The sequence below is a fragment of the Beta vulgaris genome, chromosome 5 (genome assembly GCF_026745355.1).
Source record: "Beta vulgaris subsp. vulgaris cultivar EL10 chromosome 5, EL10.2, whole genome shotgun sequence".
NCBI lineage: Eukaryota > Viridiplantae > Streptophyta > Magnoliopsida > Caryophyllales > Amaranthaceae > Beta > Beta vulgaris.
The window spans coordinates 61,155,758-61,222,860 of record NC_079206.1 but is presented as its reverse complement, the minus strand read 5'-3'; the positions used below and the strand labels follow the sequence as shown (position 1 = coordinate 61,222,860).

The window sequence follows — 67,103 nt, the reverse complement described above, 5'->3', positions numbered from 1 at the left end:
AAATTTTCGTTTAGTCCAATCATTCATATATGTGCAACGTTGACGGAACCCAAGGAAAATTAAGTTGATACTTCTTCCGAAAACTGCCAAACAGATATTATTAAGTGTGAAGTAGTGATAATAATGCTGTATATTATTAAAAGATTCCTTCCTACATATTGATAATTAGCGGTTGCCATGTTGTCAAAAATTAGTTATATATGGACTTGGAAGTAGGCAGTTAGGAATGAGATAGATGTTAAAGGATGATATCTTGTAAACTTTTACAATTTAAGGCTATGTTTAGTTCACCTGAAATTGTCTGATCTGAATTTATTTGATTTGATCTGATATGATATGATATGATCTGATCTGATCTAAACTGATCTGATTTACAAGATCTTATTTTTAAAAAATTTCTCAATATATAAGAAAAAATATAGTTATGTGGGGTCTTGTTTGATTCGTCTCGATGAGTACTTTATTAATATTCAATTATTATAATTTTTACTAATATGTAATGAAAGATATTTAATAGTGATAATGATTTTAAAATATAAGAATGATCTGATCTGATCTGAACTGATCTGATCTGATCTAATCTAATCTGAACTTATTTTTTCTGATATGATATGATCTGATTAGATCTGAAATAAGCAAAGATAAGGTGAACTGAACATAGCCATAGTTAGGTCATTTTTACTTTATTTTAGAGACTTATTACTTATCTTTGTTAAAATTAAGTTTGACCATATTATATAAATCCATAATATTTTCCATCCAAACTAATCATGCCTTCTTAATTCTAATATTTGAAATATATATGTTGAGATTAAGATTTTTTTTATATATAGATTAGTGTAAAGATATGGTGAATTCAGTCATACCAAAATATCAAACCAATAGATACCATATTAGAAATAAGCCATAAAGAAAATTAATTATAATATTCTAAGATAATTGACAATTGTTCAAGTAATCTTTCCAAATAAAGTGGGACAAAAAAGAATACATCCTCTAAAAATGTAATTTCTTCTTAGGCGGACACCCACTTAGCACTTTTCATTGGCATTTAGAGGGAATCACTAGAAACCTAAGTTGACTCAAGAGGTTTTTTTGCAGTTTGCACATAATTCGTGGGTGGAGTTATTTTTCTTTTTCATTGTATTTCCTAACAATTCGTTGGGCTTCAACGTAAATTGTTGGGCCTCGCTAGGACCTAATGTTGTTTTAGTGCTCTTTTTGACATCCCTTATAAATCTCATTTTTCACCTTAAAAATAAACGAATAACCAACAATTACCAACAATTGAGGATGAAACAACTTTTATTTAGCAGTAATCAATATTATTATTCACCTTTAAATTGCATTGGAATCTCCACATAACCTCCATTTTTTTTACTTCTAATATGCATTCAAACCTTAAGCAATACTTACACTTTCTAGAGATCTATAGGTGTTCAAGTAAGTCATGAGGGTCGATTCCAATTTACTCCCTTCCTTTTTCAATGATCAACCCACTTTCTGTTTTTTGGCGAGTTTGTTAGAGTTCTACCCATTTTTACTTTATTCCTATATTTACAAAAGATATATAATATTTTAATCATAATTATTACGCACTCTTCCTCTTCCATATTCTCTTTCTCTTTTAGACTATAATAAACCAACACATGCACACAATTTCTCTCTTCTCAACCGGTCCCTCTTTTGCATTTTCCTTAGTCTTTAAATCTACAGTAAGTGGTCGGGTTGATATAATTTTCATTCCTTTCTATCGTTTTGATTATTACTAATACAATATTTGTAATGTAGATCCTTGATTACTAATGCAAATTCTCTAGCCCATGCTAGTAGGACCATTCTTATCCAATCTAATATGAAAACAGAAGCTAATTATCAAATGCAAAGTTTTACTTTACCGCCTATACTGTTCTATCATCCCTTAACAAATGTTACAAAAATTTCTTTTGGAACAAAGCTCTGAATGCTAAGTCTTCAAATTTCATATGGTGGGATAAGGTTTGTAGACCCAAAAAATTTGGAGGTTTGGGCCTTAGGAAAGCTAAGACTAATAACATTGCTCTCCAGTTCAAACTTTGGAAGACTTTAGCTTTTCCTGAAAATTTATGAGTAAATTTAATTAGATAAAAGTATTTAAAGGACGATGACTTGTTTCCCTATAAAGTCAAAGCTAATGTGTCCTGGCAATGGAGGAAACTTAAGGGGTTAAGTCGTTAAGAATCTCTTTTATAAAAAGGGTTAAGATGGAATGTGGGAAATGGTGAGAATATTTTCTTTTGGTATGACAAATGGGTTTTTAGTTATCCTATTGCGGATCCTGCCCTTGTTGTTAGTGGGACTGAAGGTTCAAACGTTAATTATTTTATTAATCAGGATCGTGAATGGGATAAGTCTCTTCTTGCCCAATTTATCTCGTTAGCTATTTCTCAGGCAGTGGCCAATGTATTTATTCCTAATAATCATATCCCTAACAAAATGTTTTGGGGCCTCTCTTCTGATGGAAATTATTCGGTTAAGTCAAGATTCGAGCTTCAGGTCTAGATTCGAACTTGTCTGAGACTTCGGTGTTTCATTGGAGTTGGAAGTTGAAAGTTCCCCAACCCCCCCCCCCCTTCCAGTTAAATTTTTTGTTTGGTAAATTTGCCAAAATGGTCTCTCTACAAAGAAAAGGTTGGAATCAAGTCATGTTTTCCTCCCTATGGAGTGTGTCTTTTGTAATCACCATTCTGAACATACATCTCACCTTTTCTCTAATTGACCATTTGTTATTGATGTGTTTGAGGATCTTAATAGTGAAATGAATTGGGCCTCCCCCAATTATTTAGAATGACTCGTCTTTTGTAGATCACCTAAAAAGCTGAAATCTTGCTTCTCGATGTCTCAAATTGAGATTTTTGCTATTTTTTGGTTGTTCATTTGGTATATCCGTAATAGGGTGGTTTTTCGTCAAGAAAATTGTTCTCTAGCTAAATTTAGTGCGATGAGAAGAGCTTATATGCATAAGATTAGTCTGCATGGGGTCTCGGTATTAGATGAATTTGATGCTAAGCTCTCCCTGTGTCCTACTTAGAAGATATGTGTGTCTTCTAGTAAGTCTAAGATTAGGGATCAGGTCAGTTGGTGTCCTCCCCCACCAATTATTTCAAAGTTAATTTTAATGGTTCAAAGCTTCCAAATGGTCAAGTTTCCTATTGGTTTGTTATTCGTGATTCAGAAGAAAAAGTGTTATGTGGTACTAGTGCTTTAGATTCGTCGGTTTCTATTATTGTCGCTGAAGCTTGGGGTTTAAGAGAAGCCATTAGAGGGGCTATTTCTTTGGGCATCATAAATCTTATTATTGAGGGTGACAATTTGGCTGTTATCCAATCTATTAAAAACATTTGGAAAATTCCTTGTACTATTAACTTTCTTATATTGGATGTTGGTGAAGATATGAAGCAGTTTGAGGATGTTCAGATTCGCCATGCGTTCTGGGAGGCTAATGCTGCTGCGGATTGGATGATTCATCGAGGTCTCACGATAACTAAGCTTACTTATTGGTTTGATGTTCCTGATTTCCCTTTCGTTGTAATCATCCGCAAGGATGTTTTAGGGTGGCCCAAATCGTGGGATCCACCCTAATTGTTTCTTTCATTCTTAACATATATATATATTGCCTTCTTTATATGCTTTCATCACCCTATTTATTACCATTGCGGAATCCAGACCTTTAATTATGTACCAGATCACGTCTCATAAGATGATTATGGACACCTTGATAGGTTCTTACTAATTAATTTAATTATAATTTTAAGTGGTCACTTTAATAGATGTTGAGTGCTAAATGATTGATTCGAGCATAGAATTGGTTATTTAGCTTACCCAATTCATTATTTTTTACCTAATTAAATTGTGATAATTGATAAATAATGTTAATGTTTGTTATTTCCCTAGGAACACTACAAGAGGGGGGTGAATTGTATGTGTAGAAATAAACGTAACTTTTTGCGGAAATTTAAACTTAAACAAATAAACAAGCTAGAGGAACACAAGGGATTTTTACGAGGAAAAACTTCTTGGGCCCAACAAGAAGAAACAACCTCGACCACTAGGGATTTTAAACTCAACTCTTTCACTAATTAGGCCAAACAACTTTGTTACAACCTAATTCTATTCTCGAGCCACACCTTGAGTTCCTAAACTCAAGTTCCTGAGCCACTGTTCCCTTAACAGCAGTTCCTCTCAACTTCACTCGAAGTTTTCTCACTCTTACTGCTTTACTCAAAGCTTCTTCTTACAGAACATTCACTAAAGTCCCTTACCCCAAAAACCAAAATACAATTGATCGAAATAAGCTTAGTGGAATTAGAGTAAGTAAGCAAAGAACAAATGGCTATTATGAGAGAATGAAGGCACTGACACTTAATTAGTTAAACTCACTAAATCACTTAGTCAGACACAATTTGGAACTTACTTAGACATCAATATTTATAGTAACATTATCAAGAACGTGGGAATTAAAATCGTGTACATGTTAAAAACCATTATCCCATGATGTTCCTTCCCTTAAGGAACACGTTCCTTAACACATCCCATGATCCCATGATCTCTGCTTGGACGTGGACATGTTTGTAGTTACTGCTCCTAGATTATAGGAATTACTTGAGCATTATCCGAAAATAAGTTTTGAATTAAAACAGAATTAATATTAAAACTGAATGAAATCTTTTAAGAAAATATTATCTTTTAAATAAATTCCTTTTTAAAACCGAATAATATTTTTCTTATCTTTTTCGAAAAACAGAATCTTTTCCTTAAAAAGATTTTCCATCAGAACGGATTTTCTCTTAGAATAAAATCGGTTACCTATTTTTTAGGCATGATTTACTCAACTTCCATTAGTGAACCGTTATAATGCTTCAAGCCTAAGTCTAGTTCCTTTTATTTATAAGTTCCTTTAACTGATTTGTTTAGTGCCAATTCGTTTGTTCCTTACAAAGGAACAGACTATCATTCTCAACTAAAACTGCCAATGTTCCTTACCAACATTACTCGTTCCTTTACAATGGAACTAGAAAATAAAAATGCCTTGCTTGATTCTTCTTGCTCCAATGCTGCTCCAGTATCAATTAGAGAAACATCTTCACTTAGTCTTCAAAATCCTCACTTGATTTCTTCCTTGACTTAGTATTCTCTGTGTTCCTTTCGATGATACCTTAAAAATCATACACTTAAGTAACTCATTAGTCCACTACTTAGTTTGCATCTTTGTCATCATCAAAACTAGGATTCAACAATGTTGGATTAAGTAAAGGCCATTGTGAATTCACAGGCGAACCATTATTCCTTAATTTAGTTCTTACATTTATCTTTGAATTAAAAAGAAAGTTTGTGACCATAACATAGACTCGTATGAGGAGTAAAAGTCATGATTTAATTAGTCATTCGATTTTATCGCTAAATATCTGATTGTCAAATTCAATCATAGGTTTTTTAAGGCGTCCTTTAAATATTTGGTGGCGCCACCTTAGTTTTCTCATGTCCCAAGTAGCAAGGTTTTTGCTCCATATCCCAATGTGACTCCGAAATTGTCCAAGACTATGTGTCGTAGGCTAATTTTGCACGCCTACGCATCATACGACAATATGTCAATGACTCTTTTGTAATGACTTTTGTTGTAACATGGAAATCAACGGCTCTCCACTAGACATGTGGACTCATTTGAGGTGCCCATGTGTCTCCTGCCTACACATAAAAAGTACCAGGCCAAAAGAAGAGTAGCTGAAGTACAAATCCCTATTCAGGGAAAGTACCAGCCCATCTCCTTTGCTTGGTACACACTCAGGTCCAGGATCTCAAAGACCATTGGCATATGATTGGATGATGTCTACTTTTCAATCATTGCTTGTCACGTGTCATGCTCCCATTGCTTAGCCAATCAGGTGCCCTAAAATTAGGGTGACCTTAGGGTACAACAATCACTCCAAACACTATAAATAGTCCTTGAAATCAGGAGAAAGATACGTTTTTTCAGAGCAATGTACTATTACTCTATCACAATTCTCTCTCTCTCTAAACTTTCCTTCTTACTCCTGATATCTGATTAAGTTTCGGATGGGAAACCACCACCAAAACCTCCAGGATAGGTCCCTTTTTGCAGGTTCGGGAACGAAACTCAAACTCGGGATCATTTGACCAGAATATCGTTGCACAAGTCTCAATAAAATAACATGTTGTTGAATAGTGTATATTTACTAGTTTTAAGGACTACGTAACAACGTGTGTGCTTACTTTCTTAATATCAACTTGGTTCAACATGGTCACAACTCACAACATATCAAAATTATTATATTCAAGAATGAGTTGCTTATGGTGAAATAAGTTGTGTTTCCTTTGCCTTTAAAAGTAAGTTGATTTAGATTGATCCAATTTTATCTGGTTTGGTGTTTCTCATTATTGAACATATTTTGAAGTTAATATATAAGATAAATAAACACGTCAATATTGGAATTTATTACATTTAATTTTACATGTGTTATTTATAAATCTAATTCTTAAATAGTTTTAAATAGAGAAATACAAATATATCTCATAATAAGCCAACATGGTATGATATAGTAGTCTAATTTTTCGGACGTGGTCCGGTTTAGTATGAGTTGGTTTTAACAAATATGGTGAAGAAAATATACCTTAGTTGTACTTGTGCATTAAGTCTACTTGATGACAAGTTGTCGATAGTTCTACAAAAGAGTTAGTCTAGTTAGCATATTGAGTTTTGAAGTTCAATCTACACATATAATTCCCTCCATACATACATATACGACTGTCATCCTCCATTTAAAGATGGTGTAAACCTTGTTTATAACATATATATACGACTGTCATCCTCCATTTAAAGATTAACACTTATTAATTTTATAACTGGTTTTTAGGCCTGGATTACTCCTTTTAAATACACATATATTTCATTTATTAATATTTTACTTTATATTGATAACACCCAATATTATTTGATTTAGCGGTTTAAACTTGTATATGAGTTTAAAGTCATTAGATCAAATCTTACACAATACATTTATTAATTCTTTTTACAGTATATTAATTATATGACGTGAAGGGAGCACCACACGACATCATTCCTTGTTTGAGTTCGGATTCTCTAGAGTTTTAATGAAACTTTATAAGGTAGAGTTATATCTGAACCATAGATTTTAAAATCAATGGCTCATATTGGTAGGAGGGAAAAATTAGGGGGTGGAGTTTGATGAGAAAAAATAAGGGGGATTTTGAAAAGAGAATATATGTGCCATTGATTTTTTATTCAATGGTTGATGTTGTTCAAACTCTACCTTGTAGAACTATTTTACAACTCTAGAAGATCCAAACACTCCTTGTCTGTTACCCCTTGGCCCTCGCTAAACAAATCCAAAACACCAATATTTGGATCCTCTAGAGTTGTAAAATAACTCTACAAGGTTCGTAGAGTTTGAGTAATATCAACGATTAAAATAAAAAAATTTGTCAACGGCTCATATATATTCTTTTTAAAATCCCCCTATTTTTTCTCATCAAAATATATCCCTTAATTTTTTTTCCTCCCATCAATATGAGGCAAATTAGATGGTAGACACAAGTCTACCATCTAAATAGTTCGTACCATTCAACACAATGAACAAAACAACACTCTCAATGAACAAACTAAGTAAAAGAACAAAAGAACAACATATGATACTCAATGAACATCTAAATCAACAATGAACAACAAGAAAAAAAAAAGATGAACATAAGAAGAAATATCTGATGAGCAACCACTCAATCTAATGAATAGACAAAGAAAACACAATGAACAAAGAAATATCTGCAATAAACAAACTAAGAAACATAAATATAAATATTAACAAAGGAGAATCGTCGAGATCGATGTTCACTGGAGAACAATTGATATACATTAGTTTCACATGTTCATTGGAGAACAATTGATGTACATTAGTTTCACGCATTTTATGTTTTTTTGGATTGCATTTTGATCTGTGTTTACCATCTACCAATTGCAATATGAATCATTAATTTTAAAATATATGATTCAACACAACTCTACCTTGTAAAGTTTCACGAAAACTTTAGAGGAGTCATACTCCCAAAACCATAGAGTAAATAAACTCAATAGCATTGGCCATTTACAAAATTACAATAGTAAAAAAAAAGAAACATGGCAATAAATGAGGGGAGGAAAGGAGGCAGAGAGTAAAGCGGGTGTAAGTCTAAAAGACATGAAGTCAAATTTCAGGCAGTTCCATGTGCTCACATGGTTGACGAACTCTGAGTGATAGAGAGAGAGTGGGAGAAAAAAAAAAGAGGAGAGAGAAAACCATCAAAACAACAACCCAACTGAGCAAAGCAAACCCAATTCAATTCAATTATTTACACCCTCTCATTTCATCATTTTCATTCAATTAAATTCTATCCTAGGCACATAAAAGAAGCTTCAAAAACTCAAACCCATAAATACCCAGAAACTAAATCACTAAAAAGATTCAAACTTTCAAGTGTTTAGTAACACAAATTTCAATTTTTTCAATCACCCTTTTGTTTTCCCTCTTTTTGAGTTTGAATTGTAAAAAAAAAATAAAAAGAGGAGAGAGAAAATCAGAAGAAGATGAAGGAGGGGGGAGATGGTGGGTTTGTAAGAGCAGATCAAATTGATCTGAAAAGTTTAGATGAACAGCTTGAAAGGCATCTTAGCAGAGCTTTAACAATGGAAAAAAGCAAGAAAAAAGATGAATTAGATGATAATCAAAGTAGTAGTAATGTTCGACATGAGTGGGAGATCGACGCTTCTAAGCTCATCATCAAAGCTGTCATTGCACGTGGCACTTTTGGAACCGTTCATCGTGGGATTTACGACACTCTTGATGTCGCCGGTGAGCATTTTCCGATGACCCACCTTTTATACTAGTTTTATTTTTTTGGTTTTGGGTATGCTCATTAAGTGTTTGTTATAATGTTTGTGTGAAAATTTTACTATATTTTTGTGGGGAAGACTGATTTTATCAAATTGAATGCAAATTTGAGGTGGGTTTAACTTTAATATGAGTTTATATATTACTGTTATATGATTAGACTTTTACTAGTAAATTTATAGTGGGATTTTTTTTTTTGTTTGATTTAACCTTTTTACTTTGATGGGTTTGTTCAAGTTTTAGAAGATACTGAATAATTTGCTTTTGAGAATCCTGTTGAGGTCCACTGAGATTTGGTCGGTCTGTTATTACATTAGACATTTAGGGTGGTCCAAGATAAGAGTTGGCTTTATCTTGTATGAAAAAACTTACTTGATAATGCTAATGTCATTTTCATTTGCTGCCTTTTTGATTTGGATTATTATATTTTGGTGGATTTTGTTATCTAATTGTGGCTAATTTTTCGTGTTTTCGATTGGTTGGAACTCGGATTGAGAAGATGGTGATTGAACATTGTGAGAGTGTTTATGTGAAATCTGTGAGTTAAAGCACGGGTTTAGCTTGAACTTGCTGGGTTGCAATAAACAGTTTGATGGCATTTTCAATCTTTCACGTGATATTTCAGCTGTAAATTAAAAATATTAAAAGAAGGGCTTGAAATTAAATGCAAACTGTTGGCTGATACATTATAACTCAACTTGGCCATGTTGTATCTTTTAATGAAGTTAATGTCAGATTGGTCTGATGTTTTTTTTTTTTAAAACTTTATGATTAGTGAATTTGAGCTCCTATGCTCATGCTTACGCCCATGCATTAGTCGTCGTTTGTTCTTGGATTATCTATCATGAGATGACGGACTTCTTAATACATTTTTAATATACAGTTAAATTGCTTGACTGGGGTGAAGAAGGCCAGAGAACAGCAGCTGAAATATCTTCGCTGAGGGCAGCCTTTACGCAGGAAGTTGCAGTGTGGCACAAGCTTAACCATCCGAATGTGACTAAGGTCTTTATTTCTAAATTTACTTCTGCTTTATCATTGTGGATGGACTTGTCCGGCTTCCTTTTTGCTCATCCCTTGTGTAACTTGGGTAATCTCCGAACTTGAAAGTCAGAAAATAAAAAAGGGAAAAGAAATTTCTTGGAAATAGCTGCGCACCGAAATCACGGTGTATGGATAAAGTCTTGGTGTTTTTGCATATCTGATTTGTTGGATACTTTCAGGTTACATCGTTATTGGTCATTAGCTATGGGATATTCCTCTTTTTTGGGCTGTGTACATGATTGGCTGGCAAGTTTGACAAGTCATGTCTGTTTGAAAGGATTAGTTGTTTGTATCCTCTGGCGTTCTCTACTGCTCCTTATTTAAATTTGTTCTTTTGAATGCACCAATAACTAAGTATAGGATATGATAGGAGTGTAATGGTCTTAGTGTTCTTTGAGTGGGGGGAAACGATAGTGCTGGACAGGGAAAATAATTCTAGCAGCATGTTAAAGTATAAGAAAACTCTAAAAGTTCAATTTACACTTAATATTTCTATGCCCTTGATTGACCTGAGGAATCACTGTCTGGTTGACATGTTAAAATACTGTCACCTTGTGTGTATGGACAAGTATGAAGTAACTTACATCTATCATTCACTTCACCCGTAGCAGCAATGTTAGGTTGTGGAAGATGTGACCAATTTATAGATGATGATATAGAGATGTAGTAGGTGATTAAATTATGATGTCTTTCGGCTTTCAAATTTTATTATGTGACTGATAGCAAATTGAAGTGCTCAGTCAATTGAGAATTCACCTCAGCCATTAATGGTAAAGAATATCTTTTCCTCTTGCTTTCTTCTCTCTCTTTAATGGGATGGCAGTGTATGTATCTGACTAGCTATGTTTGTTAACCTTATGCAAGACCTATGTGCCTTAGTTCACATCAAAATTGATATTCATGAATTGAACTGTAGATCACCTATCTAATCTATCACCTTGGTTATCAGGATCACGACTATGGCATACTCTTTGCATCACAAAAGGAATTAGGCCACATTTGACTTTTGAGGTCAAACTCTAAAAAAATGTTGGGCATTATTATTTTTATTAGATCATAATAAACTCTCATATTCTAATTGTAAGAAAAGCATCTTTGAATTAATCTAATAGTGGTATTTGACATAGCTCAGTATATATTTTGATGACTTAGGGTCAAAGTTGGTGAAGTTTGATGATCAAAATAGAGTGTATGTAAGATGGGTACTTTGGTTTCTTGATGTTTTCTTCATATCAAGAAGGTGGTTGTTGCTGAAAGTGTTAATATGTAATTTTTGTCAAATCTTTCCCCTTTCTTCTTCATCAAAAGAAAGAAAGTAATCCATTACCAATGACTTTACCCTTATTAAGCTTATTTAATAATTTGGAATAACTTTACATCACTGCAAACATTTACATCTGCTTTTATAATCCTCGGAATATTGAGATAGCCTTGACAAGGCAAGTTGATGGCTTTCTGAGACATGCAATGATTGTCTGGCATCCCAGAAACTAACAGTGACAGTTTGTTTAATGTGTACTTTTTGGGTTGACTTGTTCTTCCTTATAATTAACTATTCCACTTTGAAAGTGGGAGGAAACAGTAAACAGAAGGTGGTAAGTTAACGAGGGCATTTATATGTACTCTTCTTTTCCCGTCTTTTTTCTTATTCCATTTCCTGACCTTGCCAATTTTCTACTCGACATGCATTACACGGTATAATGATACAATACCATTAGTCCATTACCCCAATGCATTTGAAGAAACTTCTCCTTTGGGGGGATTGATATGGTATAGATGTATTCAACATTTACCCTATAATTGCAAAAAGACTCAATTGATCTCGTCCTTGTAATAACAAAGAACTTCATGACGTTAAATTATTTCTTGAGATGATAGTGTGAGGTTTATTATTTCTGCTACATCTAGATTTGGGAAAACACTCTTTCCCACTAACAATTTTTTGCCTTGGAAGAATGGTGTCAGTTGTGATGAGGATCGATATATAAATATATCATTGTTGGAGCTCTTAGTAATAGATAGTAATGCATGCTGCAGTTTATTGGGGCAAAGATGGGCGCATCAGGGCTACAAATACAAACAGAAAGTGGTCTAATTAGTATGCCAAGTAATATCTGTTGTGTTGTTGTGGAATATCTTCCTGGGGGTGCCCTGAAAAATTATCTCATAAAGAACCGAAGAAAGAAGTTAGCTTTCAAGGTTGTCCACCAGTTGGCGCTTGATCTTGCTAGAGGGTAAGAAATTGTTACATCCACAAAATCTAATTACTTTCCTTCTGTTTGATCTCACATCCAATTAGAGTGATGGGAATCTTTTTGAACTCATCCAATCCAATCCATTGTGTTTTCAACAGGTTAAGCTACCTCCATGCTCAGAAGATTGTTCATAGAGATGTGAAGACTGAGAACATGCTACTAGACAAATCAAGGACTCTGAAAATAGCAGATTTTGGTGTTGCCCGTGTTGAGGCTTCAAATCCTAGTGATATGACTGGAGAGACAGGAACGCTCGGTTATATGGCTCCTGAGGTGAGTTTTCATCCTTGCCTCTTTCATTTGATTGACGATTGATTTATGGAATGCAATTGAACAGTTTATTCCTATGCCATTCCCTTGGTCTTAGATCTAACGAGTTCTACTTGCACAAATGATGGCTTAGCTTGATGCTCACCAAAAAAAGCTCTAATAAGACAAGAATAGATGTCTGAACTGTGTCTTCAGAAAGGGAAAGGCTGGAATATTCTCATGCATGGATTGTTTGTTTACTGATGCACAAATTTTAAAACAGAATTGAGCACCAAAGATCTAGGAAAAAGCTATGATAATGAAAACAGAGCATTGAATATCTCTAGGACTTGCAAATTTGTGATAAATTATTGATGGCTTGTGAAATGGACTCAATTGCAGGTATTAAACGGGGATCCATATAATAGGAAGTGTGATGTGTACAGTTTTGGCATTTGTTTGTGGGAAATATATTGCTGCGACATGCCATATCCCGACCTCAGTTTTTCAGAGGTGACTTCTGCTGTGGTTCGCCAGGTATGCACTTCGCTTCAGCAATCCTTTGTATGTAGTAGAATATACTATATATGTATATTTCTGGGTGCTGAATATTGTCTTTGGATCATAGAATCTAAGGCCAGAAATACCAAGATGTTGCCCAAGTTCATTAGCTAATGTAATGAAGAAATGCTGGGATGCTAATCCCGACAGACGCCCCGAAATGGATGAGGTAGTTTCATTGTTGGAGGCGATTGACACATCGAAAGGAGGAGGAATGATCCCTGTTGATCAGCAGCAAAGTTGTTTCTGTTTCCAAAGACGTCGAGGACCTTAATTGGCTTTTCCAACATTTTCGATCCCAGAGATGAATTATAGTATGGATTTCCTATTGGGTTATTATTGCTTTGGCTTTTGCGAGAGATACCATCCAATTTGTAATTATGGTCAAAAGTAAAGGTAGTAATTTGAGTATTTACAGAGGGGAAACAACATTATAGTTATTGGTTGTTCCAAGTTGAAGTCTGCAATAGTTGTGGCCGGACTGTAAATCTATTGCCCCTGTTTCAATTATGTCACTCTCCTTCCTCTGTGGTGCTAATCATACCAAACAAGTACTACTATGTACCAATCAACCACTCCCATACAATCCTGCTATACTCGTTTTTTTAAAAGAAAAAAATGCTAAAATCAGTTGGTTCCATCTTTCATGTTCCTATATGTCTTCATTATGGAGAGATAATTTTGTTTTTCTTTTCCCCTCAAAAAAAAAAAAATTTTGTTTTTCTTTTTGATAAGGAAAGTAAATGGCCAAGGATGGTATTATCCATGTAAAATTGGAGATTGCTACATCTACTCATTGGGTATATAACGTATATTATCCATTATAAGTAGACAATTATAAAATAAAAAATTCTATTGAGTTGGACTCCACTAATTATTAATGTCTCTCTATTGAATACTATCTCTGTTTTTATTTAGTTGTAACATTCACCTTTTTGCACAAATTTTTAGAAATGAGAAAAGAGAGTATAATTGACCCACTTGCCCCTGCTACTAGTACTGTAATTAAATGTGGAGAGAAGGTGAAGTAAGGGTAATATAGTCAAATTATCCCAAAAGCTTTCCTATAAAGGAAAATGTTGCAACTAATAAAAAACACCTAAAAGTAAAAATTGTTGCAACTAACTAAAACAGAGGTAGTAGATTACTCGGTGGATAGACAGTTTTTCCCTGTAAAACTGTAAGGTGGGAAGAGATGAAGGCGTCCTAATGATAGTTAGTTAATTAGAATGATAGTTTAGAGTTTTAGCTTGCAGAAAACCATTAATTCCTCAAATCAAAGCTCTAGTGTATTGAACTTCGACTTGATCCACATGAAGCTGTAATTTTGACCGTTTTTTCTACTAGTAAACAAACACTCACAACGTTTTTGGCACTTTTCAATAGGAAATTTCAAATAATCGGTCACATTTTTACAAAGTGAACAATTCTTAAAATTTTCATCACTTTATTTATCTCATTACAACAACTTCCAATTAACTCTGGTTTTTTTTTTTTTTAAATTTTAAGATTACCAAAATATTCTTAATTTTCGTTTTTATTACTTGATGCCAAATTCAATGAATGTTAATTCTAACTCTTAATTTTCTTCACACATGTCCTTCCGAGTTATCCATCTAATAGAAATAGATTAAGATAAATTATGATAATTTCTAGTACTGGAGGAACTTTTTGAATTTTCTTCAAACCTAATAGAAATTATCATAATTTATCATAATCTATTTCTTTTTAATATTGGTTAAAATAAGTTGAAAGAATTCGAGTCTCGTCAGGCCCGTCTCGAACTATATAGAGGCCCTGTGCGATCTCGTATTTGAAGAATTCAATAATGTAATAGCTCATCCATACTTCACATAATCATATTATGAAAAAAAATAATCTAAATAAATAGATAAACTTTTCTTTTTACTATTTGAACTTTCTCTATTTTGGGGCCTTCCCAATTAAGGGGCCCTGTTCCATAGAACATGTTGAACATGCTAAAAGCCGCCCCTGAGTCTCGTCTATAAAGTACTCAATTTGTTTTTTTATAGATCACATTATTACAATAACTCTATGCAAAGTTCATATATTTATTTAGAACATAGTTATTGTATACCGATTGTTATTATATAATGCATGTTGAATTTGTTTCAATGTATAAAATTTTAAATATTGACTTCAATTTACAATTAAAGATGTTTTATGGTAAAATTAGTGTATTGATGCGCATGAAAGTCAAAGTGCTAGTTTCTATAAAAAGAACTATTCAATTTATCCAAAATTGCAATTAAAAATACTAGAACTTATACTAAAAATAATAAACGTTTAACAATATTAAATTATCTATATATAAGAAATCAAAGAAAACATCCTTGTCTAAACTCTAATCAATTAAAAGTCATTCTACTCTAATAACAACTATAGGAAAACAAACTATAAAAAAAACAACTATTGGAAAGCAGTAAAATTTAGACAATAGTCTCAAAGTTTAGAAATCAAAAGGAACTAAATTAGGGCTCTAGTTGAACTTGTGAAACTTTTGTGTCGGGTTGGTCGGTCCATTGTGTTGACTTGTAGAAACATGCATACAATATGAGTTGAATTACTCCAGATATTGTTCCCAAACCATTTGGAATCTGTCACCAAAGAAACCACAGAACAAATTAATTAACAAGTTTTGTTATTAACCCTAGTTATAGATAATAATATATTATATATTACTTCATCCATTTCGTTTTAAATACAACAAATGAATATTTTATATCTCACAAATAATACTCCTTTTTGTTGCCATTTATAACGAAACGGAGTAAGTAGTATTATGTTAGAGAAGAAGATGAAAAGCTAGAAACATACCACCATCCAAACATCAATATGAATGCATGCATAAGCTGTCCAGCAAGCACCATTCAAGAAGTTTGTAACTGATAGCCAAAAGGGCATGTATTTCACACTCTTTGATTTTATCACTTGGCGCTGCAATTAAAACAAAGATTAATTAGGCTCTAATTACTTTGGATACGATAAAAATTAATTCTGAATTTATCAACATCAAAATCTCACTTCATAGATAAAAAAATTGTACCTTTAAATTTACATATAAGGTTGTTCCAAATTTAGTAAGCTAAGGTTTCATAGTGTTCCATAGGCTATATTTTAATGCAAATTCTTTTGAAAAAACCCTCCCAAAGAACTAAAATACTAAATACATGTTTTTCATATAAACCTAGTTTTTTTTTTTGTTGTCTTTTTTTTTTATCTATATGAGATTTATCATAACTTTTCAAACTATTAAATCCAATTAAACAATAATGGTTTGTCTTGTAAGAGACCTCCTACATAATAAGCCAAATATTAAAAATAGAACTAGTTCAACAATGACTAGTTAATTTTTTACGGTGACTAGTTTAATCCATCAAGGTAAAATCTACTTTTTATATTAAAATTAGACCGTCTCTTTTAATAATTTTTGAAACAATAATGATAAGTTATGATATTAAACAAACACTAATAAGAATATATAAATTTGTAGAGAGAGAAAGTACCATGACAGTCAATGGTGAGAAATACATCATAATGTTGAAGATGACACACAAAACTCCCACAAATATTGTTCTATGGTCTGTGGAGTGGAATACGTATCTGGTAATCAACAACACTACTACGAAGAAGATTGCCTCAATGAACAAAGCAATTGTGATTTTCCTCTGCAATATATAAACAACATAATAATGTTAATAAATGTCAATAACCAAATTTAATGCAATATAAATACTTAGTAGAAATTATTGAAAAAAATAATACTAAAACAATAGATACATTACCCTTTTTAATCCATCAGAATAAATGAGAAAGATGATAACGTAGACGAGTTCTATAAACAATCCAATGCCGTTTATGGTGGCTACAAGGATATTATTTGGATGAACAAAGGGAAGACCATAAAGAATCCACATTGCACAGTTCAATATTGTTGCAACATATGGATCTGGCTTGAATTGTTCCACTGATTTGTTCTTGATAATACGCCAGAAAGTCGGCCTGTTAATAATCATACAAACATTGTGTACAACATTTAGCATCGGATTGTAATATTTTGAACTCGTAAATTTAATTTAATATACTTTATTTACCAAAAAAATCATAGTGTTTTTTTTTTCATAATTCATAACGATGAGAAAGTTAAGAATTAGTTAGCATGGTTTTTCTACAATCCAGAGCGTACATGCTACTGTTTTTACGTGTTTTTTTTAGTAGACCTTATGATGAGTTGCAAAAGGATGAAATTTATTTCATTATGTGTAAAAAATAGCAGTATATATATTTGTATTCTAACATTTATTTCAGAAAGTACTGTTAATTTTCATATATAGTTCTTCGTTGCATTTAAAACGAAACCGGGAGTATTTAAAATTATATATTTAGATGTGAAAAACTTACACAGGTGAAAGGAACAGTCCGAAAGATATGACATTTCCTGCAAAACAAGAATAACAATGTAGACGATATCATTATATCAAATCAATCAATGGGTATGATTATGAAAGCTATTTAGACTCCAATAATACAGAAATTACTTTACTAATTGAAATAAAAACAAGAATTGTTATTTTAATTAAGAACAAAAAAGAAAAGAAATTGTACCTATGATTCCAATGATGTTTCTGATTGCATTTGGGTTCATCATCTTGTCGTGTGCGTGTGTTAATTCAGAATTTGCTGTGAAAATCACAATATATAAAGAAATAAGGGAAGATTAAAAGCATGTAGGATAAACTTCAATTATTATTTCTTCTCGTTTTGTTTTTTCACTTAATGAATGGAAAATATTATTGTAGTAAAGACTTTGCACATCTCAAGCAAAAAATTTGAGTTGATTTATTTCAATGGAAAAACTTGTCAAAAAGAGGATAGAATTATGAGTGTGATATGCATCTAATGCACTAATTAATATGGGTTATGTTCGTGAGTGAATAGTGGGGAAGGCAGTTAAGTGACTATAAAAACATGCAATTTTAGGGATAAACAAAATTATTAGTCGTTTTTTCAGTTTCATCACTTTGATCCGTGAAGTACGATGTGGTATAGCCGTTTATTTTTAGTTCCCTTTTTCTTTCCCATGCATGGTGCCTTTTTCGTAGTATCACTCAAATTATTGAAAAACAAAGGAAGAAAATCAATTTTATGCAACAACAATAATAATAAAAAAAATCAACATAATAAAATTTGGGTTTGGAACTTTATTTTTCGATAATACTAAGGGTCCGTTCTGTATATCGTATAAGATCAAATAAAATAAAATTAGATAAGATGTTCTATTAGACAAAATAAGTTGAACATAACAGACCTACCTAAATGTACTAGCTTTGATTTATAGAATAATGCATAGCACAAATTGATGATTTTTAATGCGACGCTAATCTTTCTTTTTACAAATATGTTCATATATAACTGAAAGTTATGTTATCCAAATCTTTTAATAAAAGTATACTAGAATTTAACTATTAAGAATAATTAATGATCAGATTTGAAAGACACTCGCAGGGGTTATGGAGCTTTTATCATTGATTACTCTAAAATCTTTATAATGTGAATGTACATTACCCTAGTGAATGCTGTAAACTCGAAGCACTAAATAAGATCAATACTGGAAATTCCAGATTCTCAACATACACAAAAATCATCAAAAGAAGTACGAAACAAAATCCCAATTCAAAACTATACGCTTTAAATAAAGATGATTTTCAAACTATGGTAATCAATATTTGCAAATTATACTGAACACAAACTTAATTCATGGACATGCAAAATTTTCTAATCGATGAACTTAAATCAATACTCACACTACTAGTATTAAGAAAAAACTATGAAGAAAGTTTGCAAATTACATAAAAAAAAGAGTAGAAGAAAGTTACCAGTTACTTCGTAAGATTTGATAATTCTCTCTAAGTTGGATGTTAAGAATTTGTGAGTTTATGTCTTGGTGGAGGGGGGTATTTATAGTTTTTTGAACAGATAATAATAATAATATTCGGATAAGTAATTAATTGTTTTACAAGTCATAAAACAGTAAGGATTAATAGATAAAAAGATAATATTGCTCCTAATCCTAATATGTATGTGAATAGCTGGATAATTAAATATGAGTTTACCCAAAAAAAAAAGTTGGATAATTTTTCCAGCAGCTAATCTTTCAGATTATCTTCTAAAAAAAGGAGATAAAATAACTTTTCTGTAGGATTTAGAGACCTAATCACATCCAGCTAGTGAGAGCCATCGTCGGATTCACAAAACGGGAAGTTGGTATGACTCGTGTGAGAGCAAGACTCTTAATTACTTTCAAATTCTTTGTGCAATATAACTCTAATTTCGGAATCCATGTTTACTTGTCTCTAAAATTCCTTTCAAATTAACATAAGAACAAAAATTATCACAATAACATAAATATTATCTCACTGCGTACTAACATTTATATCTTTTATTTCTCTTGACCTTAGAAATATACTGTTGCAACGGAAGCGATTATCAAAGCAATAAATTCAAGAAAACGAATAAAGAACACACAAGATTTAACGAGGTTCACTATCAATGTGATAGCTACGTCCTCAAGGCAGGGGAAAAGATTGTTTCACTATGAATGAGATGATTACAAGTACAATAGGCAAGATTCAATGATATTGAATCTCAAAGACTCTCTCTAATCTCCTCTATTGTGTTTCTCTCTAATCTCTCTCTCTAATTTGTGGTAGAAAACAAAGCATACAATTAGGGCACTATATAAACCCTCATTAAACGAGAAACAGAAAACCGGGAAAAAAACCGAATTCCCAATAGGTGCGGGCGCACCACATTTTGGTGCGGGCGCACCAACTCCTGGTGCGGGCGCACCAGCCAAATGTGTGGGAGCACAAAACCTTCTGCCTCCTCAACTTGAAATCTGTCGTAGCGAGTGTGCGGGCGCACCACTCCTTGGTGCGGGCGCACCTGACCTGGTGCGGGCGCACCTTTGTTTGGTGCGGGCGCACCTTTGTTTGGTGCGGGCGCACCTTTGTTTGGTGCGGGCGCACCACTCGTGCGAGAACACCTCTCGCGCAAGTCACACTTCACAAATCTCCACCTTGACTTGCATCTACCACACAACTCCACCTCGAAACAATCAACCAAACATGTATCTCTTCAACACTACTCGAGATACACTTTCCCCTCCTGCAAATGCATCTTTAACCCGATGCCGGGCTTGCCCACTTTATCCCGGGGCCGGGATTGCCTCCACCTTGAGGCACAAACTCTCACAAGGTCATATGTGACTATCAACGTTCAACAAGTCCAAGCAATGTTTGAACTTGCAAACTGGAACTGGCTTGGTGAACATATCAGCTGGGTTGTCTGCAGTCCCAACTTTCTTCACCACTATCCACTTCTCACTCCTCAGAAAATGGTACCTTACATCAATGTGTTTAGTCCTATCATGGTGCACCTGATCCTTGGCAAGACAAATAACACTCAAGCTATCACAATACACAATAGCACGATCATGGTGAAGACCCAGATCACTAACCAAACCACGTAACCATATACCCTCCTTTGCTGCAGCAGTCAAAGCCATGTACTCAGCCTCCGTAGTAGACAAAGTCACTGAAGACTGCAAAGTAGCCTTCCAACTAACCACAGAACCTCCTAGAGTGTATACATACCCAGTCATCGATCTTCTAGTGTCTATATCACCTGCATAGTCCGAATCAGAATATCCGGTCACCAACACTCAGTATCATTCCCATAAATGAGACCCACATCTGCCGTTCCTCTCAAGTAGCGGAAAATCCGCTTCACTGCCTGCCAGTGTTCCTTCCCTGGTTGAGTCATAAACCTGCTCACAACACTAACAACATGTGCTAAGTCTGGCCTAGTGCAAACCATAGCATACATCAGACTACCAATAGCACTAGCATACGGAACCTTAGACATATACTCCTTTTCCTCATCAGATTGAGGAGAAAGCACAACAGAAAGACGAGCATTTGCAGCAGCAGGAGTATTAATAGATTTCGCAGTACTCATACCAAACCTGTCAAGTACCTTCAAGATATAACTTTTCTGAGAAAGGAAAAGTTTCTTCCGTCCATGATCCCTATAGATCTCCATGCCAAGAATCTTCTTTGCTGCTCCCAAATCTTTCATGTCAAACTCGGAACTCAGAAGCTTCTTCAACTTCAACACGTCTGACTTCTTCTTTGCTGCAATAAGCATGTCATCAACATATAACAATAAGTAAATATATGAACCGTCCTCCACCTTGCTATGATAAACACAGCAATCATATGGACTCCTGTCAAAACCATGCTCAACCATGAAGCTGTCAAACCTCTTGTACCACTGTCTGGGTGACTGCTTAAGTCCATACAAGGACTTCTTCAGACTGCAAGCAAACTTCTCTTTTCCTGGAACAATGAACCCCTCTAGTTGACTCATCAGAATATCCTCCTCCAACTCCCCATGTAGGAAAGCTGTTTTCACATCTAACTGCTCAAGTTCCAGATCAAAATATGCTACCATTGCTAATAACACTCTAATAGAAGTATGACGAACCACTGGCGAGAAAATCTCATTGTAGTCGACCCCTTCCCTCTGACTGAACCCTTTTGCAACTAGCCTGGCTTTATATCTGACACTTTCACCCTCTGAAGTTCCCTCTTTCCTCTTGAAAACCCACTTGCAACCAACCACCTTACGACCCTGTGGTATCCTCACTAGTTCCCATGTCTGGTTCTTGTGAAGAGACTCCATCTCCTCACTCATAGCAACTAACCACTTAGCTGATTCGTTACTAGAAATTGCTTCCTTGTAGGACATTGGCTCAGGTGACTCAATATCTTCAGCTACATGTAATGCATAACCAATCATCTCCTCTACACAGCAGTTTCGGCCAGGAACATTCCTGCCCTCTATCTGTTCAATCAGTCTCTGCGTCTTTTCCTAGGTCGTTTCTGACCTTCAACAACAGTTTCCTCATGATCAGACTCAACATCAGCTGTTCATACAACAAACTACATCCCTCTGACTAGTCTCCACAATGGGAAAACTCATTGGAGCCTCATCATCCTTCCCCTGAGTTCGAACCTGTGGCTGTGGAGTGGATTCTGAAGCAACTACTTGCTCAGATCCTTCATTTGTGCTCTCATCAGTATCACCTGCAGGTTTGTTAGCAGATACAAACATAGTGTTTTCATCAAGTAACATCTCTACTAAGTATAACACGCCCTTCTGATGGGGACCAAATCCTGTAACCCTTCACACCATCTCCATACCCAAAAAACAACCCTTCTTAGCCCTTGGTTCAAGTTTACCCTCATTCACATGATAATAGACCATACAACCAAAGACACGCAAACCAGAATACTCAGCACTTCTCCCAGACCATACCTCATAAGGTACCTTGCAGTCAATACCTGTATGAGGACCACGGTTTATCAAGTAACATGCCGTTTTCACGGCTTCACTCCAGTACTTCCTAGTCAACCCTGCATTAGAAAGCATGCATCGAACTCTCTCTAGCAAATCTGGTTCATGCGCTCTGCAACACCATTCTGCTGTGGTGTTTTCCTGACAGTGCGATGTCTCACTATCCCTGCGTCCCTGCAAAGCTCATTGAACTCATCATTAACAAATTCTAACCATTATCCGTACGTAGCCTCTTAACCTTCTGCCTGTCTGATTTTCCACTAAGACTTTCCATTGCACAAAAGTCTTAAAAGCCTCTCCCTTATGCTTTAAACAATAAAGCCAACAGTACCTGGAGAAATCATCAATAAAAGTCACAAAATAAGTGAATCCTCCTATACCTTCTACCCGAGCAGGCCCCCAGCAATCTGAGTGAATATAATCCAGCGTCGCCTTAGTTATGTGCAGCCCCTTCCCAAACTTAGTCCTGTGTTGCTTACCCAACACACAGTGCTCACAAAACTCAAGGTTCTTCACCTTGTGGCCACAAAGAAGGTTCATCTTGGATAATATCTGCATCCCCGCTCACCCATATGCCCAAGTCGTCTATGCCACAACTTAGTCATCTCCTCAGAACTGTAGATGCAACATTAGCAGAACCAGTCAGAGTAGTACCTTGTAACACATACAGAGTACCCAACTTAGTGCTCTTAAGCACCAACTTCGAACCTTTCCACACACATAGTTCCCCATCCGAGCCAGAAAAAGTAAACCCTCCTTCATCTAAGACACCCAGAGAAATCAGATTTTTCTTTAACTGTGGAACATGTCTAACATTCATCAATGTACGAATCTCACCCCCAAGTCCTTATCTTGATGGAACCCCTCCCTACAACCTTACAAGCAGCATCATTACCCATAGTAACATTACCACCATTACAAGACTCATAAGAAGTAAACCAATCACGATTTGGACACATATGGTAAGAGCACCCCGAATCTAAAATCCAACGATCAGACGGACTAGGCATATCAACAACAGCTAATGCAGGTCCTCTTCGGAGTCATATTTCGTATCCTGTTTGCAATGTTAGCATTGGAAGCTTTTGGATTCTTGGGACATTTATTCTTCCAATGGCCAGGTTCTTTGCAATAGTGACAGACATTCCTAGGATTGGTCTCTTTACCCTTAGAATTTTTCTTCTTCTTAGGACCCTTCCCCTTAGCCGAGTTCACCACCAACCCAGCCCCTGAATCTCCACCACTCTCAGTCGTTGCCGCCTTAGGCGCAACTCCCTAGTAAAAAGTGCTGACTTCACCTCCTCAGGGTCAAGTCTCTCTCCCAACAAAAATGACTCAACAAAGTTCTCATATGAATGTGGAAGTGAAACAAGCAAAATCAAAGCAGCATCTTCATCCTCAATCTTAACATCTATATTACGCAAATCAAGTAAAATAGTATTAAGTTGATCTAAATGATCTCTTAGAGACGTACCTCCTTGCATACGCAAGGCAAACAGCCGTTGCTTCAAAAGCAACTTGTTGGTGAGTGACTTCGTCATGTAGAGACTCTCCAACTTCGCCCACAGACCTGCCGCAGTGATTTCATCAGCAACCTCTGTGATCACATCGTCTGCCAAGCACAGCAAAATCGTGGAGTGAGCCTTCTCCTCCATCGCCTCCAATTCGGCCTCACTAGGGCCTCCAGCCGCTCCACTCTTGTCACTCTTGACAAGAGGTTTCCAGATGCCTTGTTGCTTCAACAAAGCACGCATCTTTATCTGCCATAGCCCAAAACTGTTCCTCCCCGTAAACTTATCAATCTTTGAGTTCATCGTATTCATCTTCCCAAAACCCTAACGCTGATTTTAAACTCAAGATACCAAGTTTGTTGCAACGGAAGCGATTATCAAAGCAATAAACTCAAGAAAACGAATAAAGAACACACAAGATTTAACGAGGTTCACTATCAATGTAATAGCTACGTCCTCAAGGCAGGGAAAAAGATTGTTTCACTATGAATGAGATGATTACAAGTACAATAGGCAAGATTCAATGATATTGAATCTCAAAGACTCTCTCTAACATATCTCCTCTATTGTGTTTCTCTCTAATCTCTCTCTCTAATTTGTGGTAGAAAACAAAGCATACAATTAGGGCACTATATAAACCCTCATTAAACGAGAAACAGAAAACCGGGAAAAAAGCCAAATTCCTGATAGGTGCGGGCGCACCACATTTTGGTGCGGGCGCACCAACTCCTGGTGCGGGCGCACCAGCCAAATGTGCGGGAGCACAAAACCTTCTGCCTCCTCAACTTGAAATCTGTCGTAGCGAGTGTGCGGGCGCACCACTCCTTAGTGCGGGCGCACCTGACCTGGTGCGGGCGCACCTTTGTTTGCTGCGGGCGCACCACTCGTGCCGAGAACACCTCTCGCGCAAGTCACACTTTACATATACTTTCATATTATCTCACTGCGTACTAACATCTATATCTTTTATTTCTCTTGACCTTAGAAATATACTCCTTAGTACTTCCTTACTAATTCTTACTAAAATTTAGTCATGTGGAATATCAACTTTTCATAATTTTTGTCATCAATATGCATTAATGGTATTTTTTTTACTGAACTTCTATTTATCGCGCCCAAAAGTACTTAAAATCGCCTCCAAAAATGTTGAAATTACATGTCTAAACTTTTCCTTCTTTTTCTCTAAACCACCACCTCACTCCACCACCATCCACCCCATTTCCACATCCACCCACCAACCACCTGGAAGGAGTCATAATTTTTTTTCAGACGATGACGGCGAATGTCTGGCCTGAAACTTTTTATCATGTGTATTTGTAGAGTATCAACTTTTCATAATTTTTAATGATACATGATTAAAAATATCTAAAGTTAAAAAGATGTATATTGTAAACTACGCAAAAGTAAACCAACAACAAGGAGGGAGTAAGGGTATGTTCTCTTCGGCATAAAACACTTGAGATGAACTAAATTGAATTGAACTGAATTATATTATAACTAATAGTAGTGAGAATAATATAATATAATATTATTTAATTAATAATAGATTCATAATAATAATTTATTAATAATAATAAGTTATTAAATAAAATAATAATAAATTATTAAATTATTGTGAGATAGATGGATTAGTCCGTAATAAACAGCTAAACTAATAACTTGACGAACAAAATTAGAATATCAAAATATATAATATGCTTTATTACCCAACTGCTTAACAAGAATGTTATAAATTTCATAGGATGTGTACATTATTTTCCATGTTTTTTTACTGTAATTTTGCAAAGAGCTCAAAATCTTTCCTTTTCTTTAAATCTTTTTTCTTTGTCGTTGATCGGTTGTTTTGATTGCGCTAGATTTTGATTTTTCTACAATTATGCGTCTTTACGCTTTATTTTAGTTGAGATTTTGGAATCGGAAAAATAATCCTAATCGAATAAGTATTAGGTTTTTTTTTCTTTCACCAAAATATATAAATAGACACACATTTTTTTTAAACAATAGTAATAGGAGTAATAATAACAATTATAATAATATAATAATAATTGTAATCATGATATTAATATTTAAAATAATAATAATAGTGATAGTAGTAATAATAATAATTACCATTATTTCATTATCAGAGAATTAAATGATTGAAATGAACTGAATTGAATTGAACTGAACTGAAAATAAGATGGGGAGAACATGCCCTAAATTCCAAGATATGATAAGGTCTAATTAGGTCTAGTAAACCAAGCTTGCTTGGTGGAGGTGGTGGAGAGCTCATATTATGACTTGAAGGTCACAAGTTCGAACCTCACTACCTACTTGTGCTTGGGAGTATGAATTTCCTTATATCCCTTACTCTCAAGCGTTAACCTGTGTAGCTGGGCTGACTAATTAACCTGGACGAGGTGCTAGTCCATTAGGGTCATTCTTCTTACCAAGAGGTTCCCAATAGGGGCTCTAAAAAAAATAGGTCTAATAAAGTCCGATGTAAACATATGGTAACCAAGAATAATAATCACATAGGTGGCTAAGGCCATGTGCAGGGTGAGCAACTGCACAGGGCCCCCAAAATATAAGGGGTCCAGTTCTATTAGTTGTTCTCTTAAAGGGAAAAAAAACCTAACTCTAATTATAAACTATTCATTTCCAATATTATAGAGTGTACGTAATGTTGGATGCAAATTTTAAATGTTTTTTGTTTGATGTTTCTTCTCCTCCTATTCTCCATAAAAGACCATTAATGACTCTTCCATCTCTTCCTATTCACCAAAAAAATGCAATTTGTATAATTTAATTTATCACAGTCCCCTAATTTTATGAGACGGTCCTGAATAATCATATTTGATAAATTCAATAAATATAAATTTATGTAAAGATTAAACATTCTTATTACGTATTGGCAAAATGACAATGTAATTGAATTGTAATACTTTATTTAGTTACAATATAGGATGTCACTTCCCCATTGAGGACTTGTAAAATGACATGAAATGTACTTTTGTGAGAACTGATGTGAGAGCATGGGGCATTTTCTCTAATGGAAGAATCCTCGTTCCGTTAGGGTTTCTCATAGTATCCTCGTGCTGTTAGAATTTTATGTATAGTAGTATTTTAGTGGTATTAGTATTTTCTTTACTCACAAGTTTTTGTTGTTTCACTTAGAACAAGTTTTTCTTGTTTTAAGCATATTAGGAGTTCTATTTTGTTTAGAAGTAAAGAGGTGTGTAATTATGTTTTCAAGCCTAAACTGATGAGTTCACATGGGATTAGGTTTGTTTAGCTTTTATCTCTATCTTTTCATGAATTATCTTATAGGATTAGCCTTTATAATTTTGCTCTAATTAGAATTAGTTTGTAAATGCTTATTTAATTATTAATTAATAAAATTTACTTATTTTGAAACAAAAATTGACATAAGTCTTTGAGTTGAGCAAGAGCTAACTAATTGGTTTTCGAGTAATTATCCGAAATCAAACAAACGCACGAGATGTGATTGATCATATTCTTGATGCTGACTCAAGAGTAATCTATCCCCTTTATCCACTTAATTTTTGTTAGCTTCATAAAAACACCCAAAACATGAGTTCATGCCACCGAAAACACAACAATATACTATCAAAGATGATGTTGACAATAATCTAAGTTATAAATTCAAGTAGATTAGCAATGGAGAATATATAAGGAAAATTTGTCGAAAACCGCCTTTTATAACCACTTTTTTTTTTAGAAACCACCTTTTAAATTATTTTGGTTAATTATCCACCTTTTTGACTTTTCACTCCATGGTTCGCACATCAATAAGATCACTAAATTAATTTCTCAATACCTACTTGCGGCTCACTTAACACAAACCGCCCCTCATCACTCGCCACCCATGGGTCCGACCAAACACCAATAATCTTCTCACCACTTCTCACTCTCCAAATACACCCTTCCTTGATAAGAGCTTTGAAACTCCAGATACTTTTCCAAGAATAGCTACAAGAGTATCCCATGGAGATCTCACGAAAGTCACAATTCGGAAAGTACTTCGCTTTCATCACTCGCCCAAATGAGGATTTTGGGGGAACGAATGAGCCTCCAAGCTTGACGAACAAGAGCGTCATTAAACACACTAAGATTCTTAAAACCCAAGCCACCAAAACATTTCAATGTATCTTTCTTTGCATGTTGGAACTACCCTACCAAACTCTCGGCATTGCCGAATGAATTCGTTGAATAATCGAACTGGGAATTTTATACACACCCATAAGGTATGTAGGATTTGCTTTGATGACAGACTTGAGTAGAATTTCCTTCCTAGCTTTAGAAAGTAGCTTCTCTTTACACCCTCGGAGTTTCTTCCAAATTCTATCAATGAGAGACTTAAAAATAGCTTTTTTCGATCTACCACTAATAGAAGTTGGCACATCTTCAAATTCCCCACTACGCTAATACTTATCTTTGTTCAATGCTAAATCCTCTGCTGAAAGAGACTTCTGACTTGTCATAATTAATTTTATGCGCGGAAGCTAACTCATATTGGATGAAAATATCAACTATCAAAGAGCATTCTTGTCTAGTAGCTCTCGTGAAGAGGAGACTATCATCAGCAAAAAGAAGATGGATAATTTCAGGGCCATTGCGACTAGCTTTAGCACCATGATTTTGCTTCACCTGGACCTTACTCTATAACATTTTAGAGAAAGCATTAGCCACTAAAATGAATAAATAAGGAGAGAGAGGGTCACCCTGACGAACCCCTCTAGCGGGATCAATAGCACCACATACTCCACCATTAATAATAAAGGAGTAAGAAACTAAAGTAACACAACTCATGACTAAGTTCACCCTACGACTATCAAAGCCCATTGCCAGGAGAAGCTTTCTCAAAAAACACCATTCAACTCTGTTGTAGGCCTTGCTCATATATATCAAGCTTCATAGCAATAATGCCTCTCCGACTGTGAATCCTATTCTTCATAGAATGGAAGATCTCAAGAGCTATAAGAGCATTATTGTCAGTAATGAGGCACCTAGGAACAACAAAAGCACTCTGATTTTCTGTAACGATATCAGGGAGAAACTCCTTTAATATAATCACTAGTGTTTTAGCCACCAACTTATACAAAACATTACAGAGAGCTATAGGCCTAAACTCAGCAGCAACAGTGGGATTTTTAACTTTTGGGATCAAGGCAATGTTTGTCTTATTAATACAATTAGGAGGAATATTACCATGAAGGATATTGCAAACAAATTTTGTAACATCATCACCAATAGTATGTCAGAAACGGTGATAAAATATAGCATACATACCATTAAGGTAATGTTAATCTTATATGGGGTTTCGTTGTATCCTTCGTGTTACTTATGGTGAGTTTTCAATCTCGTTCTTTTTCTTGTTTTGTGTGTACATGAATAAACATTTGGAAAATTCGTCTTGCAGATTTTTTAGGCTTGATTGTTTGTTGGAATAGAGATGCAATTTTGCCGAGCTAGAGGATCAATCAATTACTCTTATCCCCTTAGAAATACATCCCTATCCAAAACATCTCTCTATCCCCCCCAAAATTATTATAAAATGGTATTAATATATGCACAATGCACTTTTGCTATTATGCTATACTAAGTTTTATATGCACGCAATGCATGCAAAAATACGTAGAGAGTTAATTTTTTTTAGAGGATGTAAAAAAATTAAATTAATTGTTAATATATCTAATAAATTAGAAATTTTGAATTGTTGATGGTTTTCTTTTTGTAATGTCTTTTTTTATTTTTAAAATTAATTAGGTAGTTTTCTTTTTTATTTTTAAATTTTTTTTAAATTAAAGTAAGTAGTTAGAATACAGATGTAATGAGGATAAAATGGGGTTTTTAATATATTGGTGTCCCACCCCTCTTCCCGTATAGAATAGAGATACTTCCCTCGATATATAATGGTTGCAGCCAAGTGGCTTGTCATGCAATTTATTTAAGAGTACAATAAACAAGTAAAACCGACTAAGTGATTAATAAAATCTGAACACCAATTATAAGAGTAATTAATTATAGGTGCTAAAATTATTCTAGAGTTTGTCTATTTGCGTTTGTCTACCATATGCTTCTAAAATTGTATACCAAACTACTTAGTTTTATATAATGAAATCTATATACAAATAAATGTCATGTTGTTACATGTACTGTCTCTTTCCCCAACACAATCAAATCATGAGATATTAAGTAATAAAAATGTCCTCTAAAAAAAAAAAAGTAATAAAAATATGTGTTTCAAGACTCAAACTCATGACCTATCATTTGATATGCTAATATACTAATCAACTACACTACAAATCTACAATACTCGTGTTGGTACTTGTGAGGAAAAAAACCATTTAAAAATAAGATACTATTTCTATTTTTGAAAACTTCAAATGCACGTTGATAAAAAATTCGAGATGTAACCCTAGAACAAGAACTAATTAATATCTAATACTAATTTTTTTTTCTCATTAAATGACTTATGTATCCCTACTTATGATACTCAACACAAGTATACGACTAATCACAATGACAATAAAACAAAAAAGGAGACTCTCTTTTCTCTTTATTAAATCTTGTGTCAAAAAGAAATGTTACATGTACTCAAATTCGGGGTTAATGTTGGCAAAGCTCTCAAATGGAGTAACCAAACATCAAATCAAAGTGATTTGTGTTCCGGGTGGTTCATGTGGCTATTAGCACAGCACAATAGACCCATCAAAAGGTGGTCTTGGCCTAGAAACAGTGACGAGGCAGAGTTGGGGGCCTTGGGGCCCAACCCTATAACAAGCGCTTGTACGTTTGGATTTTGGTTATTGCGGTGCACTATTATAAATTATATATATATATATATATATATATATAAAGTTGGAACTTCTTGTATTTTTTTTTAACATTTTTGAGAACTCGTGGTAAGATGAATTTTCTTTGGGCTGCTTTAACACAACCATTCACCCATAGGCCAAACAAGCCCCAAATCCGCCCTCCCCCAACAATATTAAAATTTTGCTTCCACCAAGATTTGAACCTTGGTCTCCCATGTGGGAGATAAGAAGCTATACCATTGGACCCAAGGATCCTTGATAACTCCTTGTATTATTGTATACAGAATAACTGAACGATCATGGAAATACATACGACTAGACAACTATACAAGCAGTATTGAGCAAAAATGATTTGAATAGGCGAAAATTCAATTCAGACCGGGCCTGTTTTTTGGACATCTGATTTGATAAAATATTTTGGTTCAAATATTCAATCTGGAATGTTAGTTTATCATCAACTAATTTTGGATATTGATATTTGGATGTTCGGATATTCGTTATCTGAAATATCTAAAATATGAAAGGATAATGGATATTGGATATCCAATAACCAAAATAATTAGAAGAATATCATATTTGCTTCGACTTGATTACTTTTTCAGTTAAAATTGATCAAAAATTAAAGTTTTTATTATTAGAAACAACAAGAATAGGATATTAGATATCCATTATATCCAAACCGGATTATTTTTGGATCAGATATAGAGGACATCTGAAAATTTGGGAACGAATACAGATATCAAATATTGTAATTTGGATATCCGATTTGTGCTCACCCGTACATACAATGATACAAGTATATACTTATTTTTATTTGGCAAAAAACATACATATGCATTTTTTTGATTTATTCTTTTAGTGTGGTTCTAATGTTAACACTTGTACTTATATTTTTGTTTCTTCCACTCGCTATTAATTCTTTTTGTCTTTTTGTGAGTGTTTTCCCTTTCCAATGGCGAGTCTCCTCTTCTTTGTGATCAAGAGTCTTTTATCTTTGAACTATTAGGTAGCTAATTTGAAATTTTGGATACAGAAGATTGCTTCTACTTACAAAAAAACGATGATATCTAAGAGGGAACGCCGAGATGTTAGATTTAATGTTGAAAGATTTTGGTTGGAAGGGTTGCATTTGTTTTCGTTAGATTTATACTCCTTCGTTTTTGTTACTAATTGTAGATGTGGCATGGTCATGCGCCAATAAAATATTTAATCTGACTTGTATGGGCCTGATTTATAGTAAAATTAGTATGCATCAAGCTCACGTACGTGAATCGGGACACACACTACTCTAATACACATAAATCCACTATATCACAAACATGTACACTATATATAAGATAGATTTGTACTATTTTGTTTTTGTTACTAATTGTAGATGCGGCATGGTCATGCACCAATAAAATATTCAATCCGACTTGTGTGGGCCTGATTCATAGTAAAATTAATGTGCATCAAGCTCACGCACATGAATCGGGACACACACCACTATAATACACATAAATCTACTATATCACAAACATATACACTATATAAGATAGAAATACATTGTCACTAACAAAACCCCTGTAACACAAGAAAACACTATAGCTCTTGCAAAAAAACACTATAGCATAGAGAAACACATTATGGCCCTGTTTGGCAAATGGAGTTATTGCCATTTGTTTGAGTAAAATGACATTTATAGACATATTAATACGATGCGTGTAGTAGTATTATTAGAGGCAAAAAAGTCACTGAACATATTTGTACCTATCATCTAAAGAAAAAGCTCCTATAGGATTTTTTTTTTTTTATTTTGAGAGTTTTCATTCCAAAACTCTCTCTAAAATTCTATTTTACCAAACACCTCTTTTCAGTTTTTGACTAGTCAAAACACTAAAAGTGGTCCAACACTCTATTTTTGCTCCAAAAGTCTAATTGCCAAACACCCCCTATACCACATACAAATGCACTATATCAAAACTGGCAATATTATCCTAATCTTTTGTAACAGGTTCAATTGTACAATCAACTATAATACATAGAAACACATTATATCACAAACAGATACACTATATCAGAAAGAAATACACTATATCACAAACACACTATAGCACAAAGAAACACTATCACAAATAAACACACTATAATACAGAAAAACACACTATAGCACACACAAACACACTCTATCGAAACCAACAATATAATCCTAATTTTCTATAACGGGTTCAATTGTACAATCAACTATATCACAAAAACTGAAAAATAGAGTAAGAACTTGAAGAGAGAGAAAATGAAGCAGTTATGAGAGAGAAACTGGATAAGCAAGGAAATCTCAGGAAAGAGAAAGACAAAATAGTAGAAGTTCTAATTATTACAACTTATATAACATCTATTTTTTTTGGACCCCCTTTTAGGAACTCGTGGTAAGATGAATTTCCTTTAGACTTCCATCATATAGGACCACTCATCCAAAGGCCCAACAAGTCCCAAGCTCCCCCCCCCCCTCTTCCCCCAACAATATTGAAATTTTGCTTCCACCAAGGTTTAAACCTTGGTCTACCATGTGTGAGATAGGAAGTCATACCATTAGATCCAAGAGTCCTTGGTATATAACATCTATTGGGTGCACACTAATTAGCGTGCAAATGGTTCATACGAGTTCTTTTATAAAATATTTTTCCACCTCAAGAAACAAAATTCCCAAATCAAGTAATATTTTTTCCACTTTGTTTTTTAAGGTGATATTTTATTCCATTTATATTACTTACTTTAGAAAACATGTAGTTAAAATAAATTATAACAATAATAAGTTTAATAAGTGAACATGAGGTAAATAAATAACATAAGTGCTATATACAGCAAAAAAAAGAGGCTAAAATGCTAAATACAGCATCTAAAATTATGTCTAACTTAACCATGGTTAATTAATTTTTATTTTAATAATATAATTGCACAATTATTATTCACCCCATAGCAAATTTGAGAATATAATTATTACTTACCACAAACACTTTTTTCTTTACCGCGTAAGTCATATTTTATATTTTCCGAGTTGCGACTATGGAAATAGTGTCATTTATCATAGATGACCCCCCTCAGGGAGGTCAATTGTCATAGATGACCCCCCCCCCCCAAAACGGGGTCATTTGTCATAGATAACCCATAAGGATAGGTTAATCTTTTAATATATTTTACTGTATTTAACCTTTTTTTCTGTATATAACACATCCCATAAATAAATAAATAACATACGTTTTCTATTATTGATTGATGCAAGGAAGAAAATCTTCCTCAAGCTGTCATATTATTGCTCAATCAGTCAGAAAAAGAAGAAGATCATATTATTATCTTGCAAGTTGCTATTTGACAATTTTGTATTGGACAAATGTCTGAAAGTAGATTGAAGTGATTATAATTTTTTTTTCCGCCTTCATCTCATCGATTAGAGAAAATGATAATGATGTTGATCAAACAACTTAATATGCTTTACACGCGTTTTAACATTAATTTAACCAAAAAGATGATGGCTATATCCTTTGCTTTAGCTATAGCTGGCTATCAATAACTTTTTTTATTTATTTTTGGTGAAAGTCAATAACTTTTTTTTTGGGTGAAAAATCAGTATTTTTTTTTTTACCATACTATGGGTTCTAGACTTCTAGAGAAAACCAAGTTCGTATCTCCCAAATGTTGTTCTTTTTCTGGAAAATTATAAGACTATCAGACTGATTTATTCCTTAGTCAAAAAAATCTTTTTCATTATTTTAGGCAAAAGTTTGTGTGAGATGGTGATAAAATTATCCGATTATTGAATTTCTTTTACTCCCTCCGTTCTGTTTTAAATGAAACATTGGATGAAATGACACTATTCATTGATCAATTTTGACTTCAATTTATCGCTATTATATAAAGAAAAACATAGTCAAGTGGGATCTTGTTAGATTCGTCTCGATGCATACTATCAAATTATAACTTTTTTATATTTTTTACGCGTACACAACTATAGATATTAATGACTAAAGAAGCGCGTTGGGTTACGTGAAAAAGCAAACGTTTCATTTAAAACGGAACGGAGGAAGTATTAAATTCTTTTTACAACGTGACAACTTTTTACATACTTTATACAGAGAATAGTTTTTAAGGAACAGTGTCAAGATAGTTTATTTAAGTAATTTATAAGATTTTTTTGCTAAATTTTTGGCCTAGCTAGTTGTTTGATAGAGGGATTTAGATGAACTGTTAGCAGTAAAATTAGGTGCTAGTTGTACGTTGTACGTTGTACTATGTACTACTCCCTCCGTCTTTTTTTATTTGCTACATTTTGCCATTTAGAGGTGTCTCAATTTATTTGCTACATTTGCCAACATTACTACAAATGATAATAAAACAAACATTCAAAAGTTCAGCCCAAAAAATTAGCCCACTTAATCAAACCATTCAGCCACCAACTCTTCTTCATCATTCCCATGTTCCATTGCTGAGAAGTTATTTTCTTCTTCTTCACTTGATGTTGCTGGTGCTCTGTTAAGATCAAAGGCCTCTTGTTGTGGTTGAACTTGTAAGTCTGGTAATGGTTGTGGTTCTGGTTCTGGTTCTGGCAGTGGGTCATTCAGATCAAAACTTGGGTAAGTTGGTGGTGAATTAAGAGCTGATGGGGATGGTGTTGAAGTGTTATCTAGAACTGTCTAGGGGGCCATAGCTAAGCTATGGATGCCAGACATGTTCAAGCTGAGAAAGCTTCCACACTTTCCTCAAGTGAAGCTATGAAATCAGAAATGGTTGTATAAAACTCTATGATGATTTTGCTCTGAGAGTTAATCTACCCAAACCCCCCCCCCCAAGGAAATGGCTACTGCTGGGTGGTGTTTATGGTGGTTTAAGCTGCTGGTTGGTGTCTTTGATGTGGTGGTGGCTGGCTGCTGGTTGGTCTGTTTGGTTATGTTGATGGAAGTGGTGAAAATAATAAATGCAAGTGTAAAAGTGGTTGTGTATATATAGTCCACAATTTGTTAGGATTTTTTTCATGTTTTTAGGGGAAAATTCAATTCCCCTTAAGTTCGAATTTTTGGGTAAAATTTCAATACCTGTTATGTAATCTACCTTTAAAATTTTGGAGGGAAAATTTTTGTTCCCTTTGGTTGTATAATTGTAACAGAATAGTTTAGTTGTATTGCTTGTATAAAAATTTTGGAGGGAAATGAAATCCCTCTTTCTATATAAGTGGCGCCTTCCTTAAAAAAAATGTGGGCCAACTCTTTTTTTTGCATTCTAATCTGCTTTTTCACTACTTAATTAACCACAATTACTTTTCTTCAAAACACCCACTGCACACCCACTGTACACCCATTGTACAGTGGTCCCCACCCTTTTCCTTGGTCTTTGTGAAAAAGTGCTTGTAGCAAATAAAAAAAGACAGAGGGAGTAGCTGTTAGCAGTAAAATATTACCTGTTAGAGTTTGACTATGATATTAGCTTATACGATAATCAATTTTCGGTAAAGCTAGCTTTTAGTTTAAAAAAATAACAAAAATAAATTATATTCAACTTTTAAAAGCTACTCCAGAAGCTATGTCTATCCAAAAGCTAATTTTTATAGCTTTTTCAAAACACTAGTTCAAGCACCTAGAGCTACTGCAATCACTACTTCGCTAAACACAAATTTTCATCATTATTAGATTTTTTACTTAATCCAAACAGTATTAAAAACTACATCAAAAACTATTCTCGAAAAGGAAGAAGAGGAAATAAATTAAGTGATATGTATGATTGTACAAATTATATGAAATTTCATGGGAAAGAAAGATAATAAATGGGAGAGGAGTTTGTAAATGTTCACTTTATTTTCCTCCCAATTCAAGATGGAAAATGTGGGAGGAAAGAGAAACTCTTACCTTTATTTTACTACTCCCTCCGTCCCATAATATAAGTCATGATTCTGTTTTTACGCGGGAATTAAGGTTGAATGGAATCTTGTTTTATTTGAAATAAAAAAATTATTTTTATTGAGGAGCACTTGCATTGTTTTTTTTTTTTTAACAAAAAATAAAAACTGTCATTTAATGTTGCATGGTTTAATGTGTAGAGGAGTTCAATGGGGTAAAAGATTCTATTTTGTCATTAATAATGGTGCATTGGAAGCTGAAATTATGATGACATTTTGGGAATTAAACTATTTTCATGAGGGTATTTTGGGAATAATTATTGATTGAAAATAGAAATAAGACTTATATTTTGGGACACCTTATAAGGAAACAAGACTTATATTATGGGACGGAGGGAGTAATAAGCTAATAGCGAACTAGACATTGAAATCCTTTTAGTTACCTTCATTAATATAATCAGGACTATTTTCCTTGGAATCTTTGGAGTTATCTTCATTAATGTAATAAAGAATCGATAATTTATAACCAGAAATAAAATTAGAAAATTCACAAAACCCTTATTTTTGCTAATGAATTAGGACATGTTCTCTTCGACATAAGACAGCTAAACTGAATCGAATCGAACTGATTGGAACTGAACTGAACTAAATTGAATTAAACTAAATTGATTTAAAATGAATGTAATAAATATTTAAATAATATTTAAATAATAATAATATGAATATTAAATAATAATTATAATGATAAGTAATAATAATGAATAATTAATAATAAATAATAATAATAGTATTTTGAATATTTTTAAATGATTGTTATAAATATATAATATTAATAATCATAAATTAATAATAATAATAATTAATGATAATAATGATAATTAATAATTATTCTTTTATATTATTTATATTATTTATAATAATATATTAATGCTTGATGATGATTATATAATAACAATAATATCTAAGAAGTAAATTAATATTACTATTTTTTTAATTAGATTTAATAATATAATAATATATAGTAATAAAAATAATGATTGGGTCGGACCGTGCAAAATTGCATCATAAACCGTTTTGACGCGATTTGATTGGTTTATGGGTTAAAAAACGTGGGTTTATTTGTGCTTTTGGCCTAAACCATGTTCATCCTAATAATAATAGTAATAATAATGAGTAAAGCTATAATAAACAAAGTGATATATAGAAATAATAATAATAATAATAGTAATATAATAATAATAATAATAAGAATAATAAATAATAATAATAATAATAATAAGAGTAATTAGTATAACATAATTATAATATTTAACAAAATGGTTATAAAAGAATGGAGCTGAACTAAACTGAACTGAGTTGAACTAAACAGAACTGAAAATAAACTAGGGAGAATAGACCCTTAGCCACAATATTTGAGGATCTATCGACTATTAATCCTTGTGGATAATCTCAATGCTTATGTATTTGCAATTAGAGAACAATATATTTTTGCGTTCTTTCTAATGCTTTTTTAGAATCATTTTTAGTGGTTTTATACGAAAATTATTAAGTTAAAAAATTTTATAGAATTCTTTTATTGTAAATAATGGTTAAACTATCGAAAATTTAAATTTAGGTCCCAAAAAGGGAAAAATTTAAAAATAAAGTCTTAAATGGTAAAAAAAAATTATATAAACGATCAAATTCCAAACTTATATTAATGTTAAGTAAATTTGTCGACAAACTCCTGATCTCATTATATAACACTATTACGCAAATCGTTACCGCCACCTGAATCACACCCATAGACAAAATATTTGAAATATGTAGACCATTTTATTCAATCAATAATATACTCCAATAACTTTATCAAAAGAAAACAATTTCACACTTTAATACTCTATATCATTTCCGAAAAAAGAAAAGAAAAGAGAATTGTTCTTAGTACAGGCGTGTTGAATGTACAAGTAATAGTACTCTGTACCAACCAAATGTACCTAGAAAAGTGTCACTTTCAGATCATAGCTCTTGGAGACGACATTATATGAAATTCCACATTCAAAATCTAGAATTTCAATATTTTATTCTCACGATCATTAAAAACACGTCTAATTGGTCTTTCCATAATAAGTGCATTAAAGAATATGTAGGCACCAGTGAAAGATAGAATCAGTTCCACCTGTGAATGAATCATCTTCACTTTTCAATTCTTCCTACAAATTTACTCATTTCCCTTCAAAAAATACATTCATCTCATTATTTCCCTTAATTTTCTACTTCTCCTTTCATCAATACTATACTCTCTTTTTTTCAGCCGCCTTCAAAAACCAAAACAAAAAGAGAGAATAACTTCTTATAAGTTATAACTTGCCATATTCTTAATCTCCATTTTCTCTAAAGGAGACTAATTTGATTCATAATCATGATGGATAAATATGATTATTTCTTCAAATCTTGGAGATGGAAAGAAATGAAGCAAAATATGCGAAATTTGAGTGACATGTGACGAATATGATGAAGATGATTATGGAGAATGAAAAGGAAAAGTTTTGGTAATTCTTTACTTTGACAAAGAAAAGATAGATTATGGTAATGGAAATTATCGTATCTATATTCTTGTTGTTTTTGGGTATTGCAATGTTGGTCATAATTCATATTTGTATAGTTGGGAGGGCATTTAGTAGAGGTTTTGAGACTGATGATTTCCCAATTATTAAGGGTGCAGGAATGACAATTAAAGACCTTAAGAAACTACCTTGTTTTGAGTATAAACAAGGAGAGGAGAAAGCTACTTCTGCTGCTGCTGCTGATGCTGCAACAATTATTGATTGTGCTGTTTGTTTGGACAGTTTTAAGGTTGGTGATAATTGCAGAATTCTGCCTAATTGTCACCATTACTTTCATGTTCAATGTGTTGATGCTTGGCTCATCAAAACACCCTTTTGTCCAATTTGTCGAAGCTTCTCCAAGTTGTTGCCTAAAGTTGCCTCGAATATAACCGAAGCAGGAATGGATCCATCAATCCATGTCGCGGATGATGTGGTATGAAAGAAGTGTACTTTCTTTGTTTTTGGGTCGTGCATAGCTATATAACGCAGTGACATAGACGAGATTCGATCCCAAATCTCAAGTAGCATTGTACCCCATAAAACTTTACCAAATAAGTTAGCTCCATCAGTGCTATAGTTATTTTATAAAATATTTTTCTTCTATTTTTGTATGTCTATTCAAAGATGGTGGTCTTTGGTTTGGGAGAGGACTTTGTGTTTAGCTTGATACAAATTTTGTACATATGACTGTTCTTTAAGCCATTTACAAGAGGACATTTTGGGTGTCTCTATGTGTCACTTACTTGTATGGCTGTATGCATGGTATGTATTAATTAGCATTTGATTTTTTGATTTTGAGTAGCTTTAGAAAGTATTCAGAATAACAAAGGAGTAGATCAAACTGAAGGCAGGATTTTTAGAGGTTTACCAATACAACTAACAATCTTTCCCGTAATTAGTATGATACATATATGATCTGATCTATTCCAATTGACTAAGCTTGTTTGGTGATTCACCTTGTAACCTTAAGGTCATGAGATCAGATAATCCTCCCAACTGAGATACTTGGGCGTAAGAATTTTCCTTACCTTTCCTCCTACTTTCAAGTGTTGTCCCGCAAATGCTATAGATTAAGTACACCGGTGAGGGTTGAGGTCTGACCGAGTCTGGATCGTCTAGAGTTTTAGTGAAACGCTACAAGGTAGAATTTATTTGAGCCGTATATTTTAAAATCAAAGGCTCATATTGGTGGAAGGAAAAGATTTACCGGGTGGATTTTGATGAGATAAAATAGGAGAGATTTTGGAAAGGAAATATATATGAGCAATTGATTTTTTATTCAATGGTTGATATTACTCAAACTCTAATATGTAAACTTATTTTAAACTCTAAAGGATCCAAACACATGTGTCTAGAGAGAATCCTCTATAAATTAGGGTAAATTGAGTGCATGCATATGTAATCATGGTAGTTGATGCCAAAAATGTCATGTGAAGATGCACAATCTTATTTGAACTTGATCGTAAATATCTTTGATAATTTGTTACTATAAATTGTAAAAGCTGATAATGTAAAGATATGATTCAATGCAAATATATAGCATTGCACTTTATAATTTTTTTATATCTTAATTATAAAAATACTGAACTTCTATCCATCGTCCCAAAAGTACTTAAAATCGTCCCAAAAAAACTTGAAATTACATCTCTAACCTTTTCCTTCTTTTCCCCTAAACACCACCACACACCACCACCCACCTCACTGACCACCTTCCACCTCCTGCCACTACCACCCCATTGCCACAGCCACCCACCAGCCACCTGGAAAAAGTTGAATTTTTTTAGGACGATGACGGTGAGCGTTTGGCCTAGAAGTTTGCTCCATGGGGTGAACGTCTGGCCTGGACGTTCGCTCCATGGGGCAAACGTCCAGGCCAAACGTTTGTCCCATGGAGCGAACGGCCAGGCCAGACGCTCGCCCATCTTCCTAAAAAAAATTCGCCTGCTTCCAGGTGGGTGGAGGAGGAGGTTGCGGGTGGTTGTAGGGGGTGGCAGGTGGTGGTGGGTGGTGTGGAAAAGAGGAAGGGTAAAATAGTCTATAAAAATAATTTTGGGGTGATTTTGAGTAATTTTCAGGCGATATTTAACAAACCTCATAAAATATTGTCAATATAAGATATGTAAATTATACTTTTCCCCGTCAGCCCACCCCCACCCCTCCCCATCGATTTCCCCAGCCCTGCCCCTCCCATTCAAATTCCCCTACCCCCACCCCTCCCCTTCGAACAACCACAGTAAGGTAAAGTGCAACCCTCCCCATTGATTTTTCTCTCTCCTCTTTTCTTCATTGTTCGATCTTCTTCAGTCTGAAAAGTTTGATTTGGAGGGGGAGGGTGTGGCAGAGGAAATCGCGGGGGAGGGGGTGTGGGCTCCGCCTAGGAGCGTGATAGATGCAGCGAGAGAAGAGAGGAGATGCGAGCGAGATACGGTGGTGCTGGGACGCGGAAAGGTGGCGCTCAAAGGTACGTCGATGGTCAGCGAATGACGACAATAGTTGGGGTGGTGCTGCGGTGGGACGAGCACGGTGGTGCGTCGGGATTTAGTATAAACAGAGGAGAGAGAGTGCGAAAATGGGGCCTTGGGTTTCTTTGGGCTGCGACGGTGGAAGGGAGAGGGAGGGGTGTTGCGGCAGTGGAGGGAGGGGGAGCGGTGCTACGGCAGTGGAAGGGAGGGGGAGGGGGAGGGGTGGGGTTGGGTTGGGGTGGAGGGGAGGGAAGGGGAGAGTGGGTTAGGGTTTAGTTTAGGGTTAGAGTTAGATTAGAGTTAGCAAATAATCAAGCTTATAATGCAAATAGAAGGCATATTTGCTTAAGGCATGCTACTGCAAAAAATCTAATTAGAAATATGTCACTCGAGTATGTATAGCCAAAGAGCAATATTGTTGATCCCCTCAGCAAAGGCCTTTGTAGAAAAATGGTGTTGGAGTCAGCACAAAGAATGGGTTTAAAGCTTATTGTGGAGTAAATTGTGATGGATACCCTTCTTAGGTTTTCTTAAGTTCAAAGGGTCAAACGAAGTCACAAAAGAGCTCAAGTTATGTATATTACTACCATTCCTATTAGTAAAAAGTGATGTAGTATTTCTTTATTGTTATATGTGTAAGGATGAGCAAAAGGCTCTCAATTAGTTTATAGCCTCGATAAGGTGGTTTGCGACAGTATACTTGATGGACTTACCTATGTGAATGTGGAGGTTACGCCCAATCTCCTATGAGAGTTCCTAATGATTAGGTCCTCTAGAGCATTCATGAAAATCTAGGCAAATTGTGGGGCAATTTATCACAAATCGCTAGAACACTATTGATTTGAGAAAGTTTTAAGTGCGCAAATGTGAATTACTAACATCATAGAAACGTTAAAACTGAAATCCACCTAATATGAAAGTAAGACATGTTTGTATGGACTGGGTACATATCAATTCAATTCCATAAGACATTGATGCTTGCAAAATTGAATATCCGTGCCCACAATTCCTTTTTAGTTGTCTTTTCCTTCTTTATTCTTTTGAATCATGTGGGGGAATGTTGGAGTTAGTATATGAATATGTGCCTTAGTTTTTCATACTCCAAAAAGTTGCTTCAAAAGAACAAAAAGTGTCTTGTCCCACATTGGTAGTTTAAAGAGTTTTTCCCTACCTTATATTGAGTTTCCTTCTTTGTACATTTTTTGAAGGTTGAGTGGGAAGAAACTAGTCACGACACACACGTGCGCACCCGTCGGGCCGAGCTCGGGTGTGTGGCACGTCACATTCGGGGTTGTGGTTCATTTTAGTTCCGTTAATTAATTTTGGGGAAATCGACATTCGTATCTTCACTAATTTCGTAACTGTTATCCTTGATTCTTGCCGTTATTAATATTTCTGTTTTCCCTTAATTAATTTCCGCCTAATTGACTGTGTTACTGTTTTGCTCCTTCCCTTTCCTCTATAAATTGGAGCCTTCATCAGTTTTCAAGGGACACAGAGAAATCATTCTTCACTACAAAATTTCAAACGTGTTCTCTATATTCTCTCTGTTCTCATTGTTACAAACCGTGACTCTGTACTACACAGGAGGAGCAGTGGTCGTGTATCCTGGAGGTTGTTTCCAAGAGACTATGTGTACGTAACGGGGTAAATTCAACTTTAGGGCAATGTTTATTCATGCCACGACTATTCAGATAATTAAGTTGTTTCAATTAATCTACTAGTTTTAGTTCCTACACTAATTACAAGGCAATTGTTCAAAAAAAAAAAAAAACTACCAGGCAATTAACAGGGAAATCCTCAATATATTCCTTATGCTTCGTCCCTTCCTAGACTCCTAGTCGTGGATTGGCGTCTCATATTAAGATGTCAAAATGGCATCTCACAAAGGTTACAAAAGAATAGGTACCAAAGTAAGTATAAACTGGTACCAAAGTTCAGTCAAATAGATACCAAGATAGAGTCGATATCAAAATAACTCTTACTTGGTACAAAGTGTAAGTTTGTTACCAAAACACAATCAAATTGATACCAAATAGAATCATTTGATACCAAAATAGAGTCATTGGGATACCAATAACAAAGTAACTTCTACTTGGTATCAAAATTGCAATTTATTATCAATTTGAGTAAGTTTTAGTAACAACTTATACTTTACTTTGATACTTATTACTTTGATAACCTTTGTGAGATGTCATTTTTGACATCTCAATATGAGTTATGAACACTTTGTCATGCTTCTTTCATTGATGAGACAAACTCCCAACCATTAAAGAAATTTTAAAGAAGACAAAAAAAATTAGTGCTTTTGAGATATTTTTTTATCTATATAAGATATTGACGAGATGGATGTCTGGCGGTCTTGGCAAGTCAAGTGGGACCTGTGACGTGAAATAGGTCCTAGAAAGCATTAGCTTCATAAAATAATCTATCAATATTAATCATTAAGTGCTGAATAAGAATCTAATTAAGCAAGTTAAATCCCAACAGTTTGCAATGAAGTGAAACAGTTCCTAGAAATAATGTAAACTATTTTCATTGATTGAAGTGATATATGGCGTTAGTTGCTCTAACTAACAAAGATTGATTTGTATGTTTCTTTTTATGTATTTTATTGATCAAAACGGATCAAAGTTTATTTTTTTTAAGTGAAAATTCATCCATTAATATGAAATCATATGGCATCTATAATTGAAGTCAGACATTGAAAAATACAGATCAAATTGATAGAAACTTAATTCTAATATAGCAAAATCAGGATCGTTGAGCACAATTAACCTTTTTAGATACCCTCTTTCACATCGTTGTCTGATTCAGGTCTAACGATCTAATGTAGTTTTAATGTAGAGCTACTTTTAATTCAATCGATTGTACGCGAAATACTGACTGTCGTTGCAATCCCGAACAAAATCCTACTAACAAATCAACTTTCAACTGAATCCAGGATCTAAAGTCCACTGATAAACAAAGAAACCAAACTAATACATCCATCGTGAAGGAAGCAACTACAAAAGTCATAAAGGATATTAAAACCATCACACAAATGAGACTTATTTAAAACAACGAAAGATCGAAAAAAGTAAGAAAATAAACTAGAAACTACAAAAAGGAAGAAAGAGGGGATAACCATGTATGAAACCATCTATGGCAGCCTCTCTAGAGGGTTTTCTGTGAAAAGAGGAGAGAGAGAACAGAAAAGAGGATGGCGGCTGGGTTTTTTTTCTCATAAGTTAAGGTTTTGAATTTATTTATTTCACCTTGAAGAAATTGAAAAGTTAAATAGAAAACCTAAAAAGTTGATTAAAATATTAAATAATAGATGAGATATCTCTTGATCAAAACTTACTTTTACTAACTAAAATTAGTTCTTGCTAACTAGAACTAAGGCTCGGTTCGGTAGGGCGTAAAACGTTTTCCCGGAAAACTATTTTCCTCTATTTTCAGTTTTACATTGTTTGGTTGGCAAAAGAGTGTAAAACCATTTTCCCTTGGGGTAAAATTACTCTCCCAATAATGGAAAATCATTTTCCTTTCAAAATGAAGGGAAAACTATTTTCCTTATCTCTCTTGTACACTCCTCTCACTACCTTCTTACTTTCCTTTTCATTTCATCATTTTTCTTACATCGAACCAAACAACGGAAAACTAATTTTGGAATTGTGTTTTCCATTGTAAATTGTTTTCCATGAAAATCATTTTACACTGAAAATGTTTTACGCCCTACCAAACGGAGCCTAAAGTTTACTAATCAATACATATTTTCCTCAACTTCTTAACATTATCACTTCATCTTTACTGTTTTTCCTATAATATAATTGCCTGCATAAACACTTCAGATTTACACGGAAATGATACGAAATCTGCACTTTTTATTTTTATTTTGAAAGTTAAGGACCTCAATAACTAAGTGGATCATCAAAAAGAAAATGATCACTCACTAAAATCTTTTCGAACGTTTAGCTTTCCACTTCATAACGAATTTCATTTGGGCCCCTAATGCTCATAAAACTGCAAAGTGTAGGCTCTTTGTGTTATAACCTCCAGATCACTATCTTAATAATTGACAAGCAATGATGACATTGATAGAAAAAGGGAGTTCCTGTACAGCAAAATTAGGTGAAAATCTTATTGACATGAAGATGAAATGAAAAGCTACCAAATCAGCATCTAGGCTAAGCTGTATGTGATATATTGACGTAGAATCATACAAGTAGTTATCAGGCATGTTTGGCAAAATTAGCGGTTCCAGTAGTTGTTAGCGGTTGTAGTAGCTGTAGTTGTTGGGGGTAGCTGCTAGCTGTCTACTAGTAGCTGTCAGCGGTCGATTAAATTAGTTGTTTAATTAGAAGTGTTTGACAAAAGTAGCTGTTGGAATTGTAAAAGATAAAAAAAACATTGGTTAATAATTCTACTTCATGCTATTATATAGGGTTTATTTCGTAGACCGCTACCTCTAAACCTCAAACTTTACTTGTAGTAACGTTCCACAACCGCTACTCATAATCTACTCCAACTGCTACCCGCTATTACAACCACTACCTTACCAAACACTCATAATTTTCTTAAGTAGCGTTTCAATCTTGTCCAACCGCTAAGCGCTACCTCAAACGCTAGTGCCAAACAGGGCCATCATGTCAAGAAATAGGTATTTGGCACCCATAATTTTTTTACAGTGATGAGATAAGAAAAAAGAAAAAAAAAGGGTAAGAGTAGCATAAAATCAGATATATTTCGAAGACTTGATCTTCATCGAGCAAGCAGCTCAACCTTGTTTAATTATTGGTGATTGGTTGTAAACTATCCTAATTTTCTTGGTTGTTTGAAATAATTATGAGTTTGTCTTATAAGAGACCGTCTATTTTTAAATTAAACTGTCTCTTTTAATACTTTAGGGTATTTGTTCAACTTATTTTGTCTTATCTTATCTCGTCGATCTTTTTTTTTTTTTCTGAAATGAGTGAAGATAAGTGAACAAAACATCTTATTTATCTTATCTGATCTTATCTTATTCGATCGTTATCTTATCTTATTTTATAAGATCTTAAATAAATTAAGATAAGTTGAACACATAGACAACTTTATATCAAAAGAGCCAAAACCAACAACTATTAGCATTTTAATTTTAGCTCAAAAGTCAACTTTTCTACCAAAAGAGAAGCCCCTAATAAAACAAACTCTAATACTAGTTCAGAAATAAAAAAGCTAAAAACCAACCAAGGAAATAGCCAAAAAAAAAAAAACAAAGAGAAGATAAAAGTTGCTAAAAGGTGAACAAGTGTGGGAATAATTGTGTGTTAACCTGTTGTAGGTTAACCTGGCATTCAATATATATAGTGTTTACAATACAGACCTATAACTATGAAAGTACCCTTCTACCCTTTACAATATAATATTATCCCTTTACATATAATATTATCCAATGCACCCCCTCAATCTTTACGGGGTGAAACAACGGATAGATTGGTACGATGTTTAGTAAATAAGTCAGTAGATAGGCCTTTAGTAAAGATGTCTGCAACCTGAGACTGAGTAGGAACATGTCGAACAATAAGACCTCCCTTGGCAACCATTTCGCGAACAAAGTGATAGTCAACATCGATATGTTTGCTACGATCATGATGAACTAGATTAGCAGTGAGATAAGTAGCAGAGACATTGTCGCAATAGACAATGACAGGACGACGGAGAAAATGGCCAATGTCAGTAAGAAGTTGCTTTAGACAAATGGTTTCGGCAGCTGTGTAGGCAATGGCCCTGTATTCAGCTTCAGTGGAGGACTTGGAGACAGTAGGTTGCTTTTTCGAACGCCAGGAAATAAGATTCTTCCCAAGAAAAACAACATAACCAGTAGTAGAACGTCTAGTGTCAGGACATCCTGCCAATCTGCATCAGAATAGGCAATAACAACAGTAGGAGAGCTGCAGCTATATAAATAAAGTCCATAAGCCAGAGTGCCCTGCAGATATCTGAAAATTCTTTTCACATCATGAAGGTGAGTAGTACGAGGAGCATGCATAAACTGAGACACCATATTAACAGCATAAGCAATATCAGGACGAGTCATAGTTAAGTACTGCAATGCACCAACCATACTACGATAATCTGTGAGATCAGCAAGAAGTTCTCCATCAAGCAGAGACAATGTTACTCTAGAGACAACAGGAGTGGTAACTGGTTTAACAGTATGAAGCTGGAATTTACGAAGTAAATCAGAAACATACTTATGTTGGACAAAAATAAACCAGAGGAGTACGCACAACCTGCACACCTAAGAAATAATGAAGATCCCCTAAATCCTTCATAGCAAATTGAGAAAAAAGAACAGATATGAATTTGGCCACAAGAGGAGGACTACTACCGGTAAGGACAATGTCATCAACATATAAGAGAAGAATAATGAGATGACCATGAGATTTGAGAGTGAACATAAAAGTGTCACAACTGCTGCACTTGAAACCAATAGATAGAAGAAAGTTGCTAAACCTGGAGAACCAAGCTCTAGGAGCTTGTTTCAAACCATAAATGGACTTACTGAGACGACAAATATGAGTAGGTTTAGATGGATGAATAAAACTCGGAGGTTGACGCATATAAACCTCTTCATTAAGAAAACCATGAAGAAACGCATTTTTGACATCTAACTGACTAATAGACCATTTAAGGGAAACAGAAATAGTAAGAACCAAACGAACAGTAGTAGGTTTAACAACAGGACTAAAGGTTTCAAAGTAATCAATACCTGCCTGCTGGTGATTGCCAAAAACAACAAGTCTGGCTTTGAACCGCTCCACAGAACCGTCAGAATGATATTTAATCTTGTAAACCCACTTACAACCAAGTAGATTCTTATCATGTGTCATTTTTAATCAAAGCATTATATTCATCTAACATAGCTTGACGCCAACGTGAGTCTTTAAAAGCTTGTTTGAAATTAGTAGGTTCAGAGTCAACAATTTCAGTATTTAAGTTCATTAAGACACGTGGTTTAGACACTCCATCTTTAAGACGGGTAACCATGGGGTGGTGGTTCACAACTGGGGGAGACAGACAAGGGGAGGGATCGGGAGACACCAGACTAGAAGGCGAGGAATGGGGAGAGGCAATGGGTGGAGACTCGTGTCGAGGAGACACGGGGGACAAAACTGTCGCACTTGGCGAGCCAGCAAGAGCCGTCGAGGCTGCTGGGCAAGCTGGCGAGGGGACGGGAGATGACGGCCCAGCTAGCCGAGGCTCGGTAGAGGACGAGGCCTGCTGCCTAGCAGGCGGGGGATACGGGAAGCGGGCGTGGTCGGATATGAGGCCCGAGGGCTGGGATAGGCCACGCTAGGCGTGGGCGAAAGAGGCGCAGTGGCAGGGGACACACCACGACAGACAGGCGAGGGAGATGGGACAGCAGACACACTAGCAACGTTAGTCAAATTCCAGTCAACAGTGAGAACCAAAGGGGAACTATAAGGGGCATTCGACGCTGAGCCAACTAGAGCACGGTACGGAAATTTATGTTCATGAAAAAGAACATGACGACTAGTGTGGACTTTTTGGGTAGTAGGATCAAAACATCGATACCCTTTATATTCCAATGCATATCCAATAAAACACAAGTTTTCGATTTAGGTTGCAGTTTGTGATTTTTAGAGTTTAGAAACAAAGGAAAGCATTCACATCCAAATGTTTTCAAAAATTGATAGGAAGGAGGACGATGAAATAATTTTTCAAAAGGAGAGACACCCCCTAAAACCGAGCTGGGTAATCTATTGATAGTGTAAGTGGCGGTATATGATGCATCAACCCAAAATTCCGCAGGAAAGTAAGAATGAATAATCATAGTACAAGCCATTTCAATGATATGACAATGTTTGCGTTCTGCAACACCGTTTTGAGCTGGAGTATGGGGACAAGATTTTTGAAAAATAATGCCATTGTCAGAAAAATGTTGAAGAAGAGGAGAATTATCAAATTCTCTTCCTCCGTCACTTTAAAATATTTTAATTTTGCAATTAAAAAGATTTTCAACCATCTTTTGAAACATAAGAATTTAGAATAAGCTTCCGATTTTCGACGTAAAGGATAAATCCAGGAATATCGCGAAAAATCATCAACAAACACAACATAATAGCGAAATAATTGATTTGACAAAACAGAAGATTGCCAAAGATCACTATGAATTTTATATAAGGGATATATGTAGAAATATGTTGAACAGAATCAAAAGGTAAACAATGTATTTTTCCTACCTTACATCCTACACAATCATCATGAAACTTAGAGGTACATGTGATGGATTTGTTTGAACATAGAGTTCCTAAAATGCTAGAAGAGATATGACCCAGACGAGCATGCCACACGTCGCCAGACTCCTTAAGGGATAGGAAAGCAGAAACTGAAGGCTCATGAGGGACAATGCTGGGCTGTAGAAGGTAGACACCTTGTTTACTGGTTCCCTGAAACAGAACTTCCCCCGTGATTTGGTCCTTAACATAAACAGAATTTTTATCAAAACTCACAACACAATCATTTTCATGACACAACTTGTTAACTGATAATAAATTATGTTTTAAATTAGGGACATGACAGACAGATGATAAACGGAGGGGACGACTTGCTGTTTTTAAAGTTAAATGTCCAGTACTTTTTATTGGGAGTAAGGTACCATTACCAACTACAACAGAACTAGACCCAGTATAAGCAGTTTTAATAGAGAACGTACCATCCTGAGGAGTCATGTGAGATGCAGCTCCCGAATCCGGGTACCAGACTGAGTCATTAGCTTCACCACCAACAGACAGTGCAGCTAAGGCTCGAGTGACACTTTCTGAAGAGGAGGGAACAAAGCTATGATTAAAACGTTGCGGACAATAGGCAGCTTGGTGACCTGAAAACCAACACAAACCACATGTATCGGAAGTAGGGGTAGAGGTAACATTGTTACTATTTGATGAATTACTCTCTGCAGACAACAAATTATTAGCAATATAATCTACACAAGGCATACTATAGGATGACAAGTTAGAAAATTTACTTATACCATTTGATCGTCTCCGATTACCATTGTTGTTGTTGTTGTTTCCTCCAGAGCCACGATTATTATTGTTTCCTCCATTCCCACCATTATTACCCCGAGCATTATTACCCCCACGATTATTATTATTACCACATCTGTTTCTGTTATTCCTTCCCTGATTTCTCCATCCAGAATTATTCTGGGAGGAGGAACTTGAATCAGTACCAGTAATTTTAACGGCAAGTAAGACATGATGGGACGATGGATCAGATGCATCCTTAGAATTTATCAATCTTTGTTCATGCAGTAACAACTTGGAACGCAAATCATCAAAACTAATTGGGAATGGATAATGCAGGAGGGTAGTAACTATATGATCGTACTCAGAATCACGATCTAAACCAAAAAGGGTATACTGCACTAAATCCTGGTTCGACACAGGACATTGAATGGCAGCAAGGGAATCAGCAATCACCTTAATCTCACGTAAATATTCATCCATGTCTGGGAAGCAGTCTTTTTAATACGAGTAAGACGTCCCTTTAATTCCATTGATCTGGCCATACTAGCATGCATAAATCTAGTCTGTAATCTAATCCAAATTTTCACAGAAGTAGATAAATCATGCACATCTACAAAAACATCCCTAGAAAGTGTGGCAAAAATCCAAGATTTTATTTGTTGATCCACACGCAAATATTCATAGAACTGAGTACTAGGAATAGAAACACCATGTGCATCAAGAACAGTTGCAGGGGAATAAGAGCAGAACCATCCACCATACCAAGCAGATTATGGGAAAGTAATAAACAAGTAACTTGGGTTTTCCATAATAAATAATCTTCAGGTGAAGAGAGTTATTGTTACCAAATTACTAAGATTCGAAGCAGAAAGTTGATGAAACCCAAAGGAAGGTGGTGGGGAGGTCGCCGGGAACAACGGCGGTGGTGGTTGGGGCGCCAGGAAACCAGGCGGAAATCTCAGGGGAGTGCGGGAGGTGGATCCCGGTGAGACGGCGTCAAGGCCGGAGTAGGCGGCGGCAGTGTATGACGCGGAGGGTCCGGCAGCGAAAAGAGGTGTCGAGAATAAATTCGCAGCGCTGGGCTGCTGGCCGGAAGTGGCTGGGTTTGTCGCGGCAGAGGTAGGCGACGACGGGAACAAGGGCGCGGCCGAGTAGGTAGCCGGCGGTGGCGGCACGGTGGCAGCAAAGGCAGCAGAAGAGTGTGGAGGAAACTCCATTGCCAGGAAGAAAAGAACGTCAAAGATAGCGAGGAAGAAAGAAAGAAAATTTAAAAAAAAAATTGAATCTTTGACGTTAAAAAAAAATAAATGCTGTGGGTTTTTGTCCTGTAGCGTGAAAACCAAACCTGCGAAAGAAAATTTCCGTGGAAAAATTCGGTGGTGTGGAATTTTGTTTGTGTTTTTTTTTTTTTTTTGTTGTGTTTTTCTGATAGAAAACCTAGGCTCTTGATACCATGAACAAGTGTGGGAATAATTGTATGTTAACCTGGTATTCAATATATATAGTGTTTACAATACAGACCTATAATTATGAAAGTACCCTTCTATCTTTACAATATAATATTATCCCTTTACATATAATATTATCCAATAAAAGGATTGAAACAATTGTTGTTATTTGTTTTCTTAAATTTTGCAACTAAAGATTTTTTTTCATATTTAAATTAAAAAGGTATACATTTTTTTACCTTAAACATAAATGTTTGTTATTAATATTCTTTCCATTATCACCTATGTTCTTTTATAAATATAGATTTACATGTTCTTTAATTTTAAGTCGCGTGTTCTTTCTTTTAAGTATAAAAATTGTTGAAAAAAATTCGTGTTCGTACATTCTTTTTGGGTGCACAATGAGCATGATGCACCCTAATGCATAATCCACGCTTTGACTCACTTATGCTTCCTGTACATTGTGACTTTATCCCATTTATTTATAAATAAACCAAAAAAAATAAATTCTTTTGTTGTTTTCAGATCAGAGTTGAACAACTTTATTCTTTTTTTTTTCCTTTTGCAAAGCATTTCATCAAATTCACATAAAAAAGTTCCAATATCGACTTTGATAATCTACCGTCTAGTCGTCTACCATTACTTTGAGGAAAACCCGTAGTCAAAGTTGAATAAAAGCAACAGCAATAATTAGCAACAATGGAGGTAGCAATATCGCATTGCCAAAACACTGCCGCAAATCATACGAGAAAAAGGTTCGACTAATCATAATGGTCCGTAAAATGTTTACATGAGTATGTTCCTAAGATAACAACTCCAACGTTATCATCATGATTCATGACCACTATTTTCTCCACTACATCCCCATCAACAGAATTTCACACCACCAGCAACTTAAAGTCTCAGATATTTAGAAATCTACCACAGGATATAAAGCACCCGAAAACTTGAAGCTGATACTTCAGTTGACAATAACCAGAATCCACCAACCACAGATGGTTCATTTCTTCTCAACAGCATTACTCTCAAGTTCCCTCCTTAGTTGTAGTGAGAAGTCATCATTGACATCGTCATCATCCCAATCGTCTTCCCACTGCTGAGTTACCTCCTTTCCTTCTTCCTTGCTGTCCCACTCTGTAAATCGATAGATAGATAAGAATAAGATGTGAGATAAAGTTAAGAAGTTTACATCCACAGAAAGAGCGTATATTAAACCACTAGCAAAGGTTATTGCTTAGTTCTCGTCCGTCCAAATTCAAGGAAACTATGCAGGCATGTTAATCACAGTAGAACTAAAAAGATTGGACAAATATAATGTCACCATCAATCACTACAGCTTTGTAAATACTACAGCAAAACGATTTATCTTTGTCCCTTGCCTCCTGCCAAAAGGTCAAATTGCACAGCTCTGTCTTCTGCTAACTGAGATTAAGTAGTTGTAGTAACTAGTAACTGAGATGCAGAGCTTTGTAAAATTGGCACTAGCATATACATGAATATACTCCTTAATTCATGGTAAGAAATACACCAAAGATCGTAACATAGAGATTCAACGAGTATATGTAATTTTTTAAGGGGATATAATGACTCTACTTACATATCAAATAATCATCCTCTATCAAGTCTATTTATGTTATATAAAATTAGGTACTTGGATTGACAAGGGAATTCATTTTAGCCCAATGAAATTGCTGAAGTTCTCATAGTCCATATCCATGTCTGAGTGGCGACAATCAAATGAGGGTAGTTGAGGTGAAATGAAGAGATAAGTAATCCAACAACCTGTAATTCAGTCAGCTAGCAAATAGCCAATATAAAAAATGTCAGGCCTTTTGGTAAAGATTACAAATGAAGCTTCTCATACTAACTCACTAATTTTCCAATACAATTATTCCCACTCACCCAATAATCTAACCATTTTGGTAACATATCATGTTCTTTAGATTCCATCTACCCCCACAATAAACTTCTCCTATGGTAGAGGGAGGGAGTGCTTTATCACCATAATTGTATTAAGAGCATACCGACATTTCTAATTTACGTCACACTTTATCCCGAAACCATATTACTACTTACTCATATTTAAGATAACCTGATACAGGTCCAGATCCACGAAATGAATAATTATATTCGGAAACTTGAGGATGTTAGACTTGGGAAGGATAAAGGGACATTTTGGGTAACATATGCCGTGAATCGTGATAATTAAAAGCTATTAACACTTCTTAGCAAAAGAGACACTACCTCGCAAGTGCAATATACATAAACGCTTGTTGCTTCCACAAAGAAGTTAAAACCTTAATTTTAAAGGCAAGAGTCATGACAAGGTGCAAATTGTCTAAAGAGCCAATCCGCCAAGGATCCCTTGGATCAAATGCACATACATCAAACTATCAAAGCATAGGAGGCACATAACTTGAGGAAAGAAGAAAGGAAAATAAGAATCAAATGCTTGTATAAAAATTACAAGGGTCAAGAATCAAGAACAAAGAACACGGAAAGTAGAGAAGCGAATTGAAGGATGGGATAAGACAGGCTGAGTCAAAGGACGTATACTTTAAAAATAAAAGGTTCTAAGCCTCCCTAATTCAAAACAAATTTAGTCACATACCAAAAACAACTCTTAAAAAATTTAATTCCTTGCTCCAATTAACAAGCTAACCTAATGAGCTAAGACATAATTCCCCTTTAAAAGGTAAAACTCCCATCTTCATGCAGCTTATTGCAAGATACTATCCTGGGGAGAAGCTGATTACCTACGTAAGAAAGGGTAAAAAGGAGAATGCACTCAAGCTTCTAGAAGGATGACAGCAGTACATCAGGAAATAGTGGAGAAATGAGTGGAAAGGAATATTCTAGTATTACCAATACTATTAGGAATGATACGTGGCTTGTAATTAGGAAAACTAGGGCAATAGCTCAGTAGTATAAATAGAAATATCAGACTATGAAGAAGGGATTGAAGAAGTTTATTAAGGTAGTAGTGTGGAGAGCCTCACCTCTCGAATGTGAGATTAGCTTGTATTGATTTCCCCATTTTTGTGTGTCTTATCCGAGTATCTAGCAACCTGGTATCGGAGCAAGGTGACACCATGGCCCCTACGCAGATGCAAAGAGTTGAACAGCTTGAACAAGATTTTGCTGGGTTACACGCCACTCTAAACGAAGTCATGATGAACCAGCAAACCATGGGAGAAAAACTCTCTAGGGGAAATGAATTAGTTGGGTCAGCGTTTGGAAGGGCGGATGGAACGAACTAGAGAGAACCATGAGGGTGAGATGAACCAATTGAGGGAGGAGCAGAGGAAATTTATGGCTGAAATGAGGTCTCTGTTTGCAAACCCTAGAAACCCAGAAACCGATACTTCCGCCACCCTTAGCGTTCACCCACCACCACCACCACCCCCATTCAACTCACCTTTTGCTTCCGAAAACCAAGGAGCATCACAGAACCGACCACCCCCTTACACACCAAACAACATATCCACGACGATGGGTACCTGGAGATTCAAAAAGCTTGACCTTCCCCTCTTCGATGGTGACAACCCGGATGGGTGGATCCTCCGAGCGGAAAAGTTTTTCAAATTTTACCGCCTCAACGAAGAAGAAAAAGTCGAAGCGGCCATCGTTGCCCTGGAAGGGGATGCTCTCTTCTGGTTTCAATGGGAGAACGGGCGAAGAGAAGTGCAGAGGTGGGAGGAACTTAAGGGGCTTTTACTACGGCAATTTCGACCGGTCAACGCCGGTAGCCTCCACGAGCAGTGGCTAGGGCACAAACAGTTGGGTGGAGTAGCAGAATATAGAAAAAAGTTCATCGAACTTTTATCTCCGTTAACGGGAATTTCAGAAGAGATTGCCAAGGGGCAATTTTTGAATAGGCTCCAGGAAAATATAAAAGCAGAGGTCAGGTTGTTAGGGCCCTCCAAATTGGATATGACAATGGATCTGGCACAGAAAGTAGAGGCCAAGTTGCAATGGGCCGCTATGGGGAGGCCCAACTCCCTTAATTCTCGAGCCTTTAACCAAAACAACAATTCACAAAACACTACCTACACAAAACAGCCCACCCAAAATTATTTCCAAACCAATCAGCCCACCTTTATCCCACGTCCCAATTCCACCTACTCCCAAACCAGTTCCTACCCTTCCCCAGCACGAAAATCCTACCAACCACCAACTGCCACACCCACCACCTCAAGAAACTCCACCGCCAGATCCGCCGGGGAAATCCGACGGCTATCCAACCAAGAGATGCAGTATCGAAGAGAAAAAGGGCTATGCTTTAGGTGCGACGACAAGTGGAGTTTAGGGCACGTCTGTCGCCGAAAGGAATTGAGTGTTCTGGTGAATTCCGAGGAGGAAGGAGAGGTCCTGGAGGAGATGAGCGACGAGCAAGGGCCTGAAAACTCTACCTTGGAGGCCGCGATAGACGCCTTGCCGGAGATAACCCTTAATTCAGTTTTGGGCATCAACACTCCTAAAACACTGAAAATGAAGGGTACCATTCTGGGTAACGAAGTAGTGGTGATGATTGACCCAGGGGCCACCCATAATTTCATCTCCTTGGCCACGGTGAGCAAGCCCAACATTCCGGTGACCCCCACAGGAGGATTCGGAGTCACCCTCGGCACCGGAGAAGCAGTGCAAGGCCAAGGTGAGTGCCACTCAGTAACCTTACATTTACAACGTCTGGACATAATTGAAAATTTCTTGCCTCTAGAGTTGGGCAATTCTGATCTCATACTAGGAATACAGTGGTTGGAAAAACTCGGTACCATGACTGCAAACTGGAAAACCCAAACACTTAAATTCCAAATTGGCCAAACCACAATCACCCTTAGGGGTGATCCATCACTGGGAAGAACACTCATCTCGTTAAAAGCCATGATGAGAGCCTTAATCAAGGAAGGAGAAGGGTATTTAGTGGAATTGAATAGCATGGAAGAGAAGGATGAAGTTTATTTGAGGGAGAAGGTGCCCCCATTTTTAGCCCCCATTGTTTCTGAGCACTGGAAGGTGTTCCTCCCAACCACGAAATTACCCCCAACCACACAGGCCATGAACATTCTATTGTGCTTAAAAATGGAAGTGACCCCATTAGTGTTAGGCCCTACAGGTATGCTCAGGTTCAAAAGGATGAAATAGAGAGGCTAATAGAGGATATGTTGCGGGCAGGCTTGATCAGACCCTCTTCCAGCCCTTTTTCCAGCCCGGTGTTATTGGTCAAAAAAAAAAGACGGGAGTTGGAGGTTTTGTGTTGACTACTGGGAATTGAATAAAGCAACCATCCCTGATAAGTTTCCCATACCCATGATAGATGAGCTGCTTGATGAATTGAAGGGGGCAGCAATATTTACCAAATTGGATCTGAGATCCGGTTACCACCAAATCAGAATGAAGAAGGGAGATGAACCCAAAACTGCTTTTAGAACTCATTTAGGGCACTACGAGTTCATGGTCATGCCCTTTGGCCTCACCAATGCCCCCGCCACTTTTCAATCCCTAATGAATGAAATTTTCAAACCCTATCTCCGAAAGTTCGTCTTGGTTTTCTTCGACGACATACTCGTTTACAGCCCCACACTTGAAACCCACCAAAAACACCTTGACCTAACCCTACAAACACTAGCCAAACACCAACTCTTTGCAAACCAAAAAAAAAGCAGCTTCAGGAGGCAGGAGGTTGCATACCTTGGGCATATCATATCCCAAGCTGGAGTCTCAGTGGATCAGGAGAAGGTGAGCGCAATGTTAGAATGGCCCAGCCGCAAAATCTGAAGAGTTTAAGGGGATTTTTGGGATTGACGGGTTACTACCGGATGTTTGTAGCAGGGTATGCGGGTATAGCACAACCCTTGACCAATCTTCTCAAGAAGGATTCCTTTGTATGGGGACCAGAGACTACAGTAGCTTTTGAGGCCCTGAAAAGAGCCATGACTAGTGTGCCTACCTTGGCACTTCTCGATTTCTCCAAGCCCTTTGTTGTTGAAACGGATGCATCAAGCTATGGATTGGGTGCTGTTCTGTCTCAAGAAAACCATCCTATAGCCTTTTTTAGCCAGACTTTGGGGCCTAGAGCACGACTCAAGTCCATTTATGAGAAGGAGCTTATGGCCATTGTGCTCTCAGTTCTCAAATGGAGACACTATTTGTTAGGAAGGCGTTTTACAATCAAAACTGACCAGCAAAGCTTGAAATTCCTCATGGAGCAGAGAGAAATAGGGCCGGAATACCAAAGATGGGTGAGCAAATTGCTGGGGTTCACCTTCGACATAAGCTACAGGTCAGGGACTACTAACGTAGTAGCAGATGCACTATCCAGACAACAAGGGGAGGTGAACACTTTACAAACTACTTGCAGATTCTCCTGGGAGAAATGGCAGCCACATGTTCAACAGGACCCCTTTATTAGTCAGTTGACTAAGGATATTCTCACAGGGACCAACCACCCAAAGGGGTATTATGTGGAACAAGGTAACTTGCTGTACAAAGGGAGACTTGTCCTTCCCAAGTCATCCCCATTAATTTTCCTACTGCTCAGAGAGTATCATGATGGTCCTAGTGGAGGACATTCGGGTGACTTAAAGACATACAAGCGCATAGCTGCGGAGTGGTTTTGGCCCGGGATGAGAAAGGAAATACAACAGTATGTGCAAACTTGCCATATCTGCCAGCAAAATAAGCAGTCAACCCTGAGTCCCGGAGGACTTTTACAGCCATTACCAATACCCACCCAGGTCTGGGAAGAGGTCAGTTTGGATTTCGTAGAGGGTCTGCCCTTATCAATGGGTAAGGACTCAGTATTGGTGGTCGTGGACAGGCTCACTAAGTATGCTCATTTTTTGAGCCTTAGACACCCTTACACCGCTCCACGGGTGGCAGAGCTTTTCACAAGGAAAATCAACGAAGTTGCATGGCACCCCCACTTCCATTGTCTCAGATCGAGATAAGATTTTTTTGAGCCTCTTTTGGAAGGAGATTTTCAGGTTGCAGGGTACTGCACTCAACTCCAGCACTGCCTACCACCCCCAGTCAGATGGGCAGACCGAGGTGGTGAATAAGAGTCTCGAGTCATACTTACGATGTTTCATCAATGGGCGACCGTCCACTTGGGCCAAGTGGCTGCACTGGGCAGAATTCTGGTACAACACCAGCCTCCACTCCTCTACTAAGTGCACTCCCTTCAAGGCATTGTATGGGAGGGACCCTCCTCACCTCACTAAATATACTGTCAACAGCACCAAAATCTCTACCCTGGAAGAACAATTGATTGAAAGGGATGCCATTCTGGATGATTTAAAGGCTCACTTAATCAGAGCACAACAGAAGATGAAGCAATATGAAGATGGGAAAAGGAGAGAACTGCGTTTCGAAGTGGGAGATATGGTGTATTTAAAACTACAGCCGCCATATAGACAGAAATCACTGTCCAAGAAAAGGAATGAAAAGCTCTCTGCATGCTTTTATGGGCCTTTTGAAGTGTTGGAAAAAGTGGGGCCCGTCGCATACAAGCTCAAACTTCCACAAGAAGCAAGAATACATCCGGTGTTTCATGTGTCCCAACTAAAACCATCCATGGGTCATCAGTCAGTTAACCCCACTATCCCACCACAGATCACTGCTGATCTTGTGCCGGAAACTGAACCAAAGGAGGTGTTGAACGTCAGGTTCCCACATGCAAGCACAGGACACCCCGGTCCTCATCAAATGGAAACACCTACCCAACTATGAAGCTACCTGGGAGGATTTTACTGCCATTGCCAACAGATTCCCATCTTTCCACCTTGAGGACAAGGTGGCTCTTTTGGGCGGGAGTAATGCAAGAAACTATCCTGGGGAGAAGCTGATTACCTACGTAAGAAAGAGTAAAAAGGAGAATGCACTCAAGCTTCTAGAAGGATGACAGCAGTACATCAGGAAATAGTGGAGAAATGAGTGGAAAGGAATATCCTAGTATTACCAGTACTATTAGTAGAGCAGGGAATGATACGTGGCTTGTAATTAGGAAAACTAGGGCAGTAGCTCAGTAGTATATATTGAAATATTATGAAGAAGGGATTGAAGAAGTTTATTAAGGTAGTAGTGTGGAGAGCCTCACCTCTCGAATGTGAGATTAGCTTGTATTGATTTCCTCTTAAATTAATACATTCATATCCTTGGTTCCCTATTTTTCTGTCTTATCTGAGTATCTAGCACTTATTCTTCTTTCTTAACCTCTTTCTCAGGAAAAACTTCACACGATGCTTGTACCAGCCAAGCAATGGTGATACCAGCAAGCGCCTCATTTCCCACTGCCTCGATGCCCCTTGTGGATGTTCCCACTTATCAGTGATGGTTTAGGACCCTATGCTCTTTTATTTTTAAGAGAAAGAAAGATTCAATGGAACTTATTCCTCCAATGCACAGAAAAGACGCGAGATGGTATTGTGAAGATTAATTTAAGTGATTGAGGCAAAGTATGTCAGAATATGTTTCTTTTTCCTTTTCCTATTAAATAAACAAGATGGGGTCAGATACAGAATATCCCCTTCCCTTCCCTTGATCCTCAACCAGCACCGCCAGCCCACAAGTGACCAACTTGTGTGGGCTTGCCCTTTGTTAAACATACTTCAGCCATCCACATATTCTGCCAATTGCATCCACCATCCCATGATTTGAGGCAGTCTCATCCATCCTCATCCTCATCTACTACTATCACCTTGCCTTTCTTTCCTATAAGTAATTAGCACTGAATCAGTTAATTCTGAGATTCAGATCGACCCACCAAAATTCAGATTATAGAGCCTTGGAGGTTGAGATTAGGTAACTTTTCATTCTTTCTTCTCTAGTTGTGGTCACTTTTCACTCTCCCTGCTGTACTAGTGGTGGTGGTTGGCATTGCCAGGCTTAAATGGTTGTATAGATTATTGTGGTGCTTTCGTTTTGAGTGTTTGGGGACGAATTTGAGTAGTAAATGCGTCCATGGGTGAAGTAGCGACGGTGGTTAAGGTTCCGTTATATTGGTGATAGAGGGTGGCAAGGCCGACAACAGTGGGTGGGACGTCTAGGTTGGCGTAGAAAAGATAGGATGAGGCTAGATGGTAACCTAGGCAATGAAGGTGGGTGGGTTGGCCTCACTGGTCGTGGTTAACATTGCTGGTGGAGTTAGGTGGTGGATCTTAATGACGCTGGTGATGGCGAAGGTTCAATTATTGAGCGGTAGTGAGTTTGGGGGTATATCAGAACCCTTGGAGGTGTTACCAATCTATGGACTGTGTTTACAACACATCAAAACTTTTTAAAATATCTAACTAGTTGAAATTTATGTCAACCAAAAAGATCACCACACTATAAGTAAAAGGCGTTTCAACTCAATCCAAAGGCAACGCTCTCATATTCAAGGTCCCGACTGCCTCCCATATCACATATCAAAAGTTAAAAAAAAAAAAAAAAAAGTAAAAATAAGAGGAGCTCATATCACATTGGTTAAGTGTGAGTAGTGGGACAAGAGATTTCAAGGTAATAGGACAGTTATAGGAATGACCAAAATAGTAATTAGGACCATAATTTGAGAATGGAATAAGTATTAAAGAAAGCACTCAGTTCCAATAACAACCTTTACCCTAAAAATTCGGCTACATCATATCAGATGACAAGAGTAAAGGTGGTTATTAATAATTACTTTACTTTATCCCTGCATAACTTCTACTTTATGCTCTTATATAAGAAAGAGTGGAAGAGATTGTATTTGGCCAAGACAAAGCCCAAAATCAGTGGTGGAGACCGCTTAAGTACCAGTGTATTCTCTTAAGACAACCAGGCAATATCCCTAACATTCCAACTCTTAATTTTGTCAATTTGGCATAGAATCGACAAATGTAAGGGTGTCATTAAATGATCTGGGAAGTTAGTTGAATTGCACTACTCATGGACATTGGCTTGCCAGACCTGTAGAAGACATCATATGATGGCTACAGAAAGATGCGTGGGTCATATCCCTCGAACCCAAGAGGGACTTGTTTTCACCTCTTCGGTAATGGATCCTCCTAGGAAAAGCCCTAGCCCACAATATACGGTCATTGAATTCTCACTTATCACCATACGTGTGTGTCTGTGTAGATGTATGTATGTACATATGCATCAAAGATCTAAGTCATACGCTCAGAGTTGTATAGCTAGTTTAGCCATCTTGTGCTTTCATAATTATACTAAAAGAAAAGGTTTTCTGGACACCTTCCTCCTATCCTTTTAGCATGCACCCAATTCATTATCAGTCAAATCCTCAGAAACTCCTTTCAGAACAACGAAGGGTCTACATTTCAAGCCATGGAACTGAAGGTTCAACAAGATCAACAAATGCATCAAACCTCCAATAGTGACAGATATAAGGATTGTTGAAACTTTAGTCGAACAACGCTTCACCAAGTTAAAAATAAAGGGCATTGCACAGCTCTACCTTAAGGAAATGTTCTCACATTCATGGTAACGTAATAGGGCAATTTAAAGCCATAAACTTAAGGAAAGAGCAATAAATTGCAAATTGCTGAATACAACTTCATACACACTTTCTCTAATATCCACATACCAAAATTACAAATAGAAAACATACTTCCTCCTTTAATAACAATTTTGCACTATTTGAGTTTCACCCATATTAATGCAGAATTTAAACCATCAATATCTTCAATTATTCTTTGGTGAAAACTATAAAAAACACACCTTAATATTCTAGAAGTTATCGAGAGGAATCTAACAAGATCCCACATCACATTACTCTACAAATCAGTAAATAGAAAATCACAAACAAATGGTCAAACAAATTTGTGAATAGAGTAAAAAACAATGGGGCATTTATAAACAAAACTGAGGAAGTACATAGATAATCATGAACAAAGAAGCAGCTATAAACTATAAAACATAAACCCTAGAATTCAATACCTCGAATCGGCCCATATAAAACTAAACCCAGAGAGATTTTAGCTTCACTAGGTTAATTAGCGTAACCATAAAATAATAAGAGGCCTAATAGTTATCATCAAAACAAGTATTCAAGCCAAATTCAGAAATAAAAAAAAAAAAAATATAAGCAATTGTTTAGAAATATTACCGAGATCGATTTCAAACTCCTCAAATTCATCATCGTCTTCAAACAGATCCATCTTAGCTTCTTCAGTAGCTGGCTTAGTTTCAGTCGCCGCCATTTTCTGTTCAATTTAGATTATCACACACCCAAAATCAAACCCTAAAATTTTCGAGAAAAAATATCATCGAATATGAAAAATAAATTGAAATATGAAAAATAAATGAAGTAATTATGCGGCAAAATTACTCACCAGAGAAAAAAATTGGAGAATTGCAGATTTTAAGCGAAGAGAGAGAAAACGCACGAAGTAGCGAAGCAAAGAGTTGTTTTCCAGAAGGAAGAAGAAGAAGGTAGACGAGAAAGAAAGAAAAGGATCTCACATTCATTAATTGGGCCTTTTTGGTCTGGCCTAATGAGCTTGTCATTGGGCCTCAAGTTCAAAAGATTTCGAATCTGTTGCTTGTCTCTAATATTTTGTTGCTTGACCCAACGCATATGATGTTTTTGTGAATTGTTGGGTTAGATTGGACAATCTGACTTGTGTGGACTGATTCACGTTAATATTAGGGTGTACAACTAAGTAAGTGTTGGTCCAGTGGTGATGGGGACTGGCTTTGGTAGGACGGACTCGTGTTCGAATCCCCGCAACACCCTTGGGAGAGGAATGGAACCTAACCACCCCGAACTTGGCCTCGATCCGGATGTTGCCCGAAGGGTGAATCGGGTGCAAACACCCAAAAAAAAAATATTAGGGTGTACAAGGCCAAAAGAAACGTATCAATACTCAAAAATCCACTATTTCATGCGCAGACCCACTATATTATGCAGAAACTCACTATATCATTCAGACTCACACTATATCATTCAGACACGCACTATATCATACAGAAACTCACTATATCATTTGGACACACACTATATCATGCGAAAACTCACTATATCATTGAAAGACACACTATATCAAGCATAAACTCATTATATCATTCACACTCACTATATCATGCAGAAACTAAATCATTTTATATGTTAAAATATGTGTCATGATATATACTACGCAACTTAGGTCTTCTTGTATGTTAAAATATTTTAATTAATTCATCAACTATATTGCATATAATTTCACTTGATATTTTTCGTTAGTAAAATCTACTATATTATATATGAGTTCACTATATCTCTGTAAAATTCACTATATGAAGTTAATATCAATTACCAACCCAGTGCACCGGGTCCATTTGAGGTTTCTTTTTATATATTGGATTGGATTAGATCGAATTACTTTAATTATGCAAATATAGTTCCTCTATGATAATGTTATTTTAAACTTTTAGCTTTTCGGTTGATGATGTAGTTATAGTAGTTAGATTTAGGTTAGATCTTAGTGTATGCTTCACCTTCTATTGAATTTGTTATTTATGACGAAACTGTTTCGTCTCGCGCCCGACCGGGCGGATTTCGCCCAACCCAGTCGGGAGGAGCGCCGGTTTTTGCGGTACACGCGTTTTTCGATATTTTTTCGTTTTTGAGTTATCTTTTAGGATTTGTACGGGGTTCCTTATGATTATAAAGGGCTTCCTGGTGCTCATTATTATTGACACAACTTATGAAACACTTTTAGCCTCTAGAATTTAGGACTCCTTGTATTATTCTCTCTGATTTTCTCCATTATAGTGAAGAAGCTCTAATCACCCACCTGCGGACGTAGGTCAAATTTGACTGAACCACGTAAATCCTTGTGTTCTTTGTTTGTTCATCTTTATTGTTTTCTCACCTTTATTATTTTATTGATTTTCTGTTCCCCATTAATCAAACTAAAACATCCTATTTCCTAACAGAATTTGGATCGGATTTATTTTTTTTGTTAAAATTCAAGCTGATCTGTCTTCTCTATTATAACCACGTACATATTTAAGTTTAGATACAAGTTGCTTAATTTTTTTTTCTACATGTAAAATTAGAAATACATATTTCTTCTGTTTCTTTAGATGACCCATTTTGACTTTTGACACAAATTCACATACATGATTTTGACTATCTCTTGTGATTTGTATTTAAGTAAAAATATAGTCATGTGGCATCTTGTTTGTTTCAAATATCAACTTTTTTTGTAATCTTTGCTTATTGATAATTAAAGATATAAAGGTTTAAAATATTTATCCCACCAAGTGCGGCTAAAGAAAATGGGTCGAGTAAGGCTATTTTTTTTGCTCATTGCTAATTTGAAATCCTCCAAATGAGTAAAATATACTCAAAAGAAAAAGCCCGAAATTAGCAAAATATAATCTTGAATATGCCATGTATATCAATATATGGCACACCAATATATACTCATGAAGTCTTCTATCTTGCTAGTTGTGCATCATACTGGAATAGATGTTACTAATTACTATGATGACATTATGACAATAATTTATGATTCATAGTATGAGTTATGACTTTACTTTTGTTTGTTACAATAATCTAATAGGAGTGGAAAAATATAAAAGAAATAATGAACTTGATATTAACACATATTACAATTTTCAAAGCTTTGCATCTTCCTATAATAAAGGTGGGACAAAAGGTACAGCGTTGGGCTACAAAGAACCAACTAACAACAGGAATTCAAGTATATGGTAGGTAAAGTACAAAACAATTTTGCATCTTCCTCTATGTGGTGGATCTCATATGGACACTAGTGCCACTGCCGACCTATAGAAAACAAATAAATTAATTAACCAATTACCATTACAAGGCAATCGAGATATTTATGATTTATAGTTTTACCTTTCTGGCAAATCTTAATGATCCCTTTTGAAGTTGGGTCTAAAGTATCAAAGTCGAACATATGTAAACTAATTGTTGCTATTAATCATAAAGCTACTGACGAAATTTACAACGCATTGGATACTTTTTTTTAACATAAAGTTGCCATAATTTACTATGGGCAATGCTACATGACATCTATCCGGTAGGTAGTTAACTCACTAGAAATAGAGTATTAAAAAATTATTAGAACTGATGAGTTGAATTCCACTATTTATTTATTTCTATTAGTAGTGGGTTGTTGACCCACCGAATAGATAAAGTTTTTTCCTAGTAATTTCTACTTGATCCAGTTGCATTAATTTTCCGTCCAGAATGTTTAGGGTGATGAACTGATGATCAGAATTTGTGGTAAAGTTTATGTTCTTTGGTAGTAATTTTGCCTTACTTAAATTTATATAAATTTATTGGAGCTTAATTTTATAGCTTTATTAAAACTATTATGAACTTAACTTGCTTGAATTTCATCTTAACTTGAACATAACACAAACAAAATCTTCTAACTCGCTATTTGTGAATAATTAGACAAGTTAAAATGACCAAGTGTTCTAAAATGCTATTAAAATTCTAATGTCTTTAAGAGGACACTTTAGGAAGAAAAACTTATGGATAGAAATTATACGATATATAGATACACTTTTCCGGTATCGTTGATTTAGGTTTGTCAGTTGATGCCTTGAAACTAGGCTAAGGAAGAAGAATAATGTGAAGTTTGTTGTTCGCTCGATCGATCGGGCGAAGTTACCCCACCGGGAGCCTGGAATGGCTCGACCAGGCTATGACCGGGTGAGCTGTGTTTTCCCCTTCGTGGTGTTTTCGACTCTCTCGCCTGACCGTGCGGTTTTACCCTGGCGACGTGTTTTTTTCACGTTTTATTATATATTTTAAACCTAGTTTTTAAGCCGTCATTAGAGTTATATTAGGAGACTTTTCTATGGTTTCATTAGGGTTTCCTTATGTTATAAAAGGACCCTTTAGTGAGCAATCGTTTGACACACACTTTTAGCCTCTAGTATTTTAGGACTTCTTGT

General features: G+C 35.7%; 5 protein-coding genes across 11 annotated transcripts; 2 read left to right on the top strand and 3 right to left on the bottom strand.

Moving 5' to 3' along the window:
- Positions 1-8,176: 8,176 nt before the first annotated feature.
- Positions 8,177-13,558, top strand: LOC104894256 (serine/threonine-protein kinase STY13). The gene is made up of 6 exons (XM_010680443.4): positions 8,177-8,900; positions 9,823-9,944; positions 12,021-12,217; positions 12,337-12,511; positions 12,890-13,024; positions 13,116-13,558. The coding sequence occupies exons 1-6, from the start codon at positions 8,636-8,638 to the stop codon at positions 13,320-13,322; spliced, it is 1,101 nt and encodes a 366-aa protein (XP_010678745.1). The 5' UTR covers positions 8,177-8,635; the 3' UTR covers positions 13,323-13,558.
- Positions 13,559-15,354: 1,796 nt separating this feature from the next.
- On the bottom strand, positions 15,355-19,019 carry LOC104894255 (bidirectional sugar transporter SWEET5). Its single transcript, XM_010680441.3, has 7 exons — positions 18,946-19,019; positions 17,675-17,749; positions 17,471-17,507; positions 16,855-17,071; positions 16,576-16,737; positions 15,887-16,006; positions 15,355-15,666 (listed from the first exon to the last, which is right to left on the bottom strand). The coding sequence occupies exons 2-7, from the start codon at positions 17,715-17,717 to the stop codon at positions 15,541-15,543; spliced, it is 705 nt and encodes a 234-aa protein (XP_010678743.2). The 5' UTR covers positions 17,718-17,749; positions 18,946-19,019; the 3' UTR covers positions 15,355-15,540.
- A 20,236-nt stretch (positions 19,020-39,255) lies between these two features.
- LOC104894254 (RING-H2 finger protein ATL56) lies at positions 39,256-39,711 on the top strand. Its single transcript, XM_057394805.1, has one exon. The coding sequence runs from the start codon at positions 39,256-39,258 to the stop codon at positions 39,709-39,711; it is 456 nt and encodes a 151-aa protein (XP_057250788.1).
- A 10,136-nt stretch (positions 39,712-49,847) lies between these two features.
- On the bottom strand, positions 49,848-52,217 carry LOC125497982 (uncharacterized). 6 transcript variants are annotated; one of them, XM_057395248.1, is made up of 4 exons: positions 51,603-52,217; positions 50,754-50,934; positions 50,442-50,606; positions 49,848-50,205 (listed from the first exon to the last, which is right to left on the bottom strand). In XM_057395248.1, the coding sequence occupies exons 1-4, from the start codon at positions 51,972-51,974 to the stop codon at positions 50,165-50,167; spliced, it is 759 nt and encodes a 252-aa protein (XP_057251231.1). In that variant the 5' UTR covers positions 51,975-52,217; the 3' UTR covers positions 49,848-50,164. The 6 variants fall into 6 exon arrangements, with proteins under 6 accessions (XP_057251231.1, XP_048501677.1, XP_057251232.1 ...); XM_048645720.2 differs by having other exon boundaries at positions 50,760-50,934; positions 51,603-52,216; XM_057395249.1 differs by having other exon boundaries at positions 50,442-50,546; positions 50,760-50,934; positions 51,603-52,216.
- Positions 52,218-52,948: 731 nt separating this feature from the next.
- LOC104894253 (protein DSS1 HOMOLOG ON CHROMOSOME V) lies at positions 52,949-63,672 on the bottom strand. Of its 2 annotated transcripts, none has more exons than XM_010680439.4 (3): positions 63,518-63,672; positions 63,292-63,388; positions 52,949-53,339 (listed from the first exon to the last, which is right to left on the bottom strand). In XM_010680439.4, the coding sequence occupies exons 2-3, from the start codon at positions 63,383-63,385 to the stop codon at positions 53,206-53,208; spliced, it is 228 nt and encodes a 75-aa protein (XP_010678741.1). In that variant the 5' UTR covers positions 63,386-63,388; positions 63,518-63,672; the 3' UTR covers positions 52,949-53,205. The 2 variants fall into 2 exon arrangements, with proteins under 2 accessions (XP_010678741.1, XP_019105246.1); XM_019249701.3 differs by having other exon boundaries at positions 63,292-63,426; positions 63,518-63,633.
- Positions 63,673-67,103: the final 3,431 nt, after the last annotated feature.

Coding starts and splice junctions, on each gene's coding strand:
- LOC104894256 (XM_010680443.4), top strand. CDS start 8,636: ATGAAGGAGGGGGGAGATGGTGGGTTTGTAAGAGCAGATCAAATTGAT. Junction 8,901..9,822: donor CGACACTCTTGATGTCGCCG/GTGAGCATTTTC, acceptor TTTAATATACAG/TTAAATTGCTTGACTGGGGT. Junction 12,218..12,336: donor GCGCTTGATCTTGCTAGAGG/GTAAGAAATTGT, acceptor TGTTTTCAACAG/GTTAAGCTACCTCCATGCTC.
- LOC104894255 (XM_010680441.3), bottom strand. CDS start 17,717: ATGATGAACCCAAATGCAATCAGAAACATCATTGGAATCATAG. Junction 17,508..17,674: donor AAACATCATTGGAATCATAG/GTACAATTTCTT, acceptor CTTGTTTTGCAG/GAAATGTCATATCTTTCGGA. Junction 17,072..17,470: donor GGACTGTTCCTTTCACCTGT/GTAAGTTTTTCA, acceptor GATTATTAACAG/GCCGACTTTCTGGCGTATTA.
- LOC104894254 (XM_057394805.1), top strand. CDS start 39,256: ATGGAAATTATCGTATCTATATTCTTGTTGTTTTTGGGTATTGCAATG.
- LOC125497982 (XM_048645717.2), bottom strand. CDS start 51,974: ATGGAGTTTCCTCCACACTCTTCTGCTGCCTTTGCTGCCACCGTGCCG. Junction 50,935..51,602: donor CTTCGAATCTTAGTAATTTG/GTAACAATAACT, acceptor TCCTCCTCCCAG/AATAATTCTGGATGGAGAAA. Junction 50,206..50,441: donor TCACATGACTCCTCAGGATG/GTACGTTCTCTA, acceptor GTTTATGTTAAG/GACCAAATCACGGGGGAAGT.
- LOC104894253 (XM_010680439.4), bottom strand. CDS start 63,385: ATGGCGGCGACTGAAACTAAGCCAGCTACTGAAGAAGCTAAGATGGAT. Junction 53,340..63,291: donor GGAGTTTGAAATCGATCTCG/GTAATATTTCTA, acceptor ATCGATTTACAG/AGTGGGACAGCAAGGAAGAA.